Source organism: Chenopodium quinoa, unplaced genomic scaffold, assembly GCF_001683475.1.
Source record: "Chenopodium quinoa cultivar QQ74 unplaced genomic scaffold, ASM168347v1, whole genome shotgun sequence".
NCBI lineage: Eukaryota > Viridiplantae > Streptophyta > Magnoliopsida > Caryophyllales > Amaranthaceae > Chenopodium > Chenopodium quinoa.
In genome coordinates, this window is record NW_018742899.1 from 2,787,196 (window position 1) to 2,859,284 (window position 72,089).

Consider the following 72,089-nt stretch of genomic DNA (forward strand, 5'->3'; position numbering starts at 1 on the left):
TACGTTCGTAGCAATCCTCGTAATCCTTGTTATTGACTAGCTCTTTGTCTCCCATTATAAGACGTTGGTCCACCGGAATCCCTTCTTTTGCCTCGATCATCGATTTGAGATCGACAACAGTGTTGCTAGGTTTTACCTCGAGGGTTATAGAGGTTCCATTTAAGATTTTCACGAATATTTGCATCTTCATAATGATGTCTCTCTTCCTTTTGTTTTCTTGGTGTGATGAGGGAAATGTTCATATGGTGATAGGGACATATTATATACGATATATATTATTTATAGTAAATTTTGTATTTTTAAGAAAAATGAAATTATTTACTTGGGGATCAAGCTAACTACGTACCTGTTTAGAGACTTTTTATATTTATGGCAAGGAGAAGAATTCGATATTTGAGAGTAAGGGGGAAGGTAAAGGATTCCCAACCATCAAAGTGTCTCTAGTAGAGATTGAATTTTCAGGTGTAATCTTTCTCACTAGACCAACCTTAGCTTGGTAACCTATCTAGAGAAATAATAGTCGTTTTGTTATTTGAGAATCGTAATATTATACGAAAGATTATTTTAGTTTGAAAAAATAAATTGCTTGTACATTCTTGAAATTAACAATAAACATATTAACTATTATAAGTATAAGGCAAAAGCTAATGAACTAACGTTCGGGGGCGTTGGATAAGATAATTATAAAGTAGAATATTAACTTAAAATAAACATTAATTACAACGAAACGCGTGATTTCGACATGCATTCCCAAATTAATACCATATTAAAAAATATTTTAAAGGGTTATCTAACGCTCCGGTAATACGGAATATTAACAGCATAGCATCTGCATTTACAAACGTGAAATCCTAGACATTACAGAGTACGATTTAAAAAAGAACTGAGGAGGTCAGCATCAAATAAAAAAAGCAGAAGAAAAGAGATTCAGTTTGAAAAATTTCCCCACGCAACCAAGGTAAAAGAACATCATTTCCTGGGTTTATCTGGGGTTTTCCATTGAAGCTCTAAGAAACACGAAAATGGCGGCGACACTTTCAGCAGCACCAAACAACAACGCCGCAGCAGCGGTGGTTGAATGGCATCAACGACCTCCCAATCCCAAAAACCCCATCGTCTTCTTCGACATTACCATTGGTTCTATTCCTGCTGGTCGAATCAAAATGGAGCTTTTCGCTGACATCTGCCCTAAAACCGCCGAGAATTTTAGGTTACCCATTTATCTTTTGCAATTTTATGATTTTAGTTCAAAGTTGTGTTCATTTTTTGCTTTTTTTGTTATTTTTTGATGTGATTGTTCTGAGTTGAATTTATTGATTGTGGTATTTTGTGCTTTTCAATTGCTTATTTCTTATCAATTTGAAGATTTCATTGCATTAGGATTTTTGCATAAACTCATTCCTTTGAAGTTTTAAGAGTAAAGTTGAACTACTTGGCTATGAACAAATACCTAACAGTGTAATACTAAACATATAATATGATTTAAGAAAGTATGCACTGCCTAAATTGTTTGGGCATAGTTTTGTTGATAGTTATTTAGTTTTTTGGTGTCAATGGTGTGACTTCTCTGATCATGGTTCATTCCTTGATTTGCAGGCAGTTTTGTACCGGCGAATACAGGTATGTTCTGATGGATTAGATTAATGCTTGCTATTGTTTGGCCTTTTATTAAGGGGTTGTGGGTTCTGAAGGGGTGCAGCCTTTGAAAATTATATTTAATTGCTCCATTTCATACGCTTTCTGCTTTGATTAAATCTGCCTGCATGGTCCGTTTGAGTTGGCAGGAAAAATGGATTGCCTGTTGGTTATAAGGGATGTCAGTTCCACAGAGTGATTAAGGATTTTATGATTCAAGCTGGTGATTTTCCTAAGGTATGTCAGCTTCTTGGTTCATCAAAGCATTGTTTTCGATTCCGTATCCTAACATCTCTTCCCTTCCAAAAGACACTCACTGTCACGCATACAGATGAGTGGGGAGATCAAAGAAAATAGAAATGTGGCTCACGACTTCTATTGTTTGTAATAAATTAAAAGAATAATAACCCTGTAATAGTGTATATTCTGAGTATGAAGGAACATTAATAATGCTAGATAATGAATGTGTGATACTAAAAGACAAATATCTTAGGAGATCAAGTGTTTTTATTCAAGAAAAATGTTGTTTTCTGCCTTTCTGGCTGAGTAAGAACTGTTATTTCTTATATTTGGTCTTTTTGTAACTTTCTTATGCTGAAAAGATTTTTTTTTCATTAACGAAGTAAGTTGTATAATGGTCAACTATAATCTATCTGCTGAGTCCTCCTTAATCTCTTCCATTGATTACCTAACATACAGTTGCACAAACCAAATCTAAAGGTTGTCCCTTCTGATTACGCCTTGTCATATGAGGAGATAGCTAATGAATATTGTCCGCTCTTTATGCTATGCATTCACATGAAATGAGAATGATTTGCTGTCATTTTCTTTTATAGTGAACTGGCATACCGGGTCAGGAAGAGGGCTTCTTGCTATGATAGACAAAATTTGTTTTTGCCCACAATTTCTTTCTATGAAAGACAAAGTGGTTTACACCTTGGATTTGTGTAGTTTATTTTGTTTTAAACTTCCTACGTGATGAGGAATAATTTGGCTTGCAAGTCACATTTTGTTTTTTAAGCCTATTTACAGTCCACTACATTTAGCATATTTTCAATGTAATGTTTTTGGCCGCTAGATTCTAGATTTTTTTAGATACCAGTTATTGGATAACTTTGACTTGCATACAATCTCTGTGCAATGATATTGAAACTAGCATGGCATATGTTTGTTATTTGCTAAAGTTTTACTTTAAATGAGAGACCATATCTATTGTAGAATGGTGTGCTTGCTCTTAACTACATATCTCCTTTAAATCTTGTGTAGTTTCATTGAAATTTGTTGTATCGTAGTGTATATCATCTTTTTTTTCCTTCTGGTAAGGTTTTGACGTTACTGATTTCTCCTAGGGTGATGGCAGTGGATGTGTCTCTATATATGGGACTAAGTTTGAGGATGAAAATTTCATTGCAAAACACACTGGCCCTGGTTTGTTGTCAATGGTATTAATCTTCTTCCCTTCTTTTAAGCTTTTGAATTCTTTTTATTCTCAATTACATTTGTTAACAGAATATCAAATGCATCTTTAGATGGGCTCTAATTATCTGTCGTACAATGATATGCATGTTATAATTGAAATTTCCTTGCTCTTTGCCAGTCAAACCTGTTTTTCATGTATACTAGTAATTGTCTTAGTTTCACTTGATTATCTACCTGAAATAATTTTTTTGTTGATAAGCTCATGTTGTGTTTATTCTTTTTTTTTTTCAAATTATGGTTCTCCACAATTCCACTTCACATGGGTGTTACTGTTTTTTTTTTTTTTTTTTTTTTTTTTTTTTTTTTTTTTTTTTTTTTTTTTTTTTTACCTTAGAAAGGTATGACTGGGATGAATGGATGATGTGGCTAGAAATAACAATTTCAAATTCATTGCAAGAAACTACATACAGAAATTAGTAGGAGATATTTTGAGACTTGTAGCAGTGATTTATTTTAACTTCTTGCTGATCTATCAATTTTGGAATCAGGTGAGGGGAGATGGGAGACAAACTGATTATAATTTTTTTTTTCTTTTCTTTTTTGGAGTTGAAGGGGGTGGGAATTGTGCTGTTGAATTGGTGATGTTGCTCTCTAGGGATTTAAACACCCTGGTCTTATACTCTAGGGTTGACCTTTCTTATGTAAATGGAACCTACTCTTTTGTATGTTGTATGGAATGGCACTATACGAATAGTGAGCCTTTTCAATTGGGTATGCATTAATATGAGGTGAAGCTTTTCACTTTCTTGTGATGACAAGTTTAGATGGGGAAGAATATGATAGTCTTCTAAAGTGCACCTAGTCTGTATATAACTCCATTGTCATGTTGCTGAATGTTTTTTTTTTTTTTTTTTTTTTTTTTTTTTGGGATTAGTCAGGATTGGCATCCTTTATCATTGTTTTTTAGGCAGAGAACATCCTTGTTGACAATCTGGGCCTTACCTGTTTTCTACATTCTAAATCATTGATATACTCAGATTTGTATTTCAATTGATTGTTTGTTTTACCTTGGCTACAGGCTAATAGTGGACCAAATACTAATGGATGCCAGGTAATATTTTTGTACCCTTTCTGTTCTGCTGCACTCTTTGTTATATATATACTGAATGCCTCTCGTGGAGTTATATACTTGTATGCGAAATATGAGCGAGGAAAATAAAGGCTCCTTTATTTGTAAAATTATTTTGTCCATGGGCCATAGCTATCTTTGATGAGTCATTTCTATGTTTTTCTTAATAATGGACAAATTCTTTTGTCAGCCATCACTAGATATTGGCTACTGTAATTATGTTGTTGGATAACTGAAAGATGGCCTGGTTCTCTTGACTGTATTCCACATTAGATTACTTCTATAAACCCTTGAATACCCGTTGTTTACAGGACATAATATCAAGAAATTAGAAACATTGAATCATTCAATTGTTTGATTAAAGGGGTAACTAGGATCAGTTGGATATGACTTTTAGATATGCTATCTATGCATTTGAAGGGGACTGAGCAGCTGAACTGATGAACTTTTTTATTTTTGTTATTGCAGTTCTTCGTGACCTGCGCAAAATGTGATTGGCTTGACAATAAGCATGTGGTTTTTGGGGTACATTTCCGCTCCTTAAATGCTTAAACCCTCAATCTTTCTTTGTATGCATGTAAATTGGTGTTCATGGACTCATGGCAGTATGGCACTTTCATCAACATGGTTAAAAGTTATAACTGATGCCTCAATTTTGAATTATCAATTTTCCAGTCAGCCTGCATGCTGCTTTAAGCTGAATTAAGTTTTCCAGAAGCAAGAGAGGATGAAACCTTTTGTGCTCCATTTTCTTACATGTTTGTTAAGCTTTTGTTACTTGGTTGAACTTCAGATGTCATTCATTGTGGGCTTAATTCAACTGGTGACCATTAAATTGTGTCCATTGGTGTGATAGTTTTTCACGGTGATGCTTTTAAAGCTTAGAGCTCAAGTAGCGGTTTTCACTTGCTCTCTAAGATGTGGGGATTTCAAGTGATTTTAGAAACATACTTTTTATTGAAATTTCAACTCTATTGTTTCCTTTAGATGCTTTTCTGAATTGTTTTGTTGACCTACTGTTTGACTTCCTTGCAGAGAGTGCTAGGAGATGGTCTTTTGGTTGTCAGGAAAATTGAGAATGTTGCCACTGGACCAAACAACCGTCCTAAACTTCCATGTGCTATCGCTGAATGTGGAGAAATGTAGAGCATTGGAGTTATATGCTGGCTATTGTAATCTGCTGACCTGGATACTTATTTTATATAAGAGGAAAAACCACCCAAGTTGACGATATTTAGGATCCATGAACATGGGAATATCAACATCACCCTTGCAAGCTTTGATTTTCTGTCAGGATTAGGGTCACTTTGGCATTGAGTATAAACTTTTTGCTAATCTTTGATGTAAAACGTTACTTCCCAGGACATTAGATATAATTACTGGCCTGCATAAGAAATAATGCTAGAAGTTATGTTATGTAGTTCTCACTATCTTGCAGAAAGAGAAAAGCAATATGAGCTTGTATGTCTTCCAATATGAGTTATGTGAACTTTTTGTAGTTCGCTTCATGATGCTACGTCTCACATTGTGCTTGTTTCAGCCATGGCCTCCTAATTTCAGCTGTGTCAATATTACAGGATTGCTGCACTGGACTCTGTGTGTAACAACTGTGAACCAATGACCTCTGGTCTCAGGAATATTTTGGAAGGGACATTTTTATTGACATGAGTGAGTCCAGCATTTTATGACAAAGATGGTGCCCCAGTGTTGGTAGTTTTTAGCGTCTCATATGCTCATGCTCAAGCTCAAGCTCAAGCTCAAAAAGTGTTATCTTATGAGGTTGCAGACTACGCCCTCGTAGTACTATCTCTATAATTATCGTAGTATAGTCTTCAGGAATCATACATCTTCAATCTCCAATTCTCCATTGATATTTTTCATCCCCATATTGCATTGAAAGAACTCCCAAATTTGAGTGGCTCATATTAGATTCAAACTCTTAGCTTTGTGTGCTTTGATCATTCATTTCTTTTTGTTTTGTCTCAACAATTTGAATCGACATAAAATTACCAAATGAACAATTTCAACAATTAAAAAAATGTCAATTTTGTTTACAATATAAAAGACTTTTAAGTTTTAAGTGATCAAAGTAGTATGTTTTGTGATATCAATTCGAGTTGTGTTTACTACATAAACATCAATTATACACATCACACAATGATATGTCTAATCGAGCATAAATTATTGGACGCTGGAGGTTATATGACAAACAACCTTTATCCATTTTATGCATTTCAATTTACAACAAATTTCTTTTTAATTAAATTATTCTGAAAGATGAAAAATGTGATTATTCTAAATTCATGGACAAAATTTGAAATTCTCCCAAACTTATAATTTGAAAATAAAAAAATCCATTCTGAATGAAACGGTGTCATCCCTATGAAATAAATAATCAAACGACGTCGTATACTTCAGAAGAGAAGACTATAGGAATTAGGAAAAAAGAGACTCAGAATCTGGAACTCTCAGTCAATCTTACCCCTCTCACCATTCTTCTTCTTCTCTCTCTTTCTCTCTCCTCCGACATTGTTGTTTTCGAGCTCCAAAAATGGCGGCGATTTGGAGAGCAAAGGTACCCCCAAACTCAGCGAATCTCGAAGAAGCTCGTAAAAGAGTGTTCGACTTCTTCAAATTGGCCTGCCGAGCACTTCCTACTGTCATGGATATCTACAATCTCGACGATGTCGCCACCATCTCTCAGCTTCGCTCCACCATTGCTTCTCAGATCCGAAAGAATTCTCATGTCAGAGATCCTAAGGTTATTTTTCATTTATTTTGATTTTCAAATTCGTTTTTTTTTTGTGTAATTAGGGTTTATTTTGATGTTGTTGTATCGTTTTGGTACATTGATTGTGCTGTTGTGTTTGATTGTTTGAAGAATTTCGTTGTTTTAGGGGTTTAGGGTTAGTAAAAGAATCGATATTGGTTGTTAGCAAATGATTTTAATCTAAGAGATTGAGTATGATCAAATGTGATTAGTTTGTGGGATTGGAATACTCTTAAGATGGTGGCGCATTGAATGATTGCGTGAAGCATACGTCTTTTTAAATACTCGAGTGTATATAGGGATTGAAATTAACCAAGTAGAGGCTCGTGTTTTGTCAGCTTTTGGATATAGTGTTTTGCTGCAAAATGTTGCCAGTCTCATCTTTTGGAAATGCTTATAAGTTATGATTTCTAGTGTTGAAGATTGTTTGTTAGCTATTTGGGATAATTGTATCACCAAGTAGCTTATGGAAATGGAAAAACGTCGATGGTAATTGTGGCTTGTTAGGCTTTAATGAAAATTTTAAAAATTTCTTCCATTCAAACACTTTTAAGGCAATGAGAATTGAGGTCAATTTAAGCTTTTTCTACCGTAGTCTGGGATTTCAATGGTGCAAATCTGAAAAATTTAATTTAGAGAGCTACATCAATATATACTCCTCAAAAGTCAAAAGTAGTGTTTAGAGGTGCATATAGTGTTTTCACCTTAATGCTTAGAATTTCCTTTTCCTTTGCTTTTAGCCTTTTGAAATAGCAATTTCTCAGGTGATTCAGGCCTACAATTCTTAAGCATAAGGTGACAAGACACTTGTATTGTATTTTTTTTTTGTGAACCTAGTGCTTTAGTAGCCCTCTCTCTCTCTCTCACACACACACACTCTCTCTCTCTCTCTCTCTCTCTCTCTCTCACACACACACACACACACTCTTTTCTTAATGCAACTATAGAGATTTACTATGATATGTGGATTGTTGATATTAGCAACTACTATACAAAATACATATAATAGATTTCTTTCTAAGAACTTTGGCATCATTGAAGCAAAACTTTCAAGAACTTAATTCCTATAATGGACCAATGCCCTTATCTCGTGATTAGATGCTTGGTTTCTTCATGGCCACCTTTGTTACTAATTGAGGAGGAATGTTAATAACCTAAGAGAGAGAGGGGGGGGGGGTAGGTGTTATCCCTAGAAGCGTCACGACTTGATGGTTGTGTGATTTGAGTGACTCTGACACTACTTGAGTGGACTCATCCCAATTTAGAATAGGTATTTTTAAGGACTTTGAGATGGGTTAGGTTGAGTTATAATTTAAGGGTCGTTTCCTGGAATTAGGGTCTATTAAAAGGAGCAGTTAACAATATAAATTCAGGAGATTTCATTGAGGTGATACACAATGTAAGTGGGGGCCTAAACACATTGGCTTGTATGGGAAGATTTACATAGTTTAAGGTTAGTAAGGTGAAGTTGCTCTCTCTGAGGCTGAAGGAGGATGGATTTTGAACCTTTGCTATGATGCGGTTAAATATCTGGTAATATATAAGGAGCTGAGGGTCTGTGGCTGTTCTTGTGGTCACTGTACAAGTGGATAACTGCAATATGGGTTTCCCGAGGAAAGAGGAGGAAGGTTTATGTGTGATATCTGAGTTGGGACAAGGAGTTTAAAGAAACGTGCATTAGCCATTAGGAATTTAAAACGCATGAAGATTTATGTTAAAGCATATGACAGCGTTTTCTCTCCATTTGGTAAACAAATTGGCAAATCTATTGTTTTAGTGAATTGAGGCTTTGAAAGGGATGAAGTATTACATTGGTGGTGATTGCTTTGATTTGAGTTCAATGGCGAGATTGGCAACCTTGTTATAAGCTATGTCACATTGCAGAAAATCTAGTGGCACTGGTTTCTTAGGCCAAAAGAGAAAAAGGGGCCTTTCCTCCTTATCATCCATAGTCCGTTTATTTTAATATGCAATCAATACCTAGAGTTAGTCATCTTCAAATTAATTTTTTTCTTGAGTAAGAAAGTTTGCTTTGCCTGGTTTTTGTAGTCTTGGATACTTAGCTCCATGGCGTTATCATATTTGACCTGATATTAGTATTTATATCTATTAGACTGTTACTACTCTTACCAGTTTATACTCTCCTAAGTTGAAAACCATGCATGATTGGAACAATAACAAAAAAAAAAATCCTAAAAGAAATACCATTATGTACTTGTTCAGGATGGAATCCTCTTGAACCTGTCTACAGTCCAACTTTCCTCTACAGGCTTTCACCTAGACTGCTAGACCTTGAAGATTTTGTCACAGCCATAGCTTCCAATTGATTTGTTGTGATTTTTTTTATTTTATTTTTTATTTTTTTTTATCATCTTTCTCAACCTTTGTTAATGACATGCCCAGTACTTACCTTGTATCATTTTCCCAAAGTATCAGTCATTTCCGTTTCTGTCTTGACATCCACCCCGCTCTTAAATTATAGAAGTTAGGCCACTGATGTAAAGCTTTTAAATAGAATCAAATGGTATTGAACATAGGCTCAAGTGCTCAACCGCTCAAGTATGTGTATGTGGTCACGCATATTTTCAAGTAGAGATAGAGTGATGAGATTGATGGCTTTTTATGTATAAGGGGGAGAGTAAGAGTTTATGTGTTATCAGTCTGATACTCTGATCACACCATTGGATTAGATTGATGGCTTTTTATGTATGAGGGGGAGAGAAAGAGTTTATGTGTTATGAGAAAGATTGATGGTTTATTTATGATTGGGCAACAGATATGCCAAACAGATGAGGGTAATGCTTTGTTGCTGATTTGTCGTAAAAGTGAAGCAATTGAATGTGAGTGAAGAAAACCATGAATACCTTGGATGTCAACAATGGAAGCATCGTTGTCTTGTTTGACCAATTAGTATTATTAGTTTTTCCAGTCAACTAGTAGCATGACTTGTCGCTAAAGATTTATGATAAAACCAGTTGTTGATATGTAGTATGGAAAAATGGTTTGGAAGTCTATGTTTTACTCTGGAGAATTTGGTTGTATGAACGTAGTAGACTTTTGTTAGAGCTGATCTAAATTTCCATTTTTTTCTGTGGTTAGCTATTAGTAGTGAAAAAAAAATGTCTAGTGTTGGGGCCAAATAGTAAGCATAATATACTTCGTGTGAAATAGGTCAGCAACATGAATCCAAAGAATAAGTTGTTCCAATATACTTCCCTGCCTTATTAAAAGTTTAACCAAAATGAATAGTGTTATGCCAACTATATTCCTGAAAATGTCTATTTACCCATATACACCCCAATTTATGCATGCGAATCACATGTGTGGTAGTTTTTTATTTTTATTTATCCTATTTTTTCTACATATGTGGTGTAGCTTTTTGGTTTATTCAAGTTTGAGATAACTTTTACGAATAGTATTTAAACAATTATTTACTTATTTGCCCTCATTAGTGTTAGTCGACTCTTTGATTGAACTCTTAAAAATAGTGTGCGGACATTTATACTCCTACAAATTTTTGTTAACATATTTTTCCATTAATGTTGTTAACAACTAAAGTTGTGACATATAAACAAACTGAAAAAAATTCCCGGTTATGGCTAGCTATGCGCGCGCATCGTGTGCTTTAGCTACCCTAGTTGTATGAAAAATGTCAATCAATCAAATTTGAAGAGAATAAGTTGCTCCATTCAGAGTTTTCATTGTAGCTGATTGACCCATCGAAAAAGCCACTTGCCAGCTTAATTTTTTTTATTTGACCAAATTAACAAGCTAAAAGCCAAAGACCAACCAAAAATCTGGCTAAAAGTCATACGAGTATTTCAAATAAACCCCAAGCTGTATTATAACTGATGAATCTCTTTCATGTTGTAAACCTGCTTTGTCTCCCTTACAAGTTTCATATATCTGCAGGTAATCGACATGTTAATCTTTAAAGGGATGGAGGAACTTGAAAACATTGTTGAACATTCAAAGCAGCGTCATCACATGATTGGTCAATATGTCGTGGGACACCACGGACTTGTTCAGGAATTGGGTACCAAAGAGCAAGGTTTCTCCCCATTCCTTAAGAATTTCTACAAAAGTAACTACTTCTGAACCATTTTCGTCGTTGCTCATTGAAAAATGCATCCAGTTATGGACATTCCAAATAAGAACATTGTTGTAGTAAAATTTGTTACTGCTGGGAATATGAATTCTCTTTTTGGCTCTCCTTGTATTATGCATTAGATGCCTGATCTCAGTTGCTTTTCTTCAAATGATCATGGCATCAATATTACCAGAAAGAAAATGTATTTTTTGCCAGTATTTTCTTTTTACCCCTTGTTCTTTGAAACCTTGGATTCTGGATAAAAACCAAGCACCTACGGAGAACCAAATATCACAGTAGTGTAAGACAGAAGTTAGTGCGTGGTGGAAATAATTATACCTCATGATTGACAGAGCATTTTCATATTACCTCCATTTCTTTTTAGTTGATATATTTTGATTTTATACACAATATACTTTGATCATATATTGCAATTTATACAAGTATGTAAAAGAAAATATTATTATGTGGGTACTGGTTAGATTTACCAAAATATATAATTTTAAAATATCGGTTGTTAAATATAGTTATAGTTCAGTTTATGCATCGGCAATAACACTCGTATTAAAATAAATATGTCAACTTAAATGAAGTAGAAGACATAATCATAGGACACCGATTTTATGCCTTTTCCTGGTGGGTTTCAACTTTTTTTCTAAAATCTTTTCCCATAAAGATAAAGCTAGACAAAATGAATTACCAGAAATCTTCATAAGAAGAATGTATGCCCTTTGTAACTTTGTTCTTTATCCTTGTTTTTTATTCTATATTTTTTTTAAGAAAAATAATAATAAAAGTTTTTTCTTAAAAAAAAAATCATATACTTGATATGATCCTTTCACCAGTTTAAGAATATGCCTTTAAAACTTATGCGCACAAATGAAAATGGACAAGTAGGAATTGATATAGTAAATTGACAAATAAGGACATTAAATTATTGATATTTCAAGTGATTACATAGACTAATAATATGAAATGGAGTTCGCAAAAAAAAAAAATATATATATATATATATATATATATATATATATATATGAAATGGAGTCTTCGCAAAAAAAATGTGTGTGTGTGCGCGCGCGTGTGCGTGTGCGAAATGGAGTGTGTATTTAGAACATATGAAAGAAATACACTTCCAAATTGGAACATAAGGAAAATTCACTTCATAACAATGTAATAAGTTGTTTAGTTAACCATAGAAAGTTATCGTTTAACTTTTTTTGGAAAGTTTCATTTACCTACGTGACCTAGGTAAAACACTTCCTCCATTTTATAAGAACTTGAAGTGGAAGTTCCTAGAAATCACAGTTTTCTATGATTTTGTCCACCAAACAACTTATCATGCTTTTGATAGTTCCACTTTATAAAAAAATTCACTTCCTATACATTTATATGTCAAACAAACTGAGGCTATGATTTGAAGAGGTCAGTTAAGGTGAAGAGGGACATGGATGTTGCAGTGATTGCTGATAAAATGAGGCAACAAGGTGAGGACAGGAAGAGAGAATGAAGTTGGTCATAAATTGCCACAATTTACTCAATGAATTGACAAACCAATCTAAGCAAAATCCTTTTGACAATTATCCCATATATGGGTCATCTAAAATGTAATTTTAGAAATAAGCAGACAAATAAAAATTAGAAATAATTCTATCAATCCTTTTTGTTTTGGCTGAGCAAATATGAACATAACTTTGGATACACTTTGAAAACGTTTTTTAACAAGGCCAAACTACAAATGCATCACATAAAATTTAGTACGCAGTATATCAAATTTTGTGTTAACATTTTCATTTTCATTTTCTCAAATAATTTACCCATGATATCAATACATCAACATAACTACAAGCCAATTTTAAATATTCCATCACTGATCTGATTGAAGCGGAAAACAATGATAGAAACTCACAACTCTCTAGTCAGTAAATATGGTACAACAGTGTTGGTCATGGTGCTGATAATACACAGGCAATGACTTGTGGGCCAATGAACGAATCTGGTTGGCATGCTGATCTCTCAAATAAATCCGCGCCAGCCATTTAACAAAGCTACTCCTGATTAATGAGTTAAAAAGTTGTCATTCTCTTGGACGGGCAAGCCAAAGGGAACTCAAAGCACGCAGCCTGGAGAAATAATCATGAATTGCTAAAAGTGCACGAGCTGACTGTCGCGTCGTCAATATCCGGTGCATTTGTTGTAGTGTTTGTTGGCGTAGGTTATCAGCCTGCCAGAAAACAGAAAAATCACATATTTAAGGAATATATGACATATGTAACCAAGTAAGTTACTAAACGACTACAACAGGAATGCTGACACAAGGTTCAAGGATTATACGCTGTAACTAAGAATCAAGGAATTGTACATAGACTTGGTATAATTAGTCAAAAAACCGGACTAATGCTGGAAAGGTAGCAGATAGCTTAAAGATGCTAAGAATTGCTAACTAGATGTAAGCTAAAAGCTGATAAATGCAAGGATATGTTTGGTAAAACTTGCTGTTGAACTAACTGAAAACTGCTAGACAACATTCAGCAATGACTATTTTTACTTGTATTACTCTTGGCAATAGAAACTACAGGGAAAAGGGGCAAATTTTTTTTGGCTATCTGAAACTTAATTGAAGTTAAAGGCAGTAGTTTGACGCTTTGTCAAGCTTTAAGCCTGCTTAACTTATTATTCAGCACCTTGGCAAGCACCATAACATCAATAATTTAGCTGAAAATTCAGCTACCTAATAATATACGCCGGCTGAAGTTTGATGCCAAACAGGCAAACATAGCCATGGTCAAGTTGAGAAATCACCGAAGGAAGGAATGCAAGTGAGAAAGAAAAAAACAAAAAAAGACGTTTCCCTTAAATTGGAGGATGTGTTGTAAACTATGGTCAGCTAGAAGATACAGCTTGGGTTCAGGCATAACAGATCTTGGACCAGCAAGCTTTGTGTTCGAGTCAACCTTAACTCTGCTTATAAATTTTTTTAAAAAACATAGAATGTCTATTGTTTTCTTTTCTAACAACAGTTAACATTTTAGAGACAAAGCAAGTTTTATCTGGACCCAACATAAATTTTAAAGCTCTCTAACAACCCCCCCTCTCTCTTCTCCCAACATGCCACCCCGCATCCAACGTTCGGAGTACACAGCACCACACACCAGAGTTAAAGGGGGAAAAGGTTGAAATAGACAGGTTCTTTCTGCACTGAGTACAAGCAAAACTTATAGTTCCAACTTGAAGAAGAAGTTACCTGGCGAATAAACCCTTCAAGAGTACCAAGTTTTCCCATAGCCATGGCCATTTGACCCATATAATTTGCAACATTTCCAGATGAACCTGATGAACCAAGATTACCACTGGACAAAGTTTCTGCCAGTGATTGCTGCAGGGCCTCCATTCCCTGAGACAACGCATCTTCAGCCTGTTGTGAAGACTGCTGCAAGTTCTGAATGTTAATCACTTGTTGTTCTGTCAGAGGTTCCAGCTGATTTACAAGAAGCTGCAGAGTAGAGCTTCAATTAAATATGTAATATCATAAAATTGTAATCAGGCAAATCACAGCATCTGTAGCTGAAAGTATAATACAGTCCACCTATATATCAAATTGAAACTAAAACAATTTATCAAACATCTGAAATCAGCAACACAATTAGAGAATCAATGGGACCAAAGTAGTAGTTAAAAAGGCTCCAAAATCATTGACAATAATAATTAGCAACAGTTTGCTCAGCCTCTAAGATCATGCTTTGACAATCTTCTGCTACTTTGACTACTAAATGATAGGAATCAAGGAACAGCATAACTGAAGATACAAATCATACAATATACTACATACTTTGAATCAGTGACCAAGAAAAATTTTCATAAAATGAATTTAGATGTCGATCTATAATTCTCTGGATGTCCCTCTTTACTCTTTAGCTACAAGTAATACAGATACAATTCCCGAGGATGCCTCACCTTAAGAAGCTCAGATGAACGGAAGCCCCCTAGCCACAGAAAGCACCTCTCAGCAGGTGTTTTCCACATACCCGACAAAAGATGAAAAACGTCATTCTTGGCAGCATTGGACTTGAGCCTAAAAATATCATCATAATGTGCCACAACACTATCAACAATGACATGAAGTTCAGCATCACCAGCATGAGCATTAACTGCTGCTCTTAATTCATTGATCTGACGGTTTTGCTCTTCCAGCCAGCGAGCATATTCTACATCAAAGGCCATTGCTCCAGCTAATGACAGACATTGACAAGGTCAGTTGTTTTTTATAATAGTGAAAATGATCATGAATCTCTTAGATCCCCTTCTATCAAGAAAAAGAAAAACAGCATATTTTCCGGTTTTATTTTTACATGCACCATACAATGATATATTATGGTTCAACTGCCAGTGAGTCACTCACCCAGACAAGGTCCCTATGTTACTCTAGAGTGATTAAGCTGGCAATATACTTCTATGCTTAAATAATAAATAAAGTGCATTTCTATGCACTTAATCAGATCTTCTAGCATTTCGCACGTAAGTGGGTATTTCATTGGCTTTCTGCAATGATCCACTAAATAGTCACTAATTGTTTACAGATATAGTAGATAGAAAGAACGTGTTGATGATTAATAAGGTATTAATAAGTGTGGTTCAAACTTTTCCAATGGGGACAACTCATCCAAGAAAAACACTTCCTGCAACAATTCCTGAGAGAAGTTGAGACCCAAATTGGGATTTGACCCATAGAAACACATGATACATTTCCATAAATTAATAACTGCAATGCAACAATAATGCATAACTCAGTAGAATAAATTCATTCTACATCAACTAGTTGAGCGTGTTGTGATCATTATATAACTTTTGATGTTTTACCTACTTATCCCGATATAGCTCTTCTTTTTCGGCCTAAGTTAAAGGCAAAAGTATAAAGGGATTAATATATATGAGACGTCACACCCAAAATTGGAGGGCCCACCTGGTAATTTGCCAAATCTACCAAATCAGATATCATGTGAGGATGACTGATAAAACTGAAAGAGTTGTGGCACCAGTCAATTTACTGAAGCATAACATTTTGACACTAATCCAGAGAACACCCTCCAGAGAGGCTGAAACAAGAACATATATTAACAGAGATGAACTTACCATTTCCACCACTTGAATGAGCTTGATCCCCTGAGCTTGAAATAAAAATTCCCTAAAAAATGCAAAGGAAGCAAAAAAAAGGAGGGGAGTTTTTCAGTATCTATAAGAAAAAGATATGAGCTACTGTCAACTAGTGTGAAGATTACAGCATCATTTCAGCATCAAAGAAGAAATAAAGTAGACAACCAGATCTAACCTGTTGTCGTGCTCGTTGGAGCTCCTGCTCGAGTTGAGTCAGCTTTAATCTGCTACTCTCCAGCTGTTGCACATATGCCTACTTCCAACAAAGAAAAAAGAGAGGGAGGAGAGAGAAGATTATAAAAGAATGTGAGAAAAAGGTCAAAAAAATAAAATGACACTGAGCTAAATTTTTGTATCAGCTTTGTGACTCTTGTTTACACATGGAATCCTTCTCAAGCAATAAAAGCTTAAAAGTAAGAAAAAGTTCAAGAAGATTTAACAAGCCTCAAAGCACATAAGCAACAATAAATAAATAGCTTACTTTTTTTCTCAGCCGACTTTTCCTTGCTGCCTCACGATTCTGAGCAAGCCTTCGTAGAGTCTACAAATGTAATTTTAAAAAGGTGTCACAAAAATAAAGGCACGTGAAGTTAGACTGCATGGAAAAAGAGTAGTGGTCAGCTTTTTACCTTCTGATCTTTAGTCTCCTTGGATCTGTCACTCGAATCAGAAGCTGCATGAGCCGATGTAACTATATCAAACTGCATAGTTAGCAATCACAACGTTAAGCCACATGCCATGAGTTACATCAATATATATAGCTATCCAATGATGAGTCTGATCTTCACATAGAAACTTGGACTTCCCCAAATTAAATAAAAATTATTAGATGAAAGCTTATAAACCCGTTAGGCCTTTAGCAACGGGATTCTCTATATCAGAAAGGAATATGAAAAATTACCCTCTTGTTTCTTTCATCTGTGTCTGCATCTGTTGAAATATCAGTTCTTGGACTACCGTCTGCCATGTTAGACTCTCCCCAATTTTCTAAACTACCACTAGAAAAAGAAATCAGATTCTTTTGTAGACTGGATTGTGATTGCGTAGCAGATGGATTTATAAATAGTAAACCTGGTGATGCCTGTAGGATAGAGAATATTTTAATTAAACAAATACTAAAGACACATATTAAGATGGAAGCACAGGGATGCATAAACACTGAAAATTTATCAACAGTGTTCTGACAGTGTATCAGAATTAAATACATGGGCAGTGCAGAACACTTTCCGATGTTCGGACACTCATTAATTGAAAAGAGGAAAAAAGGATAAGAGCAATCAGTAGAAGCACAAATTCACCTTCTTAATAGAGATACTATGAAAAGGATCAGATGGAACAACTTGACCCCCAACTGATATGGTTGAACTAATCACAGGGTCTGCAACAAAGCACATTCACTGAATGAAAAAGTGAGCAACAAAATTTTCAATTCTCAAGCAATTATCATAGGGTTGTTCTTCTGTGGATCTTATCCATTAATGTGACTAAGATATCCATGAAGAATCCTATACTCAAAACAAAAGCGCATATATCTGTGTGTATATTATATGATGTCAAATTTCGAATGTGACATACAATGTACCAAACATGACAAAGCAAAATGAAACTATGATTCAGAATAGAATATTAGTTCACAAGTGCTTCAAGCAAAGACAAAAGGGAAAAAAGATAAAATCACACCAAAGGTCGCCATTATGTAAACATAAAACGATGAGGTAATAAAATAATATTATTATACAGCATAACTCTTCAACTTCATACACTGATAATTTCAAATATGAGAGTGGACAATATCAGCAAGAAAAAAAAAAAAGATTACCGGCTTTACGAAGGTATATCACCAACTAGTCTAGTGATACTGCCCCTCATCAGTTAGTTTCAACATGAACAATCCATTGATGTACTCGAGTACAGTACTTTTCCATTTCTTCTCAGCAATGAGAAAACAACTAGCAACTCAAAACAATAAAAGGGGCAAACAAAGAAGGTTTTTTTTTACCAAACACAATTTGACTTATAGAATGTTGGTACTTCCTGGAAATAGTTAAACACAATAAATGCTGCCCAAAAATTTTATGTGGCACGAGTAGGAGGTAAAAAACAAACACGTGGCCCCCTTTTCTGAATAAATAAAGTATGAATATGAACATGTGATTGACTTCTCATTTGACTAGAAAAGAGCAAGATAGATCGTGAACCACAACTTGTTATCCTAGATAGGATGTTCAAAACAATGAACCCTATAATTCTAACTTAGACATGCAGGTTTAAAGTGGTTAATCGATAGAGTAAGGAAGGTAACGGCTTACTTCTAAGACCTACAGTATTTTCCACCAGGAACCCATTTGTTTGCTCCAAAAGTCCAAAATCAGAAACTCGACAGGAAATAGAGCTTGCTTCACTGTAGCCACAATGATGAAATTAGTCGATTTTAGAAATAAAAGTGAAAACTACATGTTACCATTGCATTTTTTTATTTTTATTATTTTTGGGAGGGAGCTTCAAGTTACAGATAGATCAACAACAAACACATATAGAAGTCAACAGCAAGTTAGATTAATCATCTCAAAAATCACTCAGATTATATAAGCAAGAGATATCGTCCTCAATACTAGGTGTCAAGGAACCATGTTGAGAATGGTTTTAGCTCATCACCGCTAGGCCTAGCTCTCTCCATACTATGACCGATTCAGGCAACCACTATATGAAGTTGTATACTTGTATGTAAGCCTTTGTACCAACCAGGAAACAAAACAATAAACTTTTGCAGCTACCACAACTTAATGATGGTAAAAATTGAAAGATTGAACAAAGCAGGAATGCTGTCAAAGTTCTTGATCCACGAAAACCAACGATGGCAAATAGATACAATTTGAAATGTCTACAAAATAAGTTTGAACTATTTTTTGATGAGTTGAATAGGACACAAGTTTGATCATCATTTGCCTTGAATAAATGATTTTTTGTTGCTGATCAAACAAAATCATTGAATCTCTCAAGAATCTACAGTCATGTTACACTTGAACATGGAAGTAAACACTCCATATCTTTCTCACAAGAAACTATTGAAAAATAAATGTTCTACAACATCTAGTTAATCATTTCTGAAACAGCTTACACCATAACATGAAACAGAACTGTAAAACAAGCAAGATACACTGCTAAACTACCCTGCAAATTCAATGAAACCACTCGTATTTATGGAACAAAGATATAACATAGCGAAGTCATGCACAAAATAATCACATACTCCGTGATAGTCAATTCATATATGATGGAAAAATATAGGAGTAGCAGTGTAGACACTGCCAATTAAGTACAAAGGACAAGCCAATCATGCGCCATGAATGCCACCAATTTCGGCAATGTGTAAATCATAAGTTTCCCAATTGGAATTGAGATTTCCTCCAACCATAGAAGAGCAACTAATAATTTCACACAATACTTTTATTTAAAGCAAAGAGCGGGTAATAAAATCAATACTAAAAAGTGCTAATAATCAAGGAGGTAAGGGTGATGAATGAATTTTACAGTGTATTAGATATTGGTATAGGAGGATCAAAATTCGGCATCCCGTTTGAAGCCGCCTTTTCAGCTTGCACTCCAGCCCTCACTGTTTGGCTCCCCATGAACAACCATCATCACCGCCTCCACAACCTCTTTATCAATTCAGGAAGAATAACCTCCAAATAACCAAATATATAGTACAACTCCTTTGAAATGAGACAATCTTTAGCGCCCAACAATCCAGAAATGAACCAAAAACTGCCCAAATGAATAAGATAAAGTGATCACCCCCAAAATCTAACTAGAATCAATCTAAACCCCAAAAAACTAATAAACCCCGTTCCTAAATCCCAAACCCACAATTTTTAACAAGCAAAATACCCTAAAAAAACCCTAATTTATTAATACAATCAGATCAAAAACCACAGGAAGCTTAAGTTTTGGTCTGAAACAACTTACAATTAAGCAATTTTAAGAGAAAATACTTAAAACCCAATTCAGAAAACAGCAATAAAAGAGAGATTAAGTATGAAGATTCAAAATTTATTGAGAATTACCACCAACTATTTCAAACAAAACCCAACACAATTTTGCCCAAGAACAACCAAAATCTGATGATGGAATTTAGTAAAATTGGAATTTGAACAAAACCCAGAAGCTTAAACTATTCCAAAAGTAAACCCAGAAGAAGAAAAGGGGAAAAGGATGAAAAATTAGAGCTGCCCAAGTGACGCAAGAGGCAAGAAGACTAGGAGAAATTCACAGTCTTCTGCTTTGACTTTTATGTAAATTGTAAAAAAAAAAAATTAAACAAAAAAAAAACCAAAAATTAAATAAATAAAGTAAATTATAATTCCGCCCAGCAAAATCTGTGAATACAGCTCAGCTTAACGCAACCCACACCTGGGATTCTGATTTCTGATACTTTACTATATTTGTTGGATTAAGTTGAGAGAAGAGGTGAAGAAGAGGAAGGGAGAGTTGGAAACGTTTGGATCCTTCTAATCTTAATACGTCTTGTAGTGCCTAATATCCACATTTCAAGGCCTCATTGGCTCATTGCTCATGTTTAAATACGTGTGTTTTGATGTTAGGACTTGTTCGAACTTATTAACTCATTTGTTCGGCTAATCGGTTTAATAGTTAAACTTATTACATCTTATGGATTATGTTCAGTTTAATTTATTTAAATAAATATTTTGTTTACTTTAAAAATTATTAGATTGTCCTTTTTAAAAAGTATTTATTCATTACTAATATCAGGTAGTTTAAATAATTTATATACTAATACAAAATAACGTACTTCTTGGATATTATGCATTAAAAAGAATCTAATATATCTCATTTGACGGTTTTTTCTTAAGATCTAATAAATTGAATAATTTAAACTTTAGTCAAATCATATCAGAATATCAAATAAGTAAGAAGAATGTAGCATTATAAAAATGTATATACACTACTTGTAAAATTTATTGTGACTTACGTAAATCATTAAAACATTCTCTCCCCCCCCCCCTCTCCTTTGTTTGTCTTATTTGAATAATTTGGCATAACTTAGCCAACTTAGGGTTATCCAAGCTCGATATACACCTAAAATAAGTTCAAATGAGATCTACGGAGTAATAAATTATTGTAAGTTTAGATAGAGTAAATTTAAATAAGGTGAATAACATACAATCTGATAAAATGCGGAGTGTTATTGACACTCTTTGCTTTCCTAAGCTCTACTCAATTCCAAACTAAGGAAAAATGAAAATGGAGACCATGCGATTTTGCATTTAAAAAGAAAAAGATAGAGAGTAAGAGATTTAATAAATAAGATTTGATAATTAATAAGGACATATAAGTAAATAAATATTTTAGAATGTAGAATTATCTAAACACTATTTATAAGAGTTATCTCAAACTATTTAAAAGATACGAAAAAGTTAACATGTGTTTATTAATAATGTCAGCAATATTTGTTTTAATTTTCCGTAAAAGTTACTCTAAAAATGACCAAAACTTTAAAAGTTTTACAACAATAGACTAGCCCATAAAATGAACAAGGAGGAAAAAGGCTTAAAAGCAGCCCAACTACTCATTTGCAAATTGCAAACCCATGAAGTTTGGATTATCTCCAACTTCCAACCAAAGCCCAGCCAACAAATTGTACACAAGCACATCTCCAGTTCTCCACACATTTCCTAGCAAAGCCAAAAATATTTATGAAGTAGTACGTAGTTTTTTTTTTTTTTGGCTTTGGTTGGAAGTTGAAGAGAATCCAAATTTCATGGGTATATCTTAATAATTTTTTTCCACATTTTAAAATCTTAAAATAAGCAAAAACATTATCAAATCCCCACCTTTTTAAAAGTATCACTCAACTCTTATGAATAGAGTTGAAACTAATATATCCCTCAAAAAGTTCATTTACATGTTTACCCTTATATTTTTGCTTTTACATTTTTAATAAGCATAATGTAGTAGTTAAGGAGGCCAAAAGACTTGGTTTAATTGCTTGATAAAATTAGCATTTAAGTTGCTTGTGTTAATTTGTTTGCTTTATAAAAAATTTGTAATTGTAACACTTGATTATGTAAGCTAGGGTGAAACCCTTTTGTATACCAAGAGGTAATTTAGACGTTTTTGTATATACTATATATACACCTTTAAAATTTTTATAATTTCTTGCATAAAGTTTTTATATATCCTTCCATTTGATTCACATGATTGTATTCTATAAATAAACATTTAACCATAACTATTTTTTGTTCTAGACTAAAACCAATTAATTTGTATAGTTAGACCTCTCAATTCAATCAACCTTGACCATATGATGATAAATTGAATTATATTAGTAAAAGTAATTATACAAATTTTATTTTGTATTAGTAAAAGTAAAAGAGAATGATGTGGTAAAGAGATAATGGTGTCATGGTGAAGATTTTTTTTTTTTTTTAAATCATTGTTGGGATAAAAATATGATCATCAAAATGCTAATGAGGAAGAAGTATGAGAAAGTGAGTAGAGAGAGCATAAGGAAGTGAACTTTTTTTTTTTTAAATCATTGTTGGCAATGTTCTTTAGTAAAAGCCTACCTAATAAGATTTCAGTATTAGGGCAAACTTTTACAATTCGACCATAACAACTAAACATTCGTGCGCAACGCGCACGTAGGCTCCCCTAGTAAATAAAAAATTACTTTTAGTTGCACCTAATTCTATATAAAAGTTGTTGCACTTACATGCCCACCTTAGACTTTCAAATTCAAGTCACCCAAACATGTTCAAACATATATATTACACCTGTCAATGCACGACTTTGACCTTAAATGTAAATAATTAAATACAAAATATTAATATAAGTTATAAAAGTTAATATTATGAAACGTTATATTAATATATACGGGAGGAAAGAAAGGGCGGTAGATGATAATGAGAAAGGGCGCCGCGTCTGGACGAGTTATACATAGTATTTAACAACATTTTCCATGATAGTATTTATATATAATATGTTGGTAAAAAGTTATAGTTAAATTAACACATAAATAAATATAAAAAAAAAAAAGTCAAGGTGTGTCAATTACATCATAATAGTATGGAAGGAGTATACAAATCCATTACACTTATAAACATTATCCAATGATTTGTTAATGTTTGACGTGTATCAGAGTTAAAGGACATTTCACTGCATACTTGTAACTTTGTTTGATTAATATACTCTCTCCGTCCCACAATACATGAGATGTTAGACTTTCTTTTACTATTCATGCATTAGATTTGACCATAATTTTTTATTAATATAATAAAAATATATTTTATCACAAAATATGTTGTTAGATAGGTTTTAATATAAAGTTTCATAATATAAATTTTAAAATAATTTTCATTAATATTTAATTATATAAAAATAAAGTCAAACTAGTGCATTGACATGTGTGCAATGTTTGACTGTGTCATGTATTATAAGACAGAGGGAGTATCTCATTGTTCTTTTTTTATGTCTGACACATTTAGAAATTTGACATTATTTACGTATTATAGTATTACTATCATTATTCTTTTTGTATTTTATATTTATAAAAAAAAATGGTCATTTTGGGATATTATTAAATTCATCTTTTAGTATATTTTTAAAATATCAACTTTTATAATTTTTACTTACTTTTATTACTAAAAAAAATATTAGGGAAATTCTCAATGGTGCTCTTAAGTTTTTAATTTTTTTCAATGGTAAACAGCAAAAAATCAAATTATCTTTGGTAATCAACTATTTGTGTTATTAATTCAGTGGTTACATTAATGAGATTAATCTACAATTATAATCCTAACCATAGTTAACTAAAGACAAATTAACTAATATATCCTTAAAAATCATATTTTCCTTTATTTTTTAACAATTAAATTATTTTTTTTAAAAAAAAAACAACTGCTCCTGGATTCCATTACTCCCGACTGCGCCCAGACCACCCCCCTCCCCGACGTTGGCACCGCAACAACCTCCATTGGCCCTCCCTTGGCCCGGTTAGCGTCGTCCCCCCTCACCTAACCACCAACCGCCCTTCTTCCTCTCTTTCTCTTCAATCGCCCTTCTTCTTGTGCTTCGTCTTCTTCTTCAATTCAAAGAGGGGAATCCCTGAAAATCGCAAAAACCTTAGTATGTTCGTCAAAGCGTCACCGAAACCCTAAATCCTCTAAAAACTAGAGCTGTCAATTCGGGTAAATAGGTCGGATAAGTGCGGGTCGGGTCAACTCGGGTCGGGTCAACTCGGTTCGTGTCAATTCGGGTCAATGTCGTAACCTATGTAAATCGAATTTGGGTTGGGTCATGCTTGAGTCGGGTCAAGTCGGGTCATACATCTTATCGGGTTTAGGTCGGGTCAATAACAGGTCGGGTTACATTCGGGTCAGGTGAATAATAGGTCGGGTTTAATTTGGGTTTTCACGGGTTAAAATGAGTTAGAGTCATTCTCGGGTTCGAGTCGGGTTCGGTTTAAGTCAATAATTTGCGGGTTATAATCAGGTTGGGTCATTCTCGGGTTTGAGTCAAGTTCGGTTCAAGTCAATAATTTGCGGTTTATAATCAGGCCGGGTCATTTCCAAGTCGGGTCATTCTTGGATTCAGTTCAAGTCAATAATTTGCGGGTTACAATCAGGTAAGGTCATTTCCAAGTCGGGCCATGTTTTGCTTTGGGTCTCAAATATTGGGTTAATCTGGGTTTCGGGTTGATTTCAGGTCAGGTCATATCGGGTTTGGGTACAATTTTTGGGTCGGTTTGTTAACAGTTCATGTAATGACGTTCACATTTAATCATTATCAATTTCTTCATTTATTGTAAGAGAAATAATTTCAGATAATTTTAAATTCGAGCTAATTAATTCAGATAAGTTTACATAAGATATACATAATAAGTAATACCATAACTATATAACTATACTTTGATCAATATTAATGAGGTGGTTTAAATTTAATTTAAGGTGATTTGAAATCGGGTCAGGCAAATAACAAGTTAGGTTGAGTTCGAAATGGGTTGGAACAATTCGGGTTGAATTTGGGTCGAGTCAATAACAAGTCGCGTTGATTTTGGGTCGGATTAGTAATATATCGAGTTGAATTTCGGGTCGGGTTAGTAATAGGTCGGGTAAAATTCGGGTCGGGTTAGTAACAAGTCGGGTTAAATTTGGTCGAATTAGTAAAAGGGTGGGTTTAATTCAGGTTTTGACGGGTTCAAACGAGTTTGGGTCAATCTCGGTTCAGGTCAGGTTCGGTTCAGGACAATAATTTACGGGTTATATTCAGGTCGGGTTATCTCCAGGTCGGTTCATATTTGGGTTCGGGTCTCAAATACTCGGATTAACTCGGGTCTAGGGTTGGTTTCAGGTTTGGTCATATCGGGTTCAAGTCACCATTTTTCGGGTTCAAACAGGTTGGTTACTAATCGGGTTCGGGTTGGTATTTCGGGTCAGGTCAACTTTTGACAATTCTACTAAAAACCATCCCCAACTCTCGAAAAACCCCAACCGGAACCCTACCGATGGCGGGGGATCGGAGGTCCGGCTAGGGTTTTCAAGGGTGGGGATGGTTTTTAGAGGATTTCGTGGGGGAGGGAGAGGGGTTTCCGTGTTGGGGTTGGGTGGTTCGGCGAGGGTTCAACGCAGTGCCGGCGCCGAGGAGGAGGGGTCTGGGCGCCAGCGCCGGGGAGCGGTGAAGGGCGGAGGTGGTTTGCTGTTGGGGATTGGGTGATTTTTTTTAATTATTTTGAAAATAATTTAATTATTTAAAAAAATAAAAATAAATAAAAAAACTAACCCTAGTTAAAGTTTTAACCAAAATAAGTCATTAATGTTATGATTAATCAATTCTAATAATTTGTGATTACCAAAGATAATTTGATTTCTTGTTGTTTATCATTGAGAAAAATTAAAAACCTAAGAGCACCATTGGGAATTTCCCAAAATATTAGCTATTGAAGTTGGACATTTGCAAGTTTGATTAAAGAAATTTGTAAAAAAAAAATAACGGAAGTATGCAGTGAAATGTTCTTTAAGAAGAAAATTTTGGAGTGTAAAGAAAAAAATCAATTTTCTACTCCAAGTTCAATCATACTATCTCCAATAAAGCAAGAACGTATTTTATACAAGTATCTGATTTTTTTATTTAACAAGGATAAAAATAAATAAAAATAAGGTACGGTAATAATTAATTTACACATACTTAATTTGCACTACGTAAACAATTACACGCATCGAGTATCCTTTCTCAGCTCACCTATGTTTACAAGAATTGACTTTATATGAGCCATATTCATTACTTTAAATTTTAAAACAATGAAATATATTATTAAGTGAAAGTGGAAATCACGTCTAACTAACATAGAGTATATTGTATGTACTATGTATTATGTAAGGTATCTTCTAACAACTAAGCACAGCTATCTCATTATTATTTAATCTATGATTCTATGCATATATATATATATATATATGCATGGATGTTATTCCAACCCAACTTTCCATAAACATAGCCCAAAATGAGTCAATTCACAACTTGTATGGTGGTGTTCATAGTCATGGCAATGCTCGTCATGACCACTGTTGTCTCAGCTGCCCGTTCTTTAGGCACTGATGTTGATTTTGAGACCGGTGGAATGGACCGTCTACAAGTGAACTATTTGATGGTCCTAATTCTTATGGTCATATGTCTCAACCTCCAACTTTAGCACCGACCGTCAAACCGGTTGTTCATGGTGCTTTTAGTGTAGCTAAAGCGGGCCGGTTACTCTTGGAGTTCACTAAACATATACACTGGTTGCCTGGTTAATTGGACGACTTTGATTGTATGGCAGCCTCATCTTCTGTTTAATTTGCAACCTCGAATTTATTTTTAATGTACTACATGTTTCTTGCGCCTTATTAATTATTAATAATTAATTAACATACCAAGTTTTTTTAAGAATGATGTATTATGTAATTTATTATTTATGTGGTAAATGTCTAAAGAAAACCAAAGTCTTATAATGCCATGGATTATTGTTTATTTACTTTATCATTGTGTTTATTTATTTGATGATGTTGTATATATTTTGCAACAAAAATAATAGGTTTATTTTTACCAAAATATTTACTTATTCCCAAACAATTACTTTTCCATTTACTAAAATATTTCCATACATCCAAAACATTTATTCCATTTACCAAAATATTTATCTACTTGCAAAACAAATATTCTCATTTTACATACTCCTAAAGTCTTTTTCTTACTACCCGCATAAAAACCAAACGTCTAAACGTAACCGTGGAAAAGTGACGGAGGAAGTATTAGCCTAAAAGGCATAATTTTTCTATAGTAGTTTATTTCTATAGTCAAAGTTTTAATGTAACAAACAAAAAAATCAGGAGTAATAATTCATGGGATAATCAATTTTCCAAAATGTCTCCATCTAATGGTGCTTAATAAAAATTTAGGGTATCAATAATGAATCATCAATTCATCAGATGCATGGATGTTATTCCAACCCAACTTTCCATAAAAATCCCGTCTTGATTAATAATCACATCTTTTATATAAATAACAACTGGGTACAGCTAATTAATTATACGTGAGAGCCCATTTACTCAAAATATCCTGCATATATATATAGTTGATCCAATCTTGCTAATATCATCAACCCAAAATGAGTCGAGCAACGAAATGTATGGTTGTACTCATTGCCATCACAATGCTTGCTATGTCATTTGTCGTCTCAGACACCCGTCCTTTTAGTCCTTTAGTTAATAGTACCTTAGACGACGATGTTGATGATGATGTTGCTCCTTTTGCGCCCGAACAACCAGCACAAGAAGATACTCATCCTAGAGGTTTATTTGGTGGTGCTTTTGGTTTAGCTAAAGTGGGTGTTTATGGAGTCTTTGGTACCCCTAAACATAGGTGATGCACTGATGTTTAATTCCAAATAAAGTTCAGTATACTAAACGTCTAAACTGGTTGGATGTCCTTGATTGTATGGTTATTTTCTGTTTATGTTTCTTGTGCCTTATCATGTCTTTCAGAATCATGTATGTCTAAGGAAAATTATAGGCTTGTAGTTTCATTGATTATTGTTTATTTACTTATCATCGTACTTGTTCGTTTATTTGATGATATTATTGTATACAAAATATTTTTAAATATATAAATTGTAAATCAGCAGGTTTTGTGTCAGACCATCTAAAATATACAAGTTTGTTACACTTCATAGCATGCTAGCTTCATTATTGAGACTAAAATCATAACTGAAGACTCATTATAGCTATTAGTCCAAAAGATATAACTATTCAAAAAAAAAAAAAAAAAAAAAAACCAATCAACCCAAAAGAACAATACTATCTATTAAATAAAATATTACAACTATTTACCTCAAAGTAATAACTACTACCCCTAATTAAACCATAATTATAAATCAATAATCATAACTAATAATCCTAAAATCATCAAAACCAAGAACCAAAATATTACTCCGTCACAATGCATATTGCATAGCATGACCAAAAAACCATAATTAACCAATAAACCAATAGCTAACTAAAAAAATATTATATTCCTCCGAATTATTTTTAATTGCAACAAAGAGGTATTATTTATAAGACAAAATATTTTTTTGTTATAACTAACAGAATATTGGAGATAATATTAAAAGTTCTAATTATAAAATACTTTGAAAGACACTATAACTATAATCTCAAAATCCACACTTATTAACCATAAGATCCATAACTACTACTTGTATTCTACTAATGCAACCCAAGAAGCAAAGCCCAATTCACAAAACCTGCACATGCACATCTCCGCGCAAAGCTCACTTACATATCCACCGTTGACATATTCTCATTCCATTAATTATGAAAGAAAAAACACACCTTTTTTTCAAAAACAAAAGAAAAAACACACCTTTTCATACCTTCTCCTAGTCCTAGCAACAAACAACCACAAAAACCACCCTTGCATAGCGCTGGAAACTTGGAAAGTGAAAACTCTGGCCATCTATGAGCACAACTGCACTAGGTCTGCGTTGCGTATTTGCATTCTGTATTGTATGGTTTTGTGTATACATAGCCACATACCCCCATTTGAAACTTAACTTTAATACATTTGTTTTGTGCATTGTGCAATTCATCGTAGATTCATAAGAGCAATAGTTTATAATCTTATATAAGTTTGAGAAAAAAAAAATGTGTTTTCAGTGGCGGGATTACTTGATCGGTCAGGGGTTACTTGGTTAGGGTTTACATATATAGAGGTTACTTGGACAGTGGTCACTTGGTCGTTTAGGGTTACTCGGTGGTCGATTAAGGGGTAGCGTATGCACATTGAACATTGATGAACACCGTCTGCATATGCTTTGCCCTCACTCTGTCACGCCAATCTATAATCAAGAGTTGGCTGCTCTTGCTACTGCTCGTCAAGACTCATCTTTCCTCTTTAAATCTAAATCTCAAACCAAGTTTTAATAGCTTTCAATGTTTTTATACTTTTCAGAAGGCCACTATTTGTCATCTCAGTTTCTTCACCTCTAATTTTGTGATTATATTCAGGAACGGTCAAATGCTCTAGATTATGTTCCAGCCTCTAATTTTGTTAACGGTTTCAGGCTGCAGGTTGTAAAACTTTTAAGTAATTAATATTATTGTCTATTATGTGTATAAAAAAAGATTATAATTATTGGATGTTATACAAACTTAAGTATCCTAATTCCTCAAAAAAAAAAAAAAAAAAAAAAAAAAAAAAAAACTAATTTCTAACATATCACGTTATGTTAGAAACACTAAATTGCTTAATTTGGTAGTATTCAAGAAATACAACTTATACGAAGCAATTGTCTAATGCTAGTGATCATTTTGATTTTTGTAACTTTAATTTCTTCACATATCATAGGAAGTACCAAGAGATTAGGTGTCTATCAAAAATGATAATTTTCTCTTTCTTCTCCTTTTTTGCCTATAAGATATACATACTCCTGTATCTTTTGTCTGAGTAACATTTTATAAATATGGTCTTTGTTTTTTTATTTTTTATTATTGACAAACTTTAATTTTGAGTAACATTGTTCACACATATACTACTTTGAGCAAGGCATCATATACTCCGTACATCTTTTTACGTAATATAATAATTTCACATCGATGATACTAAGTTATTAATGGTCAAAATCTTACATTGACAAATACGAAGGAAACAAAAATATGTATACTAAAAAAAACGAGTAAGGATATGATAAAAAACGATTTGTTCTTTTTTTTTATTATTTATTTATTTATTCTTAAAAACGATTTGGACCATTGACAAAAAATGGACCTACAACTCCTCTACCAAGTTTCTATCCATAAAATGGACACGCGAATCTTCAAATGTGAAGTAAGAAGAAAAAAAAAAACAACTTTTTAATAAACTTATGGATCTAAGCCACCTCACTTACGAAGTACAGTATATAACTCCAACTTAAAAGCGACAGCTGAGTTTGCTCAAGTACCTAACAAAGAACACACAAGCAATTGCAATTTTGTAGATGGATAACAAGATTTTGAAACAACACCTCCATGGCTTTATATGTTAGAGTCACTTAACAATTACTCAAGGCATCATTTCAGTCGATAACCACTCCATAATTTGGTAGCATTGAAATTGTACCCTTGAAACTATAATTGGTGTTCCCCTAATGATCTCAACCACTCCTTGTGTGTTATGGTAGATTAGTTTTTGTTACGATGATTAGGGAGTTTTTTTTTTTCTTTTTCAAAATGGTTCATTGAAATCTGTATATAGATCTAATTTTATCGTTTATATTCCTATAAATTAAATTACATACGTAGTATATTTATTGCTCCTCCATTTCATATATGATACGAAGTATATCCTCATTCATTTCCTATCAAATAACTATCTATCGTGTCATCATTTAATTTGATAATCCAAAACATGCGACTCTATCTCAATTTCTCACTTCATATGATGGTTGTGACCCAACACACCAATAAGATTTTTTTTTTTTTAATACAAGTACAAGATGATCTTATGAGTTATGATAGTAACATTGTCTAATTAAAAAAATAGTAATAATTTTTTCAAAAAAAATTGTAATTATTTTAAGTCATCCGATCAAATCGTATTCTCAAGATTTTATATTTTTTATATTTTCGAAATCAACCGTCCTCTCTTATCTCTAGGCAAAAATACAATAAAAGAATTATTACCAAACTATAAAATTCAATTATTACACACTGAAAGAAAATTAATTTTGTTCATATCAAATCGTATTCCTAAGATTTTATATTTTTGAAATCAACCGTCCTCTCTTACTTTCGGCAAAGAACAATAAAAAAGAAATGATTACCAAACTATAAAATTCAATTATTACACACCAAAAAAGAAAAACAATTAAAAAGCTGATGTATAAAGGAAGAAAATCATGATTTCCCCATCAAATGGGACTATCCTTGTGATCAATCATAGTGGATAAAATAAGTAAATCACCCTTTGAATAATCTGAAGAGCCATATTAAATTCCCACCGTAGATTTAATTTCCTTATCCATTCAGATTTGAACATTTGTCTCATTCGAGTATTAATTGCGCAGTTTGTGCTTATCTGGCAGAGAGAGAATTCACATAATATTAGCCAATCTCCATCTAATTTCATGTGCTTAGCTACAAGCATCTACAAGTGTCTTCCATGTGGGTCATCCGTGATTCATGTGGGTTGCTTTAAATCTATATCCCTTGATTTTCCACGTGTCACTCACCCACTAATAACCACCTAAAAGAAATGCTCAAAAAATTTGTTATTCCATAATTAATAAATACGAGTTGCTTTCAAAAAAATAAATAAATAAATACGAGTAGTCAATTTGGTCTCAATACACTTGAAGATTATAGCTTGGGTGCATTCAACAGTTCGATATTGGCACATCACCAACGATTGCTTGAGAGTGCAATGCGTCCAACTCCCTTCGTTTTAGATACTTACTTCATTTTTCATCCGTGGAGTTTTAGGAGAAATTGGAGAAAGTAATAAAATATAAAGGTAGTGGGCCAAGTGGGATAGGTGGAAGAATAAAAAATTGTAAAACACAAAAGTAGTTGAGAGAATTGGAGGAGAGAGAATATGAAATTAATAAAAAATGATTTATGTTAGTTTCACAAGTTGAGAGAAATGAATTAAATATTGTAAAAACTTTCCAAACAAGGAAATAGAGCAAGTATTAATAGATTCTTTGTATTTTTTAGCACTTAAACTGATCAATAATTGGTGTTGAGCCAACGAGTAGTGAAAGTTTGTGATCCTAGATGCACCCAAATTACAGTGTTATGGTGTTGAAACCAATTTTGCCTAAATACTATTATGTAGTTAATGCTCGTACTTATGCACGTGATATATATTTGGAAAAATAAATTGGTAATGGATGGAGAAGTTAGTAGGTGGGAATAGTTGTTGCCCTTATTAGAGTCGCAGTCCCACATGGTATGTGATAGAGTATAAAGCCAATCTTGAACTTTAATTACCAGTTTAAGATTTTGCTTGAAATGGTCTTTTAACATTGTATCAGAATCAATGTGACAAAGAGGTCACGAGTTCAAATCTCATTTTCCCCTCCTTTTAAGTGGAACTTATTTCGCGCTGTGTAGTATAGGGGCCAAAATGCATCCACATTAAAAGTTTAATGACTTCTCATGTGAAAGGACATGATAGATTATATAAACTGATCATTAGCCATATTTTGTGCATAAGAGTTATCCTAGTTCATTACACGAGTAACATTAATTTTTGAAAAATACAACTTCATTTGTTTATCAGAAATTACCAGTTTATCAATATGATAAAAATTTGTTTATCAAATGGCAAAATTGTAAATAAATAGACAACTTTTTATTAAATATGGGTCCCATCGTTGTTGGTATATTTATGAAAATGACATGCTGACTGGACGTTCATGTTATTTTATTTATCATTTTGCCATTTGATGAACAAATTTTGTTTATCAAATTGATTAATTGGGGCTTCCTCTTTATTAGAAAAACCTGGCTTCTTGTATTTTGACTATTAAGGACATAACTCTATTTGTTTATCTAAGCTAGTAACCTTATTTTGCTACTAGAGTAACCTCACATTTGTTAGGCTAGTCTGATTTGATATCATTGACTCACCGTAAATCATTACTCAACTAATTTGGCTTATACTGCATGTAAAGCTGTCACACCATCAACTAATGGTACATCAGATCAGACCACAAATAAGAATGTGCAAAATAGAAGTCACACGTTTATTTTAAAAAATCATATTTTATATAAAAGTCTCATTTTTTTCCCCCTTTTTGTATTCAATCATTCATCATAAAATAGAAGAAATCTTGGGCATATTTATTTAATAATGTCTTTTATCAGTCAAACCTAATTAATTAATTAATTTGTCTTAATATTTGTATAAATAAATCAACCAAATTCCATTAATCAAATTTTATACAAACATTTTATTAAATTTAATTAAAACTAAAAACAGAAATGAAACATAAATATACGACGTGGTCGGTTCGCCACCCACGCAACCAAAAAAAAAAAAAAAGAGCAGTCCCCCTCTTCTCTCATATGATAGTCTGATCCTCCCTGATCTAGTCATCTCTCTATCTATATATCTTTAATTAGTGAAGTGACGCTAATTGCGGAAATTCGACAACGAGCTGTCTTCGATAACAAATATCTTTCTAGATCCATCTCCATCTCATTTCTCGTTATTTGGTGTTCTTCATCGTAAAGGTCAGTTTTCTTTCTTTTAATTTTAAGTGTACTCGGGTACATACTCATTTTGTATTACGGCTTATAAGGTGTACTCGGGTACAAGATAGATTTCGTTACATTTGACATTACTGTTATAATCAAGGGTATTGTTGCAATTGTTTTACATCGATTCTTGTAATTTATGTGACTGTTAGTATTATATTTTAGTGTTACTGGGTTGAGTTATGGATTTAGGATAATTTTGTTGATTGTGTATATTTGTGATTTTGAAATAATGAAAAATGGCAGGTTATTTTTTAAATTTTGATTGGTGATCGAATCTTTCTAAAAAAATGTGCCAAATTCAGAATGATTGAAATTTCTAATATAATTGTAAAATGGATATGAACATCAAAAATACAGTAAGTGAAAGTTACTGTTTTTTTACTGAAGGAAAAAACCGGAGCTAATCCTTGGTGATTTTTTTATTCAATATTTATCGAAAAAAGGTAAGGGATCGCCACCTCCAAGCATAGTGATTTAAAATTCCTTATCAAGTGAGCAAAGTCTTGTTTGGTAAAATTACTATCGGATACCCGTACCCGAGTACAAAATGGATCCTTAGAGGCTAGAGTTTCTTGAATAAGGTGTGATGGTAAACTTTGATAATCTTTGTGTGGAGTGGATATATGCATGAATATTTTGGTAAGACGTTGAGTTGCTGAAATGAAATAGTAAAATAAAATCAGAATTATTAAGATTTTTTTTCTTTTCCTTAGTGTTAATTTCATGGTATATTATTATTAATTGATATTCAAATGGGTGTGTTTTGACTCACCGTTTTCAGGTTTTCACAGATTTTGTTTTTGGTTTTAAGTTTGACTTTGGGTTTATCTTTTAGACTGCTGGACCAAGTCTGTTATCATATTTTATAACTTTCATTTTGCTCACATTTTTTGATGTTATGTTAATTTTTAACTATTTGTTGAAAAATTCACAAAATTCTCTATTCTATAAGCATGTTCTGGTTTAAGCAGTATTCATTAAGTGTATTGATACAATGATACATATAGTTTAAATAATGTTGAATGCAGATTTTATAAGCAGTATTTAACTATTAGTATAATATTCATCTTTCTCACATCTATTTTACATTTTATAATCTTCATCATGTATGTTTTTCCTTGTATACGCTTCCCTTTCTGTGATTATCAACGTGGGGTGTCACCGGAAATTGAAAATTGTGTACTAATCTTTGGGTCTATTGACAATGAATATTGATAATGAAGTAAATAGAAATGCAATTTATTCAAGCAATCATTAGAGTAGGATGTAATTATATAAGCCATATCACACAGTATGCCAATGATAGTAAACTTCAGCTAATTGCTTACTTTGCTTCTAATCCAAATTAGAAGTCATTCTAATGTACACTGCAGTATAGAATATCACTTTATAGTATTAATACGGCCATATTATAGTTTGTTTTTATTATACCAATACAACGTCAAAACTCCACTTTCCAATAGCAATGTAACTTTAAATGAAATTTAACTAATTAGTAATTACATAATGTGTGAATATCTGAAAGTTACTAAAAGGAACTATTTTTATTTTTTTTTCGTATCAGTGGAAGTTTGAAGTAAAGGAAGAGGCGATCAAAAACTGAAGTTTTATTCTCATCAGAAGTAGAATAACCATGGAAGCAACTGGAGAACCACCATCGGATAATGCCAGCTCAAATACAATAGATGATTCAACTTGCTCGAGTGAGCGAGCCATTGCACAAAATGGGGAAGCAGAAGCAGCCACAAATGGAGAAGTAGACCTTGAAAGCTTACATCAACCCTTATTAAGGAGAAACAGAACGCTATCTGCTAGCCACTTAGCTATGGTGGGAGCAAAGGTTTCCCATATCGAGAGCCTTGACTACGAGTATACTTCCTATCTTTTACTCCTCCATCTTTTGCTGTCTTCAAGCATTAGTGTTTTTAGGAGATTCTTTTGATGTTATTGCAGAATCAATGAAAATGACTTGTTCAAGCAAGATTGGAGAAGTCGGTCAAAAGTTCAAGTATTACAATACGTCTTTTTGAAATGGAAACTGGCATTTCTGGTGGGATTGTTAACCGGTCTTATTGCTACCCTCATAAATCTTGCTGTTTGAGAATATTGCTGGATACAAATTGCTTCTTGTATCTGGATATGTTCAGGAAAAGAGGTATTCCTACCAATTTATTGTTGTTTCTTTCTCCTTCATATGGGCCAATAAGTCATTAACAAGCCTAGAATCATATACACGAACTCACAAGGGAATAACATTTTGGGTGTAGGTATATGATGGGGTTGTTTGCCTTGACAGGGGCTAACTTCTTATTGACACTAATTGCAACAGTGTTAGTTGTTTTCTTTGCCCCTACTGCTGCTGGGCCTGGTATACCTGAAATCAAAGCTTACCTGAATGGTATTGATACACCCAACATGTACGGAGCATCAACCTTGTTTGTCAAGGTTGGTTTGTTTGTAATTCTCATGTACATATATCTTTCTGAGATATATACTAATCCATCAAAGCTTCCACTGTGCATTTTGTTTAAGTTAATATGGTCAGAATATGAATCTGATACCGGATGGTATTTCTCTTGTGATCCCCATAATTGGACTTCTAGGATGTAAGTCATGTAACTAATCGTCAATTTAGTTCCAAAAACAAAATCATCGAATTCCATTCTAGGTCCTTCACTGTATCCTAGGACTATAATCCAAAGAATTTCAGTTTTTTTTTTCTTTTTTTAATTTTTTTTTTATGAAATAAGTACAGTCTATCTGTCTAGATACAATTGCATGTGTAAATCAACTATCTATGTCATAAATGTAAGTTGTTGGGGAAAAAAAAAAGCTCCATTTGGGTTAGCAAGCTAAAATTGTAATTTATGATCATACGGTCAGTTTCCCATCCTTGTTGCCATGGCTCAAGGAGTGAACTTTTCACTATGTGGGTAATCGCTTAAAAGGTTACTTATCTTCTCTATGTCAGATTATTGGGAGCATTGGTGCAGTCTCTGCTGGCTTAGACCTCGGTAAAGAAGGGCCCTTAGTGCACATTGGAGCATGTATTGCATCCTTACTTGGCCAGGGTGGAACTGATAAGCATCGTGTCAAATGGAGGTGGTATCGTATCATGAACAATGACAGGGACCGGAGAGACCTGATCACCTGTGGTGCTTCTTCAGGAGTTTGTGCAGCTTTTAGGTCCCCAGTGGGAGGGGTTCTGTTTGCTCTGGAAGAAGTGGCCACATGGTGGAGAAGTGCTATCCTTTGGAGAACTTTCTTTAGCACAGCAGTTGTGGTTGTAGTGCTCAGGACTTTCATTGAATTCTGCAGTTCTGGACAATGTGGGCTCTTTGGCAATGGAGGACTCATCATGTTTGATGTGAGCAATGTTACTGTTCGCTACCACATGATGGATATCATCCCTATCGCCCTCATAGGACTCATTGGCGGTGTTCTTGGAAGTCTTTACAACTATGCCCTGCACAAAGTTCTCAGACTTTACAGTCTCATTAACGAGTAAGTACTATAATCCCATTCCAGTAATTTGAACTAATATCTGCTTCATAGATCCTGATTTTAGAATGACACTATGATTCCTCTTTTGTCATACTACAGTATTCAGATTTTCTGTTAGTTTGGTATGCAAAATGCATAATGAATTAGTGTTTGAGAAATAAACTACAAACAATATTCTAAGATTCCTAATAAATATTGGTAGAACTAAAATATCCAGCTCTAATAAATTAATACAGTTGTCGAATACTTTGTGATTTCTTCTCAAATTACTCTACATAATCACTCATAGAAAGTCGCTAGAATTATCTCTATAATTCTGGCTTTACTTCACATTATTCACTGCTGAGGTGATTAATCAAGAAGGAAATCCCTTGGGCGATAGTCTCTCTCACTCAGATTTCTTCCCTCTCTACTCTAACAATTTTTCTGTAGTTGTGAGATTTATCCACTATTGCAATATCCTAAAAAAATTTTAATCACACAGGTCTGCAAAAAAGACTAGGACTGCAAACAACTGTACTGTTGTCGCCTGAATAATTTCCTTTCCAAAATCCTACAAACAAATAAGAAGTATTTTTCTATCTATCTATTTCTAGTTAACATCTGCTAATGGCCGCTTGGTAATTAGTAATAAATAGTGGTAGTGGATCTAGTGGTAATGATTTTATAAGTAAGTTTGTGAAGAAAATTCCATGCCTATACCCATGGTAATGGCTAGTCCCTCCTTAAATACCTTTTTTTCCTTCACAAATTTTCATTATCATCTATACCTTTTTATAGGTGGCATTCTAAGATTTATGAACAAAAACATATAATTGGAGATAGAGTTCCATTGACATAGTAATGAACATAAGATTTCCTAGCAATATTAACAATTCCATTACTGTTCCCACTAATAACTGTTTACCAAAAGTGGCGTGAGTAACTTTTGTTTTTTAGCACTTGCAACACCGACTTTTGCACTATTGATATAAAAAAAAGTGTCATTTATGTAAATTGTTGCTAGATTAATCTCTAGCTCATATTTTCAATATATGAGTTTTGTTTTCATAATTTTTACTAATTAAGAAAATTTAGAGGAATTAGTGGTCAATGTGTTAGCAAGCATTAAAGTCAGTTTTGAAAATCTAGATCTTCATTATGGTATTTTAAGTATCCTAACAATAATAACTCTGTACAATCTGTCAAAAAAAAAATATAAAAAAAAATGATGCAATACTTTTAGAAAAATACAATAGGATACTAATCTGTGTATTATTTTATGAGTTTATTCCCTGAATGCTGAATCCCTGTGAGTGTCCAAGATATTGTGCGTACTATTTACCAAGCAAAAACTTGTTTCTTTCACTTATTACCATTAGCTTTCATATTTTATAGTGTAGCTTTCATATTTGCTTTCACTCATTAGCTTAATTGGTGATCAAAATGATGAAGAAATTAATGAAGATGCATTTCTTCGGATTCTCAACATGGAATATTCTATTTTATAATCTTATGCGAAAATCATTGCTACTATGCCATTTCCTTGATTTATTACTTATATTGAAGGATTTTAGATAAATTTCTAGATTAAACTTGCTGAACCATAATTTGACACAACAAACGCGTATCCAATGTTCCAAAGGGTAAAGATACAATAGGATACTTATGAGATTTTATCAGTATTTCTGAATTTCTTCATCGTTCTGCAGGAGGGGAAAGTTAGCAAAGATTCTTCTAAGTCTTACGGTCTCAGTTTTTACCTCTGTGTGCATGTATGGACTGCCCTTTCTTGTGGGTTGCACAAAGTGCGATACATCTATATCAAATTTTCAGTGTTCCACTACTGGAAGAACAGGGAACTTCAAGAGATTCAACTGCCCAGAAGGCTATTACAATGACCTTGCCAGCTTACTCTTTTCCACCAATGATGATGCTGTTTGAAACATCTTCTCTACAAATACTCCAGGAGAATTTCACCCATCCTCACTCATAATTTACTTTGTACTATACTGTATCCTGGGACTCTTTACCTTTGGCATTGCTGTTCCTTCTGGACTCTTCTTACCTATCATTCTCATTGGTTCAGCATATGGGCGTTTACTTGGCATTGCTATGGGAAGTTACACAAAGATCGATTGTGGGCTGTATGCAGTATTAGGTGCAGCATCTCTCATGGCCGGCTCAATGAGGATGACTGTCTCGCTTTGTGTAATTTTCCTTGAACTCACCAACAACCTATTGTTACTCCCAGTAACAATGCTTGTACTTCTCATTGCAAAGTCAGTGGGAGATTGCTTCAATCTGAGTATCTATGAGATTATACTAGAGTTAAAAGGCTTACCTTTCTTAGATGCAAACCCTGAACCATGGATGAGGAATATCACTGTTGCAGAGCTTGCTGATGTGAAGCCTCCATTAATTAGTCTTCGAGGAATTGAGAAGGTATCTCGCATTGTAGACGTCCTGAGAAACACTACACACAATGGTTTCCCTGTCATAGATGATGATGTAACAGTCCCATCAAGTGAAGGGACAAAGGCAAGGGAGCTACATGGGCTAATTTTAAGAGCTCACCTAGTAGCCGTGCTGAAGAAAAAGTGGTTTTTGGAGCAACCAAGAAGAACAGAGGAATGGGAAGTGAGACAGATTTACATGGGTTGAATTGGCAGAAAGAGACCTCGACTTTGAACAAGTAGCCATATCAAAGAATGAAATGGAGATGTATGTTGATCTCCATCCTTTCACTAACAAAACTCCTTATACCGTGGTAGAGGACATGTCGGTAGCAAAGGCAATGGTATTGTTCAGGCAGGTTGCACTTCGCCATTTGCTCATTGTACCGAAGTATCAAGGAGCTGGGGTAAGTTCCAATATGTTACCGAGTATAATTAGTTTAAGTTAAAATATCCAGTATTTAATCAAATGTTTTTACTGTTGTGCAGATATATCCTGTAATCGGAATCTTAACTAGGCAAGATTTGAGGGCGCATAACATTCAGACTGTGTTCCCTCATGTAGCGAAGAGCAAAGGCAGAGAAAAGCAGAAGTGAGCTCTTTCAAATACTCGAATTGGTTGGGATCGATACATATCCATTGGATTCTATACACAGTTTCCATTTTGCATTCTTTTCCTTATAATTTTGTTCATAATATTTTGCATTCCTTATTTTATACAATGCGTACAAGTTTGTACATTTAAGGAAAAGTTTGTGTAGGGTCGCCAAAACATTACATCTTCACTAGTTATAAAAGAAAATCATGAAAGCAGCAGCAATTTATATACGGACTACTTTGTATCATATTTCTTGTATGAAAATTTTAATTTCCCAGGATTTACTCTTTCTATATCACAATACACATATGAATATGTGCCCAAGCAACCGAGCTCATACATAGCCACATAGAAGAATAACCAATGCTGCATGTAATTGTTGATTTCCCGCGGTCCTTCCTGGATGTGTTTTTCGCTAGGATCGTTCCCGGACACTGTCGGAGAAGTGCATGGAGCAGCATGTTACTGGTCTGCTTTCTGTCAATGTAGTCTATGCAGACCATTGTCACATAGTTCTTCTCCCTGTGCAAAGTGCGAGGCAAAAAAGGCAAATAATTGTGCCTCATTTTTGTTTTTGTAGTCAGACTTTGAAAAAATTTGCCAAAAAATTCTCATTAGTGTATACAAAAAACATAATTGTGTAAGCTATTGTTCGAATTATCAATTTGTAGTTTTATAATATCAACGTTTTATAATTTTTATTAATATGCTGTCAAAAATATTGAGCGGTTGGAATAATCTTTCAATATGAGCATAATTGTTATATTTTTAATAAAAAAAAAGGTATAAAGTATTAAAATCACAAAGATCTCAGTTGTATTCTGGTTAGTGAAATTTCAGGTAATATTAGCTTGAAACTAAAGGCTGCCAGCTACTCCGTACAAAGGATAATACTCCCCACTTCTTTGCAAAGTTATACACAGACACACAGTAGTGCGTACAAAAGTCAGAATCTGCTAAATTATCATTTATAGTACACAAGATGCAACCATAGTCCATAACATCAACATGGGCAGCTTTAAACTTTGAAATACTATAAATAGTACTTTCTATATTTCATAATTATTGCAATATTTAATGTTTATGAATATATATTTATAGCAACGTTTCTTTATTTACACATGCTACATGGGTCCTAAGTTTATTTTTACTTCCTCATGCTATGATTAGGGGTGTACATGAACAGGACCGGACCTGAAAAACGACCTGACCCTGACCTGTTGGGACCGGACCTGTAGATTCAGGTCCGGTCCCGGTCCGGTCCCGGTCCGGTCCCGGTCCTTGAAAATCAAGGTTTTCGGTCCCGGTCCGGATCAGGTCCAAACCCGGGGTTTCAGGTCTGGACCTGAAACCCGTTAAAAATGCGTTTTTTATAAAAAAAAAAAAAAAAAAAAAAAAAATCCCAAATTTCAAAAGAAGTCAGTTTCATTTTTGTTAACACACTAACCCTAACTCACTCCTCACTCACTCTCTCTCTCTCTCTATTAGCCGACAAGCACACACGGCAACACCCACTCCCTCCAGACCACCGCCCAGGCGCCCAGACACAAGTCGGAAGTCGCCACCGCCCACCAGACGTCCAGACCAGCAGCGACTACACGCTGTACATCCTGCAACGACGAGTCGACGACTACACCCTGCATCTGCATCTCACTGTAAGTTCTTTTTTTTTTTAATTAAATCTAATTATATTTGAATTGGGTATTTTGTATTTCAATTGCTTATAATGATTGTTTGATGTTTGCATGTTTGTAAGTTCTGTTTTTTAGTTAATTTTTTTTCGAATTCATGATTTTTTTTTTGAGGTTTTTTTAATTTATTTTAAGTAACTGTTTTTGAATTATTTTAGTTCATTTGTTTCGAATGCATGTTGAATTTTGGTATGCTGTAAGTTCTTTTTTTTTTTAAGTTAAATCTAATTATATTTGAATTGGGTATTTTGTATTTCAATTGCTTATTATGATTGTTTGATGTTTGCAAGTTCTGTTTTTTAGTTCATTTTTTTCGAATTCATGATTTTTTTTGAGGTTTATTTATTTATTTTAAGTAACTGTTTTTTAATTATTTTAGTTCATTTGTTTCGAATGCATGTTGAATTTTGGTTTCTTTCGATTTGTGTGTTTAAAATCTGTTTATTCCGTGAATTTGCTGGGAGTAGATTGATAAATCAGAAAAGATTGATAAATCTGTTTAAAGTAGATTGATAAATCTGTTTAAAATCTGTTTCTTTCGAATTTAGTTCATATTGTAGAATTTGCTGCCTTGCTGGTGTATTGTATATTTGTATGTATTCTGTTTATTTTGTGAATTCAATTTGAATTGTAATTGAATTCTATCGTTTTATATGTTTAGGATCAACAAGAACCACGGATTCTTACTCTTGCAATGTAAGTTGTTCTCACATTTTTTTATAAAGTGTTATGTGTTTATAATTGTTACTTAAAAATTACTTATATTGTGTATAATTATATTGAAGATTGTGTATAATTATATTGAAGATTGTGTATAATTATATTGAAGATGGAGAGCTCTCAATCCAAAAGATCTGCTGCTTTTTCTCAAGAAATGTCACAGTCACTTTCTGAAAAGGATATGGAAGAATTGCAATCTACTTTGCCTCCAGATAAGAAGTTAAAAGCGGGGCGGGAATACATATGGAACAGAAAAAGTAAGAGGATATGGAAGAAAATTTGAAAGAGTTACAAGAAATGGAGAAAGGTAGTATTAATTTTATGTACTTGTAATTTTGTTACACCAAATTTATTATTTCATTGTTATCATTCATTAATATATTCTATAATGTTTTTTTATTTAGAGGTGCAACATGATGTATCTAACGATGGAGACGATGAAGTTGTTTTCGTTGACTCATTAGTGTGAATTACGCAATCAAAGGGAAAGCAACTCGCCAAAATTCAAGTTGTCTTTGGATAATTTATGTATTTCTAGTATTTGAGACTTAGAGACTTTATGTAATTTAATGAATTATTTGTTATATTTGAGACTTATAGATTTTATGTAGTTTTTGTCATTGATATTTTCAGATTTTATGTAAACAGGTCTATAATCAGGTCCAACAGGTTATTTATTTTCTTTAAAAAAAAAACAAAAAAAAAACACACAAAACAGGTCTGGACCTGACCCGGACGTGATTGCTCAGGTCTGGACCTGACCCGGACCTGCTGAATCAGGTCCGGTCCCCGGTCCTCAGAATTGGCTGATTCAGGTCCCGGTCCTAACAGGTCCGGTCCGGTTTTGGACCGGTGTATAGCCCTAGCTATGATGCGACTCATACGAGTATTTGTGAAACGGAGGAAGTATATAATAGACAGTTCAATAGCGTCACTGGTTCTCATCAACCTCTTCACACGCCACGCGCTCTCAAAGAGTCGCTTTGGAAAGGCAGTCGCGAAGTTGTTTGATGACGGCTGAGATGTACACTTCCTGTGGTACAAGCTAAGGAGCGTGTGATGCATCAATTATTCCTTGCAAATTTTAGTTTCATATTCAGCTCACAATTGAATAAATCTCTTTTGATTAATTCTTTATAATGCTGACGTAAAGGATGAGCTAAAGGATGCAATCATCAAATCTTTGGAAAATAATTCTAAAATTCTAGAGCTTCAAAGAAATTTTGTTAATAAACTTGGAGCATCTAATTCTACAGTATATAAAATATCATAATATCCTCTTAGTCTCAATTACTTACGGCATTGTTTATTTAATTTAACTACTTCGTACTGTATTTTATTTGGACTTATTTCATTCGGAAAAATAATTAAAAAATAGAGTAAATTTTTTTAAAAAAATTCTAAACAAAGTTTAAATTACACGAAACAAACAAATAAACCTGTCGTCTCTAATATTTACAAGTACCTTTTGGAATTTGATACTCGGTAAATGTAGGACATGCATGCAATCATTCCAAATATCGCTCAGGCCGCTCACTAGTTTAATTATTAATTAAATGTTTTCAATACAAGTGTAAACTGATAGAGTATGTAAACCAATCTTGTTAATAGACCATCTCAACTAAAAGCTTAATTAAGCTAATAGTTGAAACCCAAAATCCGTTTATATACTCTATCATAAACATTAGATCAAACCGGAAAAAAGTGTCTTGACTAGACTCAGTGGAGAAAAGATAGGGAAATTTTGTTTCAGTCGACAAGTATTAGAATACCTGCAGCTATCAAAAGGCCAGGTTCAAAGAATTTGTAATTGTAACTCTATTTGGAGCCATATCAATATATCATCAACAGTTTAATGTGCATATGTTGTAAACTTCCTATAAAGTTCATTCATCCTAAAACTATTTTCAATCAAACACACTTAATTGTAATTATCTTATCTTGTTATTGTAGCCCCTTAAATTAAGGTGCACTTTAGCTAAAAAATAAAGTTTGTAAAGATTTTTTAAAGTATGAGACGCCCATAGTTGAGGACTGCAATACTTTCTTGGAAAAAAGTTGCATGAAACTGGTTTACAATAATATTATTGATTTATTGTGTACCTGAAGTTTATACACACGTAATTGACGTTATTTTGAACATAGTGATCCTAATTTTAACATAGTAACCTTATTTTTAACATATTAACATTTATTAAAACTTTTTTGACCTTTAATATTATTTTGAACCTGAAGTACGACGTAGTGTTGAACATAGTGACCCTAATTTTAACATAGTGACCTTTATTATTCATATTGATCAGTATATATAGTCTTACAATCTTTTTTTTTTTTTTTTTTTTTTTTTTTTTTTTACAATAATAGCTTTTATTGCAATATAACAACTTTTTTTTCCAAACAACTTTTATTTTAATATAATGACCATTTTTCATTAATACAACAAATATAGTGTCTCTAATACTAGTGATCTAAAATAAATTAGTGTGAACTAGGTCTATTTAAGAGTTTGTATACTTTCGATGTGCTTAAGACCAATTGAATATATCTCTTAGCTTAGAGTTCTCCTTTGCTAGGTGACTAACCTAAGCTAATTGTTCTGATAACACATCAAACCCTAATTTAGGTGGAATCGCTGTTACAAAATGACTTATAAAGTAATAATAGACCAACACCACATTGTTTAGCTTCTAAAAAATATATACTAAGTATGGACTAATTTATGCTGAATAAAAAAGCATCTAAATTAACTAGTAACTAGTAATATCTATGCTTCTTTTTTTTTTTTTACAAAACAAAAAGAAAAAGAAAAGAAAAAGAAAAAAAAAACTGATAAAAAAATTTAGTTTAAGATAAAATTGTTGTATAGAGTTTTATTGCAGATTTACTTCTAATATTCATATATACAAAATAAATCATAACTTTTAATAATAATATCTTATAACTCGGTTCTAATTTTATCATAAAATTCGTTTTAAAAAGTTCCTTAAAATAAAATAGGATCCAATTATAATATATTAATTTATTTGTTCTTTAAAATAAAATCCATTTATAATATATTAATTTATTTTAAAAAATAATAGTGAATGTTGGTAAAAGTACTTTCACTCCAGTAAAAGTAATATAAGTACAATAAAAATAATTTCAAGTTAATATTAACATAGATATATTTAATGTATTCAAAAAAATAGAGAATATGTAAAAATAAGTTCTAATCCGTAAAAATAATTTTAGTCTGCTAAAAATACTTTCAGTTGAGTTAAAATAATTTCAAGTCAATAATAACATAGATATCTATTTGTGAATGTGATTTAAGAATTTTACCACGTAACTAAAAACAACGCATAGTGGTTTAATAAGATTTAAATTATTTACAAGAACTAATAATGTTCTTTTTTTTTTTACAAATAGATATCTATTTATGAATGTGATTTAAGAATTTTACCACGTAACTAAAAACAACGCATGGTGACTTATTAAGATTTAAATTATTTACAAGAACTAATAATGTTCTTTTTTTTACAAAAAAAAAAAAAAAGAAAAAGAAAAATCATCTTTAGATATTACAATTTATTTTAAAAAAAATATTATCTTTATTTTAAAAAAAAATTAAAAATAATATTTAGATATTAGGAAAAAAAAAAACTACTGAATAAATTATATTTTTATATTAGGATTTAAATTATATGAGATGATATTTTCATAAGAAAATTTAAAACTTATAATTCAAGAAAAAACTTCATCTTCTTTAAACATTTATGAGAAATTTTTGTCAAACAATTTAAATAGAAAAAAAAATTGTTAGAGATTAAGAGATCACAAGAAATATACAAAATGATACAAAGTATATATTTAAGAGTTTCGACACACCACATAAACAAAAGTAGTATTTCGACCAATTAAAAATTAGATCTGTCTTTTAGAACTAAAAAATTTCACTTGCCACCTTAGCAAAAATGACGAATGAGAATTAAGAATTTTTCCACGTAGGTAAAAACAACGAAAAGTGATTTGGATTTAAATTATTTTAAAAACTAAAAATTATCTTTTCTTTTTTAAAGAACTAAAAATCATCTTTAGATATTAGGATTTAAATTATTTGAAAAATTACGGTGTAAATTATATTTTGATATTGGGATTTAAATTATTAAAAAAAATTATCTTTTGATATTAACAGTTTTATCTAAATGAGATGATATTTTCATTAAAAAAATTTAAACAGATCACAAGACATATACAAAATACAGTATAGATTTGAGAGTTTAATTTCAATAATAAAAAACAAAGAATAATGATTTAGGATTTAAATTATTTAAAAAATAAAAATTATATTTTTTTACATTAAATTTTTTTTACGGATGAAATATCATATTTACAATTTATTCATCTTTGATAAATTCAATTGTCATATAACTAACAACATCAAATAAAATACAAAACAATAATGAATAAAGTAGCATTATAAAGTACATTAAAAGAATTAAAATTATATTTTGTAATAGGCAATAGTAGTTTAATTAAATTATTATGTGTTTTTTTTTTGTCTGAAATTATAGAACAGTAAAATAAACCAAATAATTAAAAAAAAACTTGGAGTCTATCTAATAGAGAAAAAAAAAAATCTTTTCTTGAGATTTATATATCAAAAAACCGTGCATCACATTATTAATATTTGATAAATTCAATTGTCAGATAACTAACAACAACGAATAAAATACAAATAAAAAATGAATAAAGGCGTATTATAAATTACATCAAAAAAATAATTATACTTTTGCAACAGGCAATATTAATATCAATTTAATTAAATTTTTATGTGTTTTTTTTATTTTTTATTTTTTTGAAATCATTAAGTAGCAAAATAAACCAAATAATTAAAAAAAAAAATAGAATCTATCTAACTATGAAAATTATCTTTTCTTGAGATTTATGTATGAAAAACTATGTATCGTACGGGCTTTCATTTAGTATATATAAATAAAGTAGGTTTTTTTCGGGAACATTCGGCGCACCACATAAGCAAAGATATCATTTCATCCAATAAAATAAAATCAGATTTATATTTTATATTAGATTTAAAAAATTCACTTTCCACCTAAGAAAAAGTGACGAATGAGAGTTAATAATTTTTCCACATAATAAAACAAAATTTATTAGGATTAAATTATTTAAAAAACTAAAAAGTAATTTATTATGATTAAATTATTTTAAAACCTAAATTTTTTTTATTTAAATAACTTAAAATTATCTTTATATATTAGGATTTAAATTATTTAAACAACTAAAAATTAAATTTGATATTAGGATTTAAAGTATTTGAAAATTTCACTCGCCTCCTAAGCAAAAGTGACGAATGAGATTTTAAAATTTTGCCACGTAGGTAAAAATAATGAATAGCAATTTATTAGGATTAATTTATTTAAAAAAACAAAAAATTAGTTTTTTTTAAAAAAAAGAACTAAAATTATCTGTAGATATTAGGATTTAAAGTATTTAAAAAACTAAAAATTTATTTTTGATATTAGGAGTTTAAAATAATTAAAAAATAAAATTTATTTTTGATATTAGGATTTTAAATTATTTAAAAAATAAAATTTATCTTTTGATATCAATGGTTTTATTTAAATAACTAATCAATGAGATGATATTTTCATAAAAAAAAATTTAAACTTATGATGCTAAATAAATAAAAAACTATACCCTTTTTAAACATTAATGTGAAATTTATGTAACCAAATTTAAATAGAAAAATATACATTTAATTTTTAGAATTAAAAAAAATCAATCGCCGCATAAGATCGAACAACTAACTAATGAGATTTGAGAGTGTAATTTCAATCATCAGATAAAAAACTACTGATTCATCCATGTAGGATTTAAGTTATTAAAAAAGAAAAAAAAATCTTTTAACATTAAACATTATATTCTAATATCCAACGAATAAAATATCATATTTATAATTATTTTTATAAACTATAAGTTCAATTTCCACATAACTAACATCAACGAGAAAAGTCACATAATAAATTACATAAAACTAATTAAATTATATTTTTCTAACTAGCAATAGAAAATTAATCAAAAATGTTAATTTTTATCTTTTCTTGAATTTATGTATAAAAAACACGTACATAGCATGGGCTTTCATCTAGTAAAAAAATAACTATATACTTTGCCCAAAAAAAAATTCAATTTCTATTAAAAAAGAAAATGCGAATTTAATTTGGTTGGTTTTGTTTTACTTCTTCGTTTCATATGCAAGTGGTTGTGATAAGTGTGTTTCATTAAAAGCATTTGTAATTTTTTCTAGGAAATATATCTAGGTATTTCATTCATGAAAGATAGGAAAAACCAATTAAAACAGGTTAACACTGGAAAATTTTACCTCCGATCACCCGCCGGTACCTTATTCGCAACAAATAAAACTAATTTAATACCTAAATTGCAACTTTTGACGAAGTTCAATATATTATTTTGATGTTAATTCGATTGAAAAACTCATCACCAATTCTAGGATCACTGATAATGACCCTCGTCATATCCTCAATGTTCATTGCAATTTCATTACTAACTCCCACCAAGAAGCTAAAGAAAACAGCCATAAGACCCAAACAAGAACTTGAGGCTAATCTACTAAATTCAGCGGCTCTAAATTCGTATCCAACATTATTTCTAGACTCATTTGTAAATAAAATGATTGAACTAAATATAGATAAAGAATGAATGGGAAGAATTTAAAGCTAAAACAATTTGAGGGAGATTAGTCAAATATTGGAATACTGAGGTTGGAAACTAAAATAAGGTCTGGTTGGTTAGGAGCTACTTGTAATACTTCTCTTAATTTAAAGGAGGAAATGGAGAATGATTACCAATTTTCTATTCATGGCATGTTGACGAATTAATAATACAACAATCTCACAATGAGATAACTCAAAAAGATTTACGGCTCCATTCCAATGAGTTAGCGGATGCAAAAAAAATTTCTCACAACAAGTACAAAATAACATTGGCATGATACTGTTGAGTTTGAAATTTAACATTTGGATTCAAAGCAATTTGGACAACATTGAATAATTAAGCGAAATGTAACTCTTGAAAAGGCAAGTTGAATTATCTTACACCATCACTAATGATTTTAAATAAATCTGTAAAAGAACAAATTGAGACCTTTGCGCCAAATACGAGTGCTCAAATTTGTAAAAGGATCAAATCCGATGCAACAACTATATGTTATACCAAGTATCAATTATATTTAGAACCTATAATAACATGATTCAGAGAGAATTGAGATGCATAGGTTAATGACTGCTCTTGTAATTTTATTAGTAGTCGTTTGATTTTATAATTCGTTAATGGCTTTTAGGTTATTAATCTTTGGGAAATTCTACATGGTGACTTATGGTTTTGAGTTTTCTACGTGAAAACAGTGACACCAAGGTTTTGAAAAATTGACATAGTGACCTTTTTTAGGTTTATGGCTAACCTTTGATTTTTTTTATTAAAAAATTATTTAATTATATTTTAAAATTATAAAATTAAAAAAAAAACAAAAAACAAAAAAATTCTCAGCCACCGTCAAACCCTAACCCCACCCCTAGCCTCGCCGGAATCTGACCAACCACCCCTCTTACCCATCGAAACCGAACGACTGGATCTGTACACCACCTTTAACCCATGCATCTCCGAACTCCAAATCCACCAACCCAGCCAACCTTGACCCCCAAAACCACCTAAAGTCACCGCGCGCGCTCATCGGACTTGGTAGTTTTTGGGATCGGGGTGGCTGGGTAGGCGGTTACGGGGGTCAGGGCTAGGTTAGTTGACTTTTTAAAAAAGGTCACTATGTCAATTTTTCTAAACCTTGATGTCACTGAAGAGAGCTGGAAAAAAATTCGCCTTCCACGTAGAAAACTCAAAATTATGAGGCCACCATATAGAATTTCCCTTAATCTTTTCGTAAATAATTTCATGCAATTTAGAAATTTGTAAATAATTTACGTCATTAATGATTTAAACTTATTTACAAAGTATTTATTACATTAGTTCGTACATTATAGATAATATCTTATTATTTTTGCAAAAAATATTAATGAAAAAGAAACATAATTTATTACGAGTGTAGTAAAACTTGGTAGGATACAATTAAGAAATTTAATACGATTTTCTATAAAAAAAAATTATAATTATTGTGCTATTATTATTTCAACTGTCCATTTCCAACATTCAATATATCTATTATTTTTCTTTAATAAAATTACAAATCTCATAAAAAAAATAGATTTTGGCATATATGTTCAAAATAAAACTAGAATAAGAAATTAAAAGTAATTTATTTATGTTTAGTGATTACCAAATATGATTTTTGTTTTTCTAAAAAGAATGCAATGTATGCGCGAATTAAATTTTTTATACAAGAATAAAAATAAATTAATTATATTTACATAAAAATATTACACATTTTTAATAATAACCAAATATGAGCTTATTTTTTAAAACTAACATTAGTGTTGATTAGGGGATTTTTATCCACCAATCACCGTCTGACAAGTGGACCAACCAGGTTCCGCCACGTGTTCTTCACGAAGGCCAACAGGAACCTGCCACGTGTCAATCACAGATACGTCCTCCACGGACCACTTAAGACACGCCACGTGTCCGCCCATGCCAAATGGGAAAACCGGCCATCAAGGCCCAGTCCAGTCTAGAGGCCCGGTCAGCCCTAGGTTTACCTTAAACCTAGAGAGTTGCACGCTTCCCAAGGCTATAAATACTCGATTAATCCTCATTAATCCGGGAATCGAATAATTAAGAGATCAAGCAGAGAAGAACAGAGTTATTAACAACCGGCTAATCTCGCTAACAACGCAGATTACCAACACTAAGCACTCTCACCTAGAGAGATCTCATTACTTTAATTTCTGTATTGATTACTCCTTAATCGGGTACTAACTTGACCGTTGGAGGCGGAGCTCTCAGGAGTCTCCGTTATTTTTCAGGTACAGGCGTCCGGTTCCAGTCTCGGAATTGTAACTCTCCCGCAGGACATCAGAAAACCCCGAAACATCTGGCGCCGTCTGTGGGGAGAGTACTTCAGAGATGGCATCCAAGTCTGTACCGACTCCAGAAGAGAGGCGTCCCCTAGACGACCCTCAAGTTCAGTCGGACCATGATACCGAAAGTGAATTTGAAGTTGAAACTCATACAGCTCCAGACGGGACCCTAAGGGCCCGACGTACCCGTCATACCGAAATGAGGGAACGGGAGTGTCCTCAAACAGGAAGCGAGCCAGCAGGCGCATTGCTTGCTCGGCAACAGCCGACTGATGGGTCTGCTCCCATCACAAGGAACGAACTCATGACCTTCATGAGGGACTTCAAGGGAGAGATCCAAGAGTTGATCAACAAAAAACCGCCTGCTTCAGTCAAAGAGCAGTCGGCCAAGAAACCTTCCACTTCACTGAAGAGGAAGCCAGTTCAAGGGCGAGAGGCGACTCCCCATCCTAAATGTAAGAAGCGGGAGCCGTCTGCTCTTGATTTCACAAAACTCCGTTATCCTACGGGAAATAGGAAACCGGTTCGTCATATTCAGGCGGACGGGTCAAAGCAAACGTTCACAGATGCTCGGCACCTGCTAGAGCAGAAGAAGAGTGACCGATTATCAGAGTCGGCTTCTACTTCAAATCTTCAGGACAGTTTGCGAAATGCCTCGATGAGGCATACTCAGTCGTACCATGAGAGTCAGTCAGGCGGCACCTCCCGTCAGTCCGGCTTTCATAGTGCCCAGGCGGTACCAAACTTACCATTTGTGCCGCAACAACAGTATTTTATGCAACCACCTCCATTTGGTGGACCTGCAGCAAAAAACGTCCAACCTATGGACTGGCAGCTACGGCTGCTTAGACTTGGTGAACAGCCGTCGGCCTTCTCCAAGGAAATTACTGAAGCCGCTCAGCCGGCCAAAGTAAAAAATGTTCTAGTAGGCGCCTATGACGGCACTACTAACCCAGAAGACCATCTGATGGCATTCACCAACCTGATGTACCTTCAAGGGTTGGATGATCCCACTTGGTGCAAGTGTTTCCCAGCGACTCTCAAGGGAATTGCACAGCAATGGTTCGGCAACCTGCCGACTGGTTGTGTAAACAGCTTCAGGACGCTTGCTTACTTATTTGCCTCCAACTTCGCAATGAACATCCCTGCGAAGAAAACGACCCTTGATTTGGGAACAATTCAGCAGGGCGAGAAAGAGGGGCTTCGTTCCTACATCAGGCGGTTCAACCTGATGAGAATACAGATTCAGGGGTTACCGGATGAGGTAGCTTATACTGACTTTTTTAGAGGTCTCAAAGACGGGTCTACCTTCAAATTTGATTTAGTTCGAAAAAGGGTGGCGACTCTTCAAGAGGCCTTGATTGAAGCAGAAGCCTATATACAGGCGACTGATCTGTGTACGATGAAACAGTCGGACGGGAAGAGGTTCGACAAAAGAGAGGGACGACAGAAACAGTCGTCCAACAAAGATGAAAACAGAAAAGAGGTCTGGGCGGCTGATTCCTCTAAACAGCCGGCCCAGAAAAAGAAAAAAGAATTCAAACCATACTCCCCAAAGTATGTGTTTAACAAGGATAACCAGTTTATCCTAAAAGAAATAAAGGGACGGCTCTCAATTGAGAAGCCGCTCCCCATGAAGGGTTCTGCGAGCAACCGGAACCAAGACAAAATCTGTGCTTATCATGATGACATTGGTCATCACACCAATGACTGCATCAGTCTCATGCGGTACCTAGACCGCTTGGCTGATCAAGGTGATCTTGACACTTATGTCAAGAAATCTACGGGGAATACTTCCTCAAAAAAGCAGTCCGCCAAAAAGAATCAACAGGCCGACAGTTCCGATACAGATGATGCAGTCGTCTACACCATTGCAGGCGGCTTCTCAGGAGGCGGCCCCACTATTAGGGGCAACAAAGATAATATAAGGCGGTTAGATGTAAATTCCGTTCACCAAGAACGGCCGTCCAAATATACATTTCCTGAGATTGTCATCACTGAAGAGGATCTAGGAGGAATAAGGGGACCGCATGACGACCCTCTCGTTATTGAATGTAAAGTGGCCAACCAGAGAGTTGGCCGAATCCTCATAGATACCGGGAGCTCTTCAGATCTCATCAGCAGCAAATGTCTGTCAAAACTGAAATATCAGACGGACTGCATACATCCGCCCTCCCACCCTTTAATAGGTTTTGGAGGAGGAGTCGTCCACCCACTGGGACGAGTGGATCTACCCATTCGCCTGGGCGAAAAAGGGGAAGGACGACACATGGTAGTCCGGTTCCTAGTGGTAGAGGAACTCTCGGCCTACAACATGATTCTGGGTCGACCAACCCTGAATAATTCCAAGGCTGTTATAATCCCGTCACTTATGCTGCTTAAGTTTGAAAGGGATAATGGAACAGTCGGCTCCCTAAGGGGAGATCAGAGGATGGCCCGAGAGTGCTATCTCTCGGATGTCAAGCCCACTGTTATGGCCACTGGGTCAAGTGGAGAAAAAACAGACCTTGACAATGTCAAGGAAAGTGCGCCTGTTCAAGAAACAGGCGACAGAAAAAGAAAGGCGTCCCAGACAGAGTCCGCAAGAAAGTCAAGAAAATAGCAATCATTGGCAGAGGACCGGCCGGATGAGTTCCGCCCTCAGCCGGCTGGTGAGCATGCGGACCTGATATTAGACGACTCCCATCCTGACCGAACAGTCAAAGTAGGGACGACTGCTCTGAGAAACCTTGGTGACGACTTTCACAACCTGTTGAAAGAATACAAGGACATCTTTGCATTTGAAGTCCATGAAATGCCAGGCATTAGTCCTGATCTGGCAGTACACAAACTCGCTGTGGATCCGAAAAAGAAGCCGGTACGACAAAAGAAGCGGAACCATGGTGAAGAAAGAGGTCAGGCGGCAGCCGCCGAAGTCAAAAAATTACTTGATGCAGGGTTCATTCGGCAATGTTACTTCCCAGATTGGGTTGCAAATGTGGTGCTTGTTAAAAAGCCGAATGGCACCTGGCGAATGTGTGTAGACTACACAGACTTGAACAAGGCGTGCCCCAAAGACAGTTACCCTCTGCCTAAAATTGATAACCTGGTCGACTCAGCAGCCGGCCATGCCTTGATGAGTTTTATGGACGCCTATTCAGGTTTTCATCAAATTCCTTTATGGAAGAAAGATCATGAGAAGACGGCCTTCGTCACTGATCAGGGATTATACTGTTACACGGTCATGCCGTTTGGTCTTAAGAATGCCCCAGCTACCTTCCAACGAATGATAAACACAGTGTTCTTTGATCAGATTGGGAGAAACGTCGAGGCATACATTGATGATATGATTGTCAAGACTAAACTTCAGGAAGATCATCTGACGGACCTCCGAGAAACTTTCGCCACACTCAGGCGGCACCATGTCATGCTCAATCCCAAGAAATGTGTATTTGGAGTTGAGTCTGGGAAATTTCTCGGATTCCTTATCAACCAGAGAGGAATAGAGGCGAACCCTGAGAAGGTACAGGCGGTCATTGACATGCAGTCGCCTCGTACCGTCCGAGAGGTTCAGAAGTTAACAGGTTGTCTGGCGGCCTTGGGAAGATTCCTAAGCCGATCAGGCGACAAATGCCTATACTTTTTCCAGGCAATTAAGAAAAAGGCAAGGTTTGAATGGGGGCCGGATGCTGAGGCCGCCTTCCAGAAATTAAAGGTTCACTTGCATTCCTTGCCGAGGCTGGTCAGCCCTTTGCCCAAAGAAAATCTCTACATGTACCTGGCCGTCTCTGATCATGCGTTAAGCGCGGTGCTCCTTGCTGAAAGGGACGGCTGTCAACTTCCGGTCTACTTTGTCAGTCACGTACTGAAAAATGCCGAGTTGAGGTATCCCCTAGTGGAGAAATTTGGTCTTGCACTCTTCATGGCTGTTAAAAAATTGAAGCCCTACTTTCTGGCACATGCAGTCGTCGTGTATACCGACCAACCGATCAAGCGGCCCCTTACCACCATGGAGTCCTCCGGACGAATGATCAAATGGGCCATAGAAATGCAGAGTCTCGAAGTTACTTTCGAGCCTAGAAAAGCAGTGAAGGGGCAAGCCTTTGCTGACTTTATTGTAGAGATGACTCGTCCTCCTGACTCTCAAGTTCCAGACCAAGTCTGGAAGGTATATGTGGACGGAAGCTCTACTTCAAACGGTTGTGGAGCAGGCGTCGTATGTCAATCTCCAGAGGGCGACAGGTTCGAGTATGCTCTACGCTTCAGTTTCCAGGCTTCAAACAATGAGGCAGAATATGAAGCTTTACTAGCCGGGATCCGCATGTGTAAGGCGGCAGGGGCAAGGAAAATAGACGCCTGTTCTGATTCACAACTGATAGTGAGTCAGTACAATGGCGAATACGAAGCAACACATCCGGCCATGATCAAGTATTTACAGGCGGTCCGACAAGCAGTCGGCTCCCTTGAGGATTTCCATCTGATCCAAGTGCCGAGATCAGAAAACAACCAGGCAGATGCACTTTCGAAATTAGCATCATCCGCCTCCTCCGATACTCCTCGAACTGTGTTTTGGGAAGTAATGGAGAAGAGAAGCATCGAGGAAAATCCTATTGGAATTCTAGACAGAAGCTCAACCTGGATGGATTCAATCAGGGCATATCTGACAAACGGTACACTGCCGGATGATCCTCAACAGGCGGCAGCACTGAAAAAACGAGCCTCCTGTTTTGAAATGATACAGGGAGAACTTCACAAGAGGGGGCACCTTCAACCCTTCTTAAAGTGTGTTACTCCTGAAAAGGGACGAGAGATACTAGATGATCTTCACTCTGGTTACTGTGCTTCCCATATAGGTGGTAGGATGCTTGCTCAAAGGGCAAGGCGGCAGGGCTAATTTTGGCCTACTTTGGAAGCAGATGCAATGGAGATGGTGAAAAAATGTGACAAGTGCCAAAGGTTTGGCAAATTAATTCACCGTCCGGCTACTGACCTCACTACCATTCACAGCCCACTACCGTTTGCTAAGTGGGGCATGGACATTCTGGGTCCATATACGCCTGCTACAGGCGGCAGAAGGTATATACTTGTTGCCGTTGACTACTTCACTAAATGGGTAGAGGCGGAGGCTGTAAAGGGAATCAAGACGAAAGATGTAATTTCATTCATTTGGAAAAACGTCATCACTCGGTTCGGGGTTCCCATGTCTATGGTTTTTGATAATGGTCCCCAATTTGAGACGCCTGTTCTCAAAAGCTGGTTGGGAGACCAAGGAATTGCACATTACTTTGCATCTGTCGGCCGTCCACAAGCAAACGGCCAGGTAGAAGCCTTTAATAAAATCATCTCAGACGGTCTCAAGAAAAAGATTGAACGAGCAGGCGGCCTATGGGCAGATGAACTACCACATGTTCTTTGGGCCATTAGGACGACTGAAAAAGGGGCGACTGGAGAAACTCCCTTCCTCCTAACTTATGGTGCAGAAGCTGTTCTTCCAATAGAACACTACGAGCCGACTCTTCGAGTAATGCTATATGACGAAGAGGCAAACTGGGAAGCTATGCGCCTGGCATTAGACTCACTTCCTGAAAAGAGGGGCAATGCTGTTTTGCGCCATGAGATCTATCGCCTGAGAATGACTAGATCATACAACAAAAAAGTACACAGGCGTCCACTCAAAGTAGGGGACTTTGTACTTAGAAAAATGGAAGCAGTTGGTAGGGCTAATGAGTCTGGCAAACTAACTCCCAACTGGGAAGGACCCTACCGAATCTATGCGGAAGTCAGGGACGGTACCTACCGTCTGGAAACACCAGACGGACAACCGTTGCCTCGAACCTGGAATGTAGATAACCTTAAAAAATATTTTTTCTGAATGATGTAAAGTAAAGAGCTACTTAATAAAGTTTGCACTTACTATTCAATTTTGTATTACGAGGGGCATGCCGTCTGTACCTTTACAGTCGGCTACTCTCCATTGAGTTTTTTTACTCTATCTCCAGAGGGGCATGCCGTCTGTACCTTTACAGTCGGCTACTCTCCATTGAGTTTCACTCTTTATCTTTAGAGGGGCATGACGTCTGTTCCTTTACAGTCGGCTACTCTCCATCGAGTATTTTACTCACAATACTTAGCTAAAAAGATTAGGGCCTGGCCGATTCTGTAACTAACAGGCGGCTACCCTTCTTTTACTTAGCACCTACGTTCACCAAGAACTTACCAAGGCCACCGGCCGAATGATCAGACCAGGCGCCAAGCCACCTGATCAAAACTACAAAACTAATTCGACCTGTCCCAACATCATAGCAGGCGTCCGACGGCATCCCTCCGGATGAAATTCGTCGCAGAGAGCAGCTCCCTTTTGGGTGGAACATTGTTCTATAAACTAATTACACGGCACCTATACGACTGTCCCCAAGGGCAACCACGTAGCCGTTTTTGAGACAAGGATAACTCTATCACTAACCAAACCAGTGGTAGCAGTTGACATCTGAGTCAGATGACCGCCTGTATTACTTGGGATAAATGCAGGGGGTACCTATTGAGTTAATAGCCAACAAACATTGGCGAATCAAGGGGTCTAGCCGGCCTACGCCGCCTGGTACCTCTACTTCTCAAACAAAAGTGATGGCGACTGAGTAACTCCAAAGTTAACTCATAGTCACTCCTTCAAATTTGGTATGGAATCTAAAAAGTTTGAGTCGTCCGCCTGTTTTAAACAAACAAGGGCACTCGAACCCCTATTCCTACTGGATAACCTATTGAGTTAATAGCCAACAAACATTGGTGAATCAAGGGGTCTAGCCGGCCTACGCCGCCTGATACCTCTACTACTCAATCAAGATTGTGACAAAGACTAAGTAACTCCTATGTTAACTTAATAGTCACTCAAACTTAGTATGGAGCCTAAAAGGTATGAGTCGTCCACTTGTTTTTAATAAACAAAGGCTCTCAACCAATACTCTTGCTAGGTTAACAAATAACGAATTAAAAGCCAACATTGGCAATAAAGGGAAACAACCGGTACCCACCGCTTGTTTTCCTACTTAATTCCTTGGCTACTAGGTAATTCTATTTACTTGGTCAAATTGAATAAAGAGTTCGAATACCGATTGATTAAATGGCCGACTGATCATCTATCCTGGAAACAGACAACCAGTCGTCCAGGGGCATAGGCGGCATACTTACTATTTGTACCTGTCTTAACGTTCGGCCATACACAACAGTCGGTCTAGTGAGCAAATTTCAAATACTTAGACAAATTTGAACCAAAACAAAAAATTTGATTAAAAATGAGCCGGCCACAAAAGACCAGCAGAATATTCAAAACCCCGGCCCCCTGGCCGGGTAATTACAAAGCAAACGGCACGCAGGCCGTGAAAAGAAAAAATACTTAAAGCTTAAGAAGGGGGCAGTTCAGTATCAGCAGCAGCCGCCTGGTCAGCACTCTTCTTGCTGGACTCGGCCTTAGCTGCACCATCTTTTGATGCCTTACCCCCAAGTGGCACAAGCGCCACAACCGGCTCTTCCTCCTCCAACGCACCGTCCAACGCCTCTTCTTCAGCAGCCGCCAGGATCTGTTGATTATATATTTCCGAACACTGGCGGTACGTTCTTTCCCACGAGGCAAAGTCGGCACTGGGGAACAGTCGTTCCCAGGTCATGCGTTGGATTTGAGCGGAGTCTTCCACCATCTCCCGGACGAGCTCTTGTTTCTCTTGCTCGGCCTTATCCGAGAGCTCTTGGGTAAGACTCTTCTCCTGGTTCACCAGGCGTTCTTTTACGTTAGCCAAAGATTTCTCCATGGCTTCGTAAGAGTGCATTTTTTGGCGAAGGGGTTTCAGCTCGGCTTTAAGGTTGGTGACGGTCCCCTCCAGCTCGTCAACCTTCTTTTGGGCCGCCTCTAGCTGAGCCCGAACAGCGGCGGTCGCCTGCGCCTGATAATAAAGAAGATCAATGGTCAGTACTTCATTTTGGGCAATTTGAAACATTGCCTTATCACAGCTGGAGGCGGCCATAGCCTTTGCGGCCTTTACCTCTTTGTTTTTCCGATCAATCGGCTTGCGTAGGCTGTTGACTCGGAGCAGGGCCTAAGTACAAAGAAAAACAGGCGTCAGTTTCCAGATAAAAAGTTAACAGGCGTCCTAGAACTCAAAAAGCTCAAAAATATACTAAGTATACCTCAGCAAGGACCCCTGAAATTCCATCAAGGTCAAGGGTGCCGGCACCCTTGACCGCCTCCCTGTCAGATGGAGGAACTACTTTAACCATTGACTTGGCTACCTCAACCAAGTCAAGTCCCTGGGGGCCGGCTGCATTAAGCGAAAGGAAAAAACAAGTTAGACCTAATCAAGAAGGAAGCAAGGGTGAGTTTTTACAAGCAAGTGTCCATACATCTCAGCCGCCACTGTTTTCCTGGAAGACCCAGGAGAGCTTGCAACAGTCGTCCTCCGGGCCTTGGGGTCCGGCTGTTGCGAGGAAGAAGCCCTTGGAGTGCCAGACTGAAAACAAAAAGAGTTAGTATATGCATAAGACAACTAAAAGGAGAAGAGTTTTCAAAGCTTACCAAGGGTGCCTCCTTGTTGGGGGAGTCGGCATACGACTGCTTCATTAGCGAGACCCGCAGCATGGCCGCCGCAGTCTTAGATGCTGTTATTTTACTCATGGCGTCGGCTGAAAGAAATAAACAGCAGAGTTAGTAAAAATCCCAAGTAAATAAGGCGTGAAAAAACAGAGTATTCGTCAGGCCGGCTACCTCTAGAGCACCGACTGCTGAGGCCACAGGCGGCCAAGAAGTACTCGTCATAGAGCCACTTGAAGCTCGGGACGCAGTTTAGGGGTACTTGCTCTCGTACCCCTGAAGTAGAGTTCACCCTAGTCTCTACTTTGAAGAGTCCTTTGTCTAGGATCTCTTTTTTAGCCTTTGGGGGAACAGGCGGCATGCTGCGGCCGCCTGCGAGAAGAGGCGGATCCCTATTCCACTTGTTAAAGCGTTTGTTCAGCTCCGTGTCTGAACTCTCGATAATAAGAAAGGTGTTCCGCCAATCCTTCCATTTGTTTGCCTTACCTCTCGTCATGAGGTAACCCCTATGGCTTGTTAATTGATACCAGCCGGTACCTCCCGACTTAGGGGTCCGGCTGAGATAGTTCATGTGGGCGAAAGCCTCAAAACTTGGCTCCACCCCGTTCAGTTCGCACCCGGCCACATAGCTGAGTACGTTTACCCAAGAGTTGGGGGCTAACTGCCATAACCCCAGATCATACCCATCTAAAATCCGCTGAACAGCCGGATGTAATGGGAAGCGCAGTCCAGCTTTGATGGCCGCCACATAGCAGCCAAAGCAGCCGTCACCATAGCTGGTACCAGCCGGCCAGACGACAGTATCTTCTGGATCCGGCACAAACAGTAAAAACTCCGGGCCCATTTTGTGGTTAGCAATAAAGCTCGCCACGTTGTCTCGCATGGTTGCAATCCGGCCCCGGGGTACCCTGCAGTAGTAGGGGGCGTTTTCTTCTCTGTAAGAGGCGGACGGCTCTGCCCAATTATCCCCCTTCTCAACTGCATGAGAACGTCTCGCCTCTTGTAGGCGGCTATGTTTTTCTTCCGAGCCAGAAGAACTGTGGCCAGAAGAGCTGGATTCGGACTCGTCCCCTGACGAGTCCGAAGAGGACGACTCCTCCCCTCTCCTAGAGGGGCCCGCCTCCTCTCCCTTAGAAGGAGCAGAAGGAAAATTAGACATGTCCACGGTAAGATGGGAAGGGAACACCTTGGTCCCTCTCTCAGAACTGTCAGCTTGACAGTCGCCTCGTTCTACATCTGGCGCCTGGTCAGATGTTTCACTAAGGAGCACCCTTTGGGAGGAGCCGTCTGAGTTTGATATCATAGCAGTCTTTTTTGTTCTGGCCATCACGTTCTGCATAGACACAGATACAGTCGGACTTTGTATAGAGGGCAAAGATGGGTCCAGAAAAGGGCAGGCGGCACTCCTAGTCCTAGATTCAGCCGTCCCCGGTGACCGGCTGATCACTAACTTAGGGCGTGTCGTGTGCTTCCATGGTGCCATTTCAAAAAATAAAAAGAAAATTAAGAGTAAGAGAACTGAGTTACCTGAACGAGTGACGGTTGATGAAGTCTTGAAAGTTCGGGTCAGTCGGCTTGTCAGAACAGGCGGTAGGCAGAAAAAGTCCGAAATGTCAGAGCAAGTTCAGGGGTCCGAATGTTCTCGCAAAAGTTCTCAAATGTGAAAATGACCGAAGTCAGCACTTCCTTTTATAGGCAAAGTGAGAAGGCGAAGGGTCGCTTCCAAATTCAAAATTTGGGCGGGAAAATCTCTCGGCCGTCTGCAAGGTGACACCTGTAACAGGCCGTCGCCTGTCACCGTGCGACACCTGTCACAGGCGACACGTGACCAGTCGCGTGCCACCTGTGAGGGGCAAATGATTAGGGGATTTTTATCCACCAATCACCGTCTGACAAGTGGACCAACCAGGTTCCGCCACGTGTTCTTCACGAAGGCCAACAGGAACCTGCCACGTGTCAATCACAGATACGTCCTCCACGGACCACTTAAGACACGCCACGTGTCCGCCCATGCCAAATGGGAAAACCGGCCATCAAGGCCCAGTCCAGTCTAGAGGCCCGGTCAGCCCTAGGTTTACCTTAAACCTAGAGAGTTGCACGCTTCCCAAGGCTATAAATACTCGATTAATCCTCATTAATCCGGGAATCGAATAATTAAGAGATCAAGCAGAGAAGAACAGAGTTATTAACAACCGGCTAATCTCGCTAACAACGCAGATTACCAACACTAAGCACTCTCACCTAGAGAGATCTCATTACTTTAATTTCTGTATTGATTACTCCTTAATCGGGTACTAACTTGACCGTTGGAGGCGGAGCTCTCAGGAGTCTCCGTTATTTTGCAGGTACAGGCGTCCGGTTCCAGTCTCGGAATTGTAACTCTCCCGCAGGACATCAGAAAACCCCGAAACAAGTGTTAGTATAATTTTTTACATATAAAATATTATGATAATTAGTCACACTAGATAAACATACAAAGTATATAATACTTAAAACAAATATTATACTCCTTTCATTTTTATTTAAATGTACATTTGAATATTTACACTTTTCGATCAAATTTTACCTTCGTTATAGACCCTATTCTTTTGGTTCCTTGCAAAACTTTTCAATTCTGTTCGGTTCATGTCGTTTCAGTTTTTTTTTTATTATTATTATTATAACAAAAATCTACAAAGTCAAATGATTTACAAGAAATTAGTAGGGAGCCGAGATACAATGTGGGCCCCCACCCCTCTAGCTATAGCGAACCCAATCCTGTTGAAGATGTGAGCAGCCGCACGAGCACCAATATCCCGAGTCCTAGCGAACGCTTGAACCCGCTTCAGCATCCTTCTCTAATTCCCCCAATGAAGAAAAGGAGAAAGGAAGAAAACCATAGTCAATAGTCCTGCAATATTATTATTATTATTATTGTTATTATTATTATTATTATTATTATTATTATTATTATTATTAATTATTATTATCATTATAATATCAATAAATATTATTATTATATTAATAATTAGTATTATATTATGATTATTTTCATTATTATCAAAAATTTGTAACAATAATAATATTATTATTAGGAAAAATTATCAGTAACTACTCACTGAATATGCCAATTTTGGAACAACTACTCGCTAAAAAAATTTATCAAAAAAACCACCCCAAATTTAAAAAGTTTTAGTAGCACTATTTTTTTCATTTTTCCACAACTAATTCCGGTGGTAGGGCCCATTTGTTATTTTCCCTCCAAAATTCATTCCGACGAGTAGGGACACTACATAGTAATATCTATGCTTTTTTTTTTTATCATATAAAAAAATTTAGTTTTTTTAGAGAAAATATTAGCATCCACATATTCCACGTTAATTATCGGTTGATTTTGTCAATCATGCATATTCATATGTCCTCAACGCTATGAAATTGTGACAATTATAAATAGCAGAATAGATTTGGAAAGATACTAATTGGGCCCAATTAAGCGCATCATTTTAGACCAATAAGAAAAGAATTTTGCGTTAGTTTCTCATCTCTTATTGCATAAAGAGGGATTAGTTCTATCTCAAAGACTTGAACAAAAATATTGAACAAGAACTTTGTTTGTGGCTTGACAATACATGAATTTAGAAGATTTTTCTTTAGAGACATTTGATCGACTACATAATCCTCATTATCACAACTTTCCAAAATTGTTGGGGAAGATTAATTTTTGTTAAAACTCCAAAAGCAGTCAATACTCCATGAAATTTTTTATATACCCCCGGGTGAATGGTGCACCCAACTAATCCAAAGTTAGCTTTTGCTCTTCATTTGATGACAAAGGCCTTGTTTGGCAAATGGTTATTGGCGGTAGGCGAATGACTGATTCACTTGGCTTGTTTGACCAGCTGGAATGTTTGGCTGTTTATAATGGCTTTTGAAATTGGCTATTTAAGCTGGCTATTTATCAGTGTTTGGTAAATTTAGTTGTTGGTTGTTTGCTGTTTATTAGATAATTTGTGGTCAACAAGCCAAAAGCCAACAAAAAAAGCTACTCATAATAATTTTTTCATTTTGGCCTAAAAGCCAGCTTTTTCGCCGAACGAAAAGTCAATTACCAAACACTTTTTTTGGCTGTTTGACCACATAAAAAAGCCAAAAGCTAATAAAAAAGCCACCTAAAAACCAATTAACAAACATGACCAAAATGAACAATTATCATCCAAATGAGAAAATTGTATATTTTTGAATGTATATAACAATCTCTCCATTTAGAGCTCCATTTCTTTATGTTCACCCCATGTAATTAATCATTTATTCATCGTGTGACCAAACTAAATAACTTTGACGATAAGTAAACTCACCGATGTCAAAAACTAGACTTAATATTCATAAGATATGTTAGGAACACAAGACCTTAATTTGAATACTATATTATAATGTTTTTATTGTTCTTTCCCTTCCTTTTCATTCATCACTTAAAAAATTTACTTTGAACAAAGCTTTAAGGGTTACTATCTTGAACAATGATCACTTTCTAGTAATTTGAATAAGTTTTTGTTTATTGGTGGCTGCACTTTTTTTGTTTTTGTAAAGATAGATGTGTGTAATTAAAAAATTGGATATAGTAAAAGGGAACGAACGAATGCAAATGAATACGGATAAATAGTGCAAGATAAAAGGATTAACTAGATAATTTTATTTTTTTTAAAAAAAAGCAATAAAGAATAAAGAATAAAGAATAAAGAATAAAAAATTAAAAATTGTAGTATTAGATTAGATAGTTTCAAGAGTTTTTTTTTTTTTTTTTTTTTTTTTATGTATGCACTTTTTCGCGTATTAAGCGATGTAGCAATACGGTAGCTCACTTTATCGCATGGTGAAATACGGAATGTAATTACATGTAATGTCGAACTTGTGCATTTGAGTTCCTTTCCCCAAAGTATTTCAACTTTGGCAGAATTAGATCTAATTTAATAACATAAATGCTATCTATCTTTCTAAAAAAAAAACAAAAAAAAAAATGTATTTTATAAATCTCTTTCAAACAAATCGAAAAGGAGTAAGGATATTATATCGTTTGAAAATGACATGTTACTGTAAAATATTAATTACTAGGTGAATCATCACAAATGACGTGACATTGCTTATATCATAATATTTGTCTATGGCTCATATCATATTTATGTATCAATATCAAAAAGCCAAAAAATATCACAAGCTACCAAATAAAAAAGCAGGACTATATTGTCAAATCAAAGAACACATGCATTGACTTATAACTTGAAACTCTTTCAAGCCTACAAATACGTACATTTTCTACCATACAAAAAAAAAAAAAAAAAAAAAAAAAAGCCTTTAAATATTTTTATTTTATTTTTTAATTTAATTTAATTTTATTTAAGATTAGGCAGCCACCATGCAACATTCCACAGTTGTTTAATTTGTAATTATGCTAATTATATCTCAAGAGAAAATTTGACACTTTGCCTCTTTTGATATGGCTAGAAGCACAACACACACCTTCCAATTCCAAATCAAACTATTTTCCACATTCCACAAAGTATTCTTCTTCCTTTCAACTTCCTAATTACCTTTACATAATTATAAATCTTCCCACGTGGTTAATTTATCTCCCTTTCATTTATTACCCAATATTATTGACTGTCAATTTTTTTTTTTTTTTTTTAAAAAAGGTCACTCTTTTACTTCCTCGTTGTGGAATAACCGACAGTCCGACATGCTTCGTTAGATATATAGTTTAAAATGGTGGATGAAGATTATAAAGTGAGTGTTTAGATTTAATGTAATATAATGTTAGTGAATTTTTAAAAGTTTGACTCACTTACGATTAAGATTTGTAAGTAGTAAAGTTTATAAATAGTGAATGAGTTTAGGAAAAATGTGAATAAAACAAGAGATATTGAGATTTTTTTTTTTTATTATTATTAATTTTTTTTTTTTGTGTGACAATAAAGAGATTGAGTTAAAGGTAAGTGGGAGTATGGAAAAAAAGTGGATAAAGTTAGAGAGAGAGTGTGGAGCAGTGTAAAATAGTGTGGGTAGTAAAAGGGACCTGCCAAAATCAAAATATGATAAAAGTGAGTTAAACTAATACAAATTGAAGTACTCTAAAATGAAAAACAAGTCGAACATTTGTGAACAGATAAAGTATATTGTTAGGAAAAACAAAAATAAAAAAGGGGCATGTATGTTAGATTGAGGAAAAGTGATTTATGGTGATCGAGAGTGATAAATATGTATTTTAATGGTAGTGTGTCAACTATTGTGAAACAATTGATAAAGAAAAATGTATCAATTTGTTTAAAATTGTGGAATACATTTAAAAAATTTCATCTTATCAAATCAAAATAAAAGTCACTATAAAACAATGCATTTTGAAGTACATAAAACTTAATAAAATTATAACCACGTGAACGTGGGGCCCACTAATACATGACCCAATGAAGGATTTTTGTCATCCCATGGCGTTTTTCTACTCTTATTATCGGCATGACTAAGAATTTTGTGATGATAGAGTTTCAATAGTTTCATGGTTTTTTTCATCTACAAAAGCCACTTTTCATGACAATTTGTGTCATGGTTATGACTGCTCTTAGGTGCAAATCAAGGAAGGTACTATAGACTACAAAAATTGAAAGCTCAAACCAAATTGATCGGTTGTTACAAAATAATTGAGCAAATGCAAGGACCACTACTAGATAAGTAGATATGAAGCAAAACATTGATAATCAACTGTACGATTGTTATTTTTTAGAAACTTTTGTTATGATTACAAAAATAAAACAAAATTATACTAGTTATCTACCCATTTTTAGAATTGGTTTTGTTTGATAATCAATCAATGAAATAATACTAAAAGAATGGCACGTGACATTTCTTACTGTAAAATTTTCCCTTCAAAACCTATATATATATATATATGTATGTATATATTCATTTTAACCATTTTGGGAAAGATTTTATTGTGTATGGGTAGAATCTAGATATTTCCTATTGTTCCTTTTGTAATTATTTCAACTATAATACTATTTCCTATAATTCAAGATTTAAATTTATTAAATTTATTTCAAATTCCGTATTATTTTTAAATTGGACAACATATATATTACTATTGGTAATCTTATTTTTTTTTTATTCATTTTCCTAGATAATTTTAAGTGCAATTGAAATTATTTAATTAATCTTATTTGTAGTTCTTTAAATAGTTGTATTTGTAGTTCTTTGAATAATTGTAACTAATATATTCTTTCAATAATTAAAAAAAAAATCTACAACAAAACTTTGACCATATTATTCTTTGTTTTGAATTATTGTCTTTGGATCGGAATTTTATATCATTTTTACTTAATCTTTTTTATAACAATTTTAACAATAATATCCTTCCTGAAAATACATGGACTATTTGTAGGTGACTACGTAAGACAACACCCATCATATGTTACCCATTACAAAGTACCAACGAGTATAAGATTTAAAAAAAAATATATGTAGCTTTCCTTTCTAACATTGTCGCTACTTTATACAATTGCAATTTATCCTTACCGTTTGAATATGTATATGCTATATGTTTTTATATGAACCCATGCAAAACTATCATTACATATTAAATTTGACTAAATTAATTGATTTCCTCAAATAAATTACCATTTTTATAAAGAATGGTCGAACTATAATATCTTTATAACTCTTTAAAATGTTTAGTAATACTGTGCGTTTCACGTACGGGTTCTAAACTAATTTTCACTAAACTTAAGAAAAACAAATCCACATTTGTTACTTTTAGGAAAGAAAATAGTTCAGGTATTATATACTCTTGAGTACTATGGATCCTGGTATTCCATACCCAATATGCTTGAATTATTTTGCCTAAATTTTATGTTATTTTGCTTAAATCTTTTGTTAAAACAATATGTTATTTACTTATTTACTTCCCCCTCATCTCATGCTATTTTACATAAAATTTGTGTTATTTTGCCAGGCCAAAACATTGTTTTATTTTACATAAGCTTCAGCTCTTGTTATTTTACCAATAATACCCGTATTATTCACACAAACTTTGTGTCATTTTCTTAGACCTTGTGTTATTTGCTTAAAATTGATAATTTTTTGTATTTTTGTATTCAAAACCAACTTATGTGTATTCTTACTTCTTTGAGAGAATTAAATATTACATGAAAATTATTGTTAAGAGTATGCAATATTCAAATTAACACAAGAGCTTTATACAGTGAAATGATCGATGTTGAATATAAAAAACAGAATACATGTATAAATAACATGTACTTATTTAAAAATAACATGTATATAAATTAAAATACTGTAATAAGAAGTTCACATCGAAATAACATGAATTTTATAAACCTGGAGAACGTTATGCATGGTACTCCATGAGTAAGATAGAAATTGCGTAGATAAAAGTTCTAATTAATAAGTTTAGATCAAATATAAGTTGAAAAAGTTCAAGAAACATAAGTAAGGTATGCTGGGTAAAAACTAAGTGATATTTTCAGAAACGTGTACGTGATTAAGGATTTAATTTTAACACTTGCCTATATACATAAAGCTTTTTCATCTCTAACATTATCTCTTCATTTCTGGTCTCAATTAATATAAGTCACTTGGTTCACGAACGAAATTGTATATTAGTAGTAAACCTCCCAAAAGTGTTATGATGAAACCCACCTCATTGATATACGTGTTTTATACAATGGTTTTCCCCGGTTTTACTTAGTAATTTTATATGGTTTTGAGCTCTACGGAGCCATTTCTTGCTAACAATCTCTTCTTTAGTGTATTCGATTGTTTTAGTAAGCTTTTCAGGAATATGAAGCGTTTCTAGGCGATTGGACGTGTTTTTAGTAGATTCGGAAGAGTTGATAGCCAAGAACTGCAATTTATGTGGAGTGCCCGACCGGGCATGGCTTGCCCGGGCAGACCGGGCAATGAAGAGTTCACAGGAAGAAGCCCAATTCTGAACGGTGCAACGCGCGCCCGATCGGGCAGGCTTCGCCCGGTCAGACCGGGCGATGAAGAAGTCAAGTTATGAAGATGCAATTCTGGAAACGTGTTACGCGCGCCCGACCGGGCGAGGCTCGCCCGGTCTGACCGGGCAAAGAAGGAAAACTGTCGTATTTTACGCAGCTTTCCTCCGCCCGATCGGGCGAGGTTTGCCCGGTCTGACCGGGCGATGTTCAAGATTGCGCGATTTCAGCTATTTCCGAATTTCTATCTTTTGAGGGTATAAATACCCTTTTGTAATTAACTTTTAAAGTGAGTTTTTCATTAGTTTTTCTCCTTAAGCCCTAGAAAACTCTCAAGAACCCTAGTTTTATTTCCTTTAAGCAATTTCAATCTTTTAATCCCAGATTAATCAATTGTTCATCAACAATTTGAGTTCTTTCAATTGGAGTAATTGGTATTTATCTTACTTCACTCTTTTCTGATATTCACTGTTCTCTAAATATGTTTTCTTTACTGTTTCTTGTTTTTGAACTTGATTTTGATTTTATTATGATGTGTGAGTAGTTTCCTTAATCCGGGATCTTGCTAAGCCCGATTATGATTGATGTATAAAGTAGATCTTTAAATTCCCCAATAATAATCCCAATTGACATGCTTAATTGATTGTGTTTATGCCAATACTAGATTAGGAATAATTAGTATTGTTATCATCCCTTTGTTCTTATTGCAACGGAAGTTGGGTATTAACGGGATTAGGTTATTCCAATTAAGGGTTTGAAGATCATCACGGAAGTAGATGATTGAATAATTAGGAATCTAGGCATGGTGTTTAATGTCCCTTATTCGCTTGATTCCACGGAAGTAGGCTTGATAGTTAATTTGGGAAGCCATTGATAACTTGGAAGAGACCTTTGGTATTATTATTAGGGATTGCTTTTCTTCTTGTCAATTGATTTATATATTGGGGGTAGATTTATTAGTTTATCAATCATAATCGTGGTAATGCTTGATCTTGGATGCTTTAGTTTATTGATTAATATTTCCTCTAGTTAATTGTGTTATTTAATATATTAGTTGATTATTATCATCCATTATTGATTGGTGACGTGCTTAGTGATTAATTGAGTCTGATTAATTGAATGAACCATAGTCTCTTGGGATTCGATCCTTACTTGCCCTACTACACAGTTAGAAGGAATAGTTAGGTTATTTTTGTTAGGTACGCGATAAGCCTATCAAATTTTTGGCGCCGTTGCCGGGGACTAACGGTTTCATATTGATTTTCCGTGATTCGTTTTTACTAAGCGTTGTTTGTTGCTTCGGCTATTGCCTCCTGTGTTTTTGATGTTCTTTGCCTAGTTCTTTGTTGTATGCAAACACGTCGCTCAGGGTCAGACGACTTAGTGCCTCTCGATTCAGAAATTGAAGCGACTGCAAGAAGACGAAGAAGTAGAAGAAGAGCAGGTAACAGAAATATGGAAGACCAAGCAACAAAGTCTCTTTTGGAGTACGGTATCCCTGACACAACAACCGGACTCCTTTCTAGCATTGTTAGACCACCTATCACCGCTCAGAATTTTGAATTGAAACCGCAGTTTATTCAATTCATATCCAATGATTCATTTGCTGGCACACCTCTTGATTGCCCAGTGAATCATATAGATGGTTTCTTGGAAAAGTGTGACACTATGAAGCTGAATGGTGTTACAGATGATGCTCTTAGACTTCGCCTTTTTCCATTCTCATTACGGGATAGGGCGAAGGAATGGTTAAGAGATGAGGGTTCTGGTTCCTTTGATACATGGGATAAACTAGTAAAAGCTTTTCTGGTCAAGTTCTTGGGACAAGAAAAGACTGCAAGATTAAGGAACGAGCTATCCACTTTCAGGCAATCAGATGAAGAATCCTTATATGACGCATGGAGGAGATTCAAGAGATTACAGAGACAGTGCCCTCATCATGGCATACCTGAATGGATGTTAATCCAAACCTTTTATAACGGTCTAACCCATGAATTCCGGATCTATATCGACGCCGCATCTGGAGGCTCCCTTTTAACTAAAAATCCAACCGAAGCAAAGGAGCTGGTTGAGAAGATGTCAGCCAATGACAACTATCACCCAGGCGGCCGAAATAGTGTCAAGAAAGGAGGTAAATTAGATGTTGATGCTCTAACTCTTTTAACTAGTTCTGTGCAGGCACTTTCAAGCAAGTTCGATAGATTACAAACTGGATCTTCTAATAATGTGCTAGAAACTTGTCAAATGTGTAATACTCAAGGTCACATCGCACCTAATTGCCCACGAAATTCGAATGAGGTATCAATTGAGGAAGCCAATGCCTTCTACAATTCCAACCCTAAAAGACCATACGATCCCCATTCTAATACTTATAATGAAGGTTGGAAGAATCACCCAAATTTCTCATACAAAAACACCCAGGCTCAGCAAAATCCACCTCCGCCCCCACCTCGAAACAACAATTATAATCCACCTGGTTTTCAACCAAGACCACCCCTAGTACAACAACCCATGCAACCTATGCAACCACTCCCTCAAAAATCCAATCTCGAACTAATGATGGAGAACTTCA

General features: G+C 34.8%; 4 protein-coding genes and 1 pseudogene across 6 annotated transcripts; 4 read left to right on the forward strand and 1 right to left on the reverse strand.

Moving 5' to 3' along the window:
- The first annotated feature begins 865 nt into the window (after positions 1 to 865).
- LOC110727152 (peptidyl-prolyl cis-trans isomerase CYP22-like) lies at positions 866 to 5,691 on the forward strand. The gene is made up of 7 exons (XM_021906710.1): positions 866 to 1,210; positions 1,597 to 1,620; positions 1,785 to 1,872; positions 2,985 to 3,077; positions 4,133 to 4,165; positions 4,652 to 4,708; positions 5,219 to 5,691. The coding sequence occupies exons 1-7, from the start codon at positions 1,023 to 1,025 to the stop codon at positions 5,327 to 5,329; spliced, it is 594 nt and encodes a 197-aa protein (XP_021762402.1). The 5' UTR covers positions 866 to 1,022; the 3' UTR covers positions 5,330 to 5,691.
- Positions 5,692 to 6,603: 912 nt separating this feature from the next.
- Positions 6,604 to 11,406, forward strand: LOC110727153 (NADH dehydrogenase [ubiquinone] 1 alpha subcomplex subunit 6-like). The gene is made up of 2 exons (XM_021906711.1): positions 6,604 to 6,944; positions 10,866 to 11,406. Exons 1-2 carry the CDS (start codon positions 6,735 to 6,737, stop codon positions 11,049 to 11,051), a joined length of 396 nt encoding a protein of 131 aa, XP_021762403.1. The 5' UTR covers positions 6,604 to 6,734; the 3' UTR covers positions 11,052 to 11,406.
- Positions 11,407 to 12,754: 1,348 nt separating this feature from the next.
- On the reverse strand, positions 12,755 to 20,713 carry LOC110727154 (transcription factor TGA2-like). Of its 3 annotated transcripts, none has more exons than XM_021906714.1 (12): positions 20,602 to 20,713; positions 19,723 to 19,956; positions 18,501 to 18,592; positions 17,490 to 17,569; positions 17,093 to 17,272; positions 16,821 to 16,892; positions 16,673 to 16,732; positions 16,367 to 16,444; positions 16,171 to 16,222; positions 14,995 to 15,269; positions 14,285 to 14,533; positions 12,755 to 13,264 (listed from the first exon to the last, which is right to left on the reverse strand). In XM_021906714.1, exons 2-12 carry the CDS (start codon positions 19,818 to 19,820, stop codon positions 13,118 to 13,120), a joined length of 1,383 nt encoding a protein of 460 aa, XP_021762406.1. In that variant the 5' UTR covers positions 19,821 to 19,956; positions 20,602 to 20,713; the 3' UTR covers positions 12,755 to 13,117. The 3 variants fall into 3 exon arrangements, with proteins under 3 accessions (XP_021762406.1, XP_021762405.1, XP_021762407.1); XM_021906713.1 differs by lacking the exon at positions 20,602 to 20,713 and adding an exon at positions 20,256 to 20,595; XM_021906715.1 differs by lacking the exons at positions 18,501 to 18,592; positions 20,602 to 20,713 and having other exon boundaries at positions 19,723 to 20,595.
- A 12,945-nt stretch (positions 20,714 to 33,658) lies between these two features.
- Positions 33,659 to 40,749, forward strand: LOC110727155 (annotated as a pseudogene).
- Positions 40,750 to 40,976: 227 nt separating this feature from the next.
- Positions 40,977 to 43,564, forward strand: LOC110726981. The gene is made up of 5 exons (XM_021906521.1): positions 40,977 to 41,074; positions 41,951 to 42,182; positions 42,880 to 42,914; positions 43,026 to 43,245; positions 43,343 to 43,564. The coding sequence occupies exons 1-4, from the start codon at positions 40,977 to 40,979 to the stop codon at positions 43,219 to 43,221; spliced, it is 561 nt and encodes a 186-aa protein (XP_021762213.1). The 3' UTR covers positions 43,222 to 43,245; positions 43,343 to 43,564.
- The last annotated feature ends 28,525 nt before the right edge of the window (positions 43,565 to 72,089 follow it).

Bases quoted from the DNA above. Each gene is read 5' to 3' on its own strand.
- LOC110727152 (XM_021906710.1), top strand. From the start codon at position 1,023: ATGGCGGCGACACTTTCAGCAGCACCAAACAACAACGCCGCAGCAGCG. The intron at 1,211-1,596 runs GTTACCCATTTA...CTTGATTTGCAG, and splicing joins AAAACCGCCGAGAATTTTAG to GCAGTTTTGTACCGGCGAAT. The intron at 1,873-2,984 runs GTATGTCAGCTT...GATTTCTCCTAG, and splicing joins AAGCTGGTGATTTTCCTAAG to GGTGATGGCAGTGGATGTGT.
- LOC110727153 (XM_021906711.1), top strand. From the start codon at position 6,735: ATGGCGGCGATTTGGAGAGCAAAGGTACCCCCAAACTCAGCGAATCTC. The intron at 6,945-10,865 runs GTTATTTTTCAT...ATATATCTGCAG, and splicing joins CTCATGTCAGAGATCCTAAG to GTAATCGACATGTTAATCTT.
- LOC110727154 (XM_021906714.1), bottom strand. From the start codon at position 19,820: ATGGGGAGCCAAACAGTGAGGGCTGGAGTGCAAGCTGAAAAGGCGGCT. The intron at 16,445-16,672 runs GTAAGCTATTTA...TGTTGGAAGTAG, and splicing joins AAAGTCGGCTGAGAAAAAAA to GCATATGTGCAACAGCTGGA. The intron at 16,223-16,366 runs GTTAGATCTGGT...TGCATTTTTTAG, and splicing joins TCCAACGAGCACGACAACAG to GGAATTTTTATTTCAAGCTC.
- LOC110726981 (XM_021906521.1), top strand. From the start codon at position 40,977: ATGGAGCAGCATGTTACTGGTCTGCTTTCTGTCAATGTAGTCTATGCA. The intron at 41,075-41,950 runs GCAAATAATTGT...AAAAGAAGTCAG, and splicing joins CAAAGTGCGAGGCAAAAAAG to TTTCATTTTTGTTAACACAC. The intron at 42,183-42,879 runs GTAAGTTCTTTT...TTATATGTTTAG, and splicing joins CCCTGCATCTGCATCTCACT to GATCAACAAGAACCACGGAT.